Source organism: Aegilops tauschii, chromosome 4, assembly GCF_002575655.3.
Source record: "Aegilops tauschii subsp. strangulata cultivar AL8/78 chromosome 4, Aet v6.0, whole genome shotgun sequence".
Classification (NCBI taxonomy): domain Eukaryota; kingdom Viridiplantae; phylum Streptophyta; class Magnoliopsida; order Poales; family Poaceae; genus Aegilops; species Aegilops tauschii.
In genome coordinates this window covers 165,359,486-165,431,574 of record NC_053038.3, presented here as the reverse complement: position 1 = coordinate 165,431,574, position 72,089 = coordinate 165,359,486, and the positions used below count along the sequence as shown (strand labels likewise).

Here is a 72,089-nt window from a genome sequence, read left to right as displayed (position 1 = left end):
TGGTGGCTCTCAACTCATCCATTTGATTGGCCACTGGCGGGAATCTCAGCAGGAGCTGGGCTCGTGCCATGGGTTCCGAAGCAGTGCTTGGCATGGACAACGATGCAGATCGCGATGTCGCCCGACTTCTGTCAGCACCGGTACTGGCAGCGTCGTGTTCTTGGCGCCGCGAGCCAGCCGCCATGGCGGTGTGATGATGAGAAGGATGTGCGTGGGGGTCGACGACCCCATTCGGCGCTTCCTCTTGATTACCTTTCCCTAGGGAAGCCGCATGCCCCGTAACTGCGCCCGCAGCAGGGGCAGCTAAGGGGTTGTGATTCGCGCCAGAGCAGGCGCCATCGCTGCGGCTGCGTCTTCCAGTGAGGTGGAGAGGCGGACACTGAATATTCTCCCCACCCATGATTTGCGAACATGGCCACCAGGGTGCTGCTGATGTTGCCCTCCTCCTCCGGCATCTCCTGCTTCTACTTCGGCCACAGGGGGAATGATGACTGCACCGCCTGCGCCGGTCATGTTCCCGGCGACGTCCGCGTCCCCCGACGCCACCGCAACTCCCATGATATCAGTGGTTGCATGCGAGGGGGCCTTTGTGGTGGATGGGTGAGTTGTTGCGCCAGACTTTTTCTTAGGCGCCATGGATGAGGAAGCTATCGATGAAGAAGATGATGATGAAGGTTGACGCGTTGTTTACGACCTCAGGTTCATTCAAGCGCCTCCCCCTACCTGGCGCGCCAAATATATCGTGGTGGAATGATCAGCTATGGGGCCATCGGCCCCTTGTGGTTCAGTAATGGGGAAGGGCACGTTGCACAAAGAGCGGAGACCATAGAACAGCACGACAATGGTGATGCCGGTCGTTTTTACCCAGGTTCGGCCCACTACTAAGCGTAAAACCCTATGCCTGCTTTGGTGGATTGGATGGAGGACCGTGATGAACACGTAGCGCTCAAGCCAGGCAAGGTTGCCTTGGGGAGAGCAACTACGCACGTAAGAGTGTACAAGGGTCCGAATCCTATTTTAGGTCGCCATGGCCCTCCTGTTATAGGCTAAGGGGTTATCACAATGGCAAATCAGTCATTACCTACTAATTAGATAGCCAACCGTGCTATCCTACCTAACTCTAGCAGTTAGGACAAAGTGCATTAAATGCACTGCTAGGTGTCACGCTGAGGATGAAGCCCGGCAAGCCTGCCGCGCCGCTCAACCACCCTCTTGTTCCTCTGCATGACACGCCTCTGGACGGGTGTCATACATGATGAATCTTCTTTCCAAATGGCTGCCACGTGCCAAATGACAGGCACTTAATCACTTGGGTGCTCGACACCGCACTGATAAGTGACTTGCGTCGCTGTGCGGTGGAGCGGTGGAGTCTTGGCGGCCCCGGGAAGCCTGCCGGGGAAATCTTGTGACTTGTCTTTGGTGAAGCCTCGACCTGACCATGCTCGCCTGCCCGACAAGGGAGGTTTTTCCTTAGTGATATCTTGTTCTCTTGGCTTGTCTTGGTCTTCTTGATCCGCCCTTTTATTTCTCGAAGAGCTATTTCTTCAGGGGGCCTTGTCTTGTCACTGCAATCTTACCCTTATGCATGTGTACGGTCCGGGCAACACACGCCAAGGTTTGTTGCTGTTGGGGAACGTAGCATGCAATTTCACAAAAATTCCTACGACCACGCAAGATCTATCTAGGGGATGCATAGCAACGAGAGGGGGAGAATCTGTCCACGTACCCTCGTGGACCGAAAGCGGAAGCGTTAGTTTAACGTGGTTGATGTAGTCGAACGTCTTCACGATCCAACTGATCTTAGTACTGAACGTATGGCACCTCCGTGTTCAGCACACTTTCAGCTTGATGATGTCTCTCGAACTCTTGATCAATTAGAGGTTCGAGGGAGTGTTCCGTCAGCACGACGGCGTGGTGACGGTGATGGTGATGTTATCCGCGCAGGGCTTCGCCTAAGCACTACGATGCTATGACCGGAGGAGTAAACTATGGAGGGGGGCACCGCACACGGCTAAGAGAAAAATTGATGTGTCTTTGGGATGCCCCTTATATAAAGGAGGGGAGGAGGAGGCCGGTGGCCAGGAGGGGCGCGCCATGTGGGGAGTCCTACTAGGACTCCTAGTCCTAGTAGGATTCGCCCTTCCCCCTTTTCCTTTCTCCACCGGAGGGAAAAGGAAGGAGAGGGAGAGGAAGAGGGAAAGGGGGGCGCCGCCCCCTCACCCTAGTCCAATTCGGACTGCCATGGGGGGCGCGCAGCCACCCCTTGCGGCCCTCCTCTCTCTCCACTAAGGCCCAATATTTCCCTGGGGGGTTCCAGTAACCCCTCGGTACTCCGGTAAAATACCCGAATCACTAGGAACCATTCCGATGTCCGAATACAACCTTCCAATATATGAATATTTACCTCTCGAGCATTTCGAGAGTCCTTTTCATGTCTGTGATCTCATCCGGGACTTCGAACAAACTTCGGTCACCAAAACACACAACTCATAATACAAATCGTCATCGAACGTTAAGCGTGCGGACCCTATGGGATCGAGAACTATGTAGACATGACCGAGACATATCTCTGGTCAATAACCAATAGCGGAACCTGGATGGTCATATTGGTTCCTACATATTTTATGAAGATCTTTATCGTCAAACCGCACAACAATATACGTTATTCCCTTTGCCATCGGTATGTTACTTGCCCGAGATTCGATCGTCGGTATCATCATACCTAGTTCAATCTCGTTACCGGCAAGTCTCTTTACTCGTTCCGTAATGCATCATCCCGCAACTAACTCATTAGTCACATTGCTTGCAAGGCTTATAGTGGTGTGCATTACCGAGAGGGCCCAGAGATACCTCTCCGATACACGGAGTGACAAATCCTAATCTTGATCTATGCCAACCCAACAAACACCTTCGCAGACACCTATAGAGCATCTTTATAATCACCCAGTTACGTTGTGACGTTTGGTAGCACACAAGGTGTTCCTCTGGTATTCGGGAGTTGCATAATCTCATAGTCAGAGGAATATGTATCAGTCATGATGAAAGCAGTAGCAATAAAACTAAACGATCATAATGCTAAGCTAACGGATGGTTCTTGTCCATCACATCATTCTGTAATGATGTGATCCCGTTCATCAAATGACAACACATGTCTATGGTCAGGAAACTTAACCATCTTTGATTAACGAGCTAGTCAAGTAGAGGCATACTAGGGACACTCTGTTTTGTCTATGTATTCACACATGTACTAAGTTTCCGGTTAATACAATTCTAGCATGAATAATAAACATTTATCATGACATAAGGAAATATAAATAACAACTTTATTATTGCCTCTAGCGCATATTTCCTTCAGTCTCCCACTTCCACTAGATTCAATAATCTAGATTACATAGTAATGATTCTAACACCCATGGAGTCTTGGTGCTGATCATGTTTTGCTCGTGGAAGAGGCTTAGTCAACGGCTCTACAACATTCAGATCCGTCTGTATTTTTCAAATCTCTATGTCTCCCTCCTTGACTTGATAGCAGTTGGAATTGAAGCGTTTCTTGATGTGTTTAGTTCTCTTGTGAAATCTGGATTCCTTCGCTAAGGCAATTGCTCCAGTATTGTCACAAAATATTTTCATTGGAACCGATGCACTAGGTATTACACCTAGATCGGATATGAAACTCCTTCATTTGCTGCTTCCGAAGTAGCTATGTACTCCGCTTCACACGTAGATCCCGCCACGACGCTCTGCTTAGAACTGCACCAACTGACAGCTCCACCATTCAATACAAATACGTATCCGGTTTACGACTTAGAGTCATCTGGATCAGTGTCGAAGATTGCATTGACGTAACCATTTACGACAAGCTCTTTGTCACCTCCACAAACGAGAAACATATCCTTAGTCCTTTTCAGGTATTTCAGGATGTTCTTGAACGCTGTCCAGTGATCCAGTCCTGGATTACTTTGGTACCTCCCTGCGAAACATATAGCAAGGCACACATCAGGTCTGGTATACAGTGTTGCATACATGATAGAACCTATTGTTGAGGCATAGGGAACATCTTTCATCTTCTCTCTATCTTCTGCAGTGGTCGGGCATTGAGTCTTACTCAATCTCACACCTTGTAGTACAGGCAAGAACCCTTTCTTTGCTTGATCCGTTTTGAACTTCTTCAAAACTTTTGTCAAGGTATGTGCTTTGTGAAAGTCTAATTAAGCGTCTTGATCTATCTCTATAGATCTTGATGCCTAATATATATGCAGCTTCACCGAGGTCTTTCATTGAAAAACTCTTATTCAAGTATCCCTTTATGCTATCCACAAATTCTATATCATTTCCAATCAGTAATATGTCATCCACATATAATATCAGAAATGCTACTGAGCTCCCACTCACTTTCTTGTAAATACAGGCTTCTCCAAAAGTCTGTATAAAACCATATGCTTTGATCACACTATCAAAGCGTATATTCCAACTCCGAGAGGCTTGCACCAGTCCATAAATGGATCGGTGGAGCTTGCACACTTTGTTAACACCTTTAGGATCGACAAAACCTTCTAGTTGCATCATATACAACTCTTCTTTAAGAAATCCATTAAGGAATGCAGTTTTGACATCCATTTGCCAATTTCATAATCATAAAATGCGGCAATTGCTAACATGATTCGGACAGAGTTAAGCATCGCAACGGGTGAGAAAGTCTCATCGTAGTCAAGTCCTTGAACTTGTCGAAAACCTTTCGCAACAAGTCGAGCTTTGTAGACAGTAACATTACCGTCAGCGTCAGTCTTCTTATTGAAGATCCATTTATTCTCAATGGCTTGCCGATCATCGGGCAAGTGAACCAAAGTCCATACTTTGTTCTCATACATGGATCCCATATCAGATTTCATGGCCTCAAGCCATTTCGTGGAATTTGGGCTCATCATCGCTTCCTCATAGTTCGTAGGTTCGTCATGGTCTAGTAACATGACTTCCAGAACAGGATTTCCGTACCACTCTGGTGCGGACGTACTCTGGTTGTCCTACAAGGTTCGGTAGTAACTTGATCTGAAGTTTCATGATCATCATCATTAACTTCCTCACTAATTGGTGTAGGAATCACTGGAACTGATTTCTGTGATGAACTACTTTCCAATTTGGGAGAAGGTAAATTACCTCATCAAGTTCTACTTTCCTCCCTCTCACTTGTTTCGAGAGAAACTCCTTCTCTAGAGAGGATCCATTCTTAGCAATGAATATCTTGCCTTAGGATCCGTGATAGAAGGTGTACCCAACAGTCTCCTTTGGGTATCCTCTGAAGAGGCATTGCTCCGATTGGGTTTCAAGCTTATCAGGTTGAAGATTTTTCACATAAGCATCGCAGCCCCAAACTTTAAGAAACGACAGCTTAGGTTTCTTGCCAAACCACAATTCATATGGTGTCGTCTCAATGGATTTAGATGGTGCCCTATTTAACGTGAATGCAACCGTCTCTAAAGCATAACCTCAAAACGATAGTGGTAAATCGGTAAGAGACATTATAGATCATACCGTATCTAATAAAGTACAGTTATGATGTTCGGACACACCATTACACTATGGTGTTCCAGGTGGCGTCAGTTGCGAAACTATTCCACATTGTTTCAAACGAAGACCAAACTCATAACTCAAATATTCACCTCCACGATCAGATCGTAGAAATTTTATTTTCTTGTTACGATGATTTTCAACTTCACTCTGAAATTCATTGAACTTTTCAAATGTTTCAGACTTATGTTTCATTAAGTAGATATACCCATATCTGCTCAAATCATCTATGAAGGTCAGAAAATAATGATACCCGCTGTGAGCCTCAACAATCATCGGACCGCATACATCAGTATGTATTATTTCCAATAAGTCAGTTGCTCGCTCCATTGTTCCGGAGAACGGAGTCTTAGTCATCTTGCCCATGAGGCATGGTTCGCAAGCATCAAGTGATTCCAAAAGCCCATCAGCATGGAGTTTCTTCATGCGCTTTACACCAATATGACCTAAATGGCAGTGCCACAAATAAGTTGCACTATCATTATTAACTTTGCATCTTCTTCAATATTATGAATATGTTTATCACTACAATCGAGATTCAACAAAAATAAACCACTCATTAAGGGTGCATGACCATAAAAGATATTACTCATATAAATAGAACAACCATTATTCTCTGATTTAAATGAATATCCGTCTCGCATCAAACAAGATCCAGATATAATGTTCATGCTCAACGTTGGCACCAAATAACAATTATTTAGGTCTAAAACTAATCCCGAAGGTAGATGTAGAGGTAGCATGCCGACGGTTATCACATCGACTTTGGAACCATTTCCCATGCGCATCGTCACCTCGTACTTAGCCAATCTTAGTTTAATCCATAGCCCCTGTTTCCAGTTGCAAATATGAGCCATAGAACCAGTAACAAATACCCAGGCTACTACGAGCATTAGTAAGGTACACATCAATAACATGTCACTACTAGGGAAAACCCTAGTAGTAGCGCGGGTTTAATGCCCAGTAGTAGCGCGAGCTGCCGCGCTACTAATAAGGCGCTACAGCTATTACTTAGCAGTAGCGCGTGCGACACGTGCTACTGCTAAGACACATAGCGGCAGCGCTTGTTCTCTCCCGCGCTGCTGCTAATCTAGCTAGTTGCCGCGTTTTTACTATCCATGGCTACTAGTATTCTTTTTTTCATTTTTTTATTTTTAGTGTATTTATACGCCGTTATAAAATTTTTGGTACAATACCAATTATGAGGTTTATATCATTATGTCCATAACAGTGTGCCAAATGAAGGTGGATTAGGTTCAAGTGGAGGCAATATGTGGTGCATGTCAAAAGTATACTACTAATCCAAACTTGATCTAGTTTGGACTAGTAGTACTTTCGATGTGCACCACATGTTGCCTCCAATTGAATCTAATCCGCCAGCACAAGCTATTTAATCATCATCATAGTCATTACCACCAATAGTATTTATTTAATCACCATAGTCATAGTGTAGCACGTCATCATCTCCAAACTCATTCTAGCTAGCTAATCACCACCAACACTAGATGCGGTAGCTATCTAATCACCACCAACACTAGCTAATAATAATCATCATAGTCATTACCACCAACACTAGCTATTTAATCATCATAGTCATAGTGTAGCACATCATCATCTTCAAACTCATTTCTAGCTAGCTAATCACTCCTGCCGCTCTCTCTCTCAGGTAAAATAACATCAAACATGTGTAGCTCTCCTCCTTCATCAAGTTGGAGCATGCAGATGAACCTGTCTCCTAATCGTGGGCTGCGCTTCTAATTGTTGCCCCCTAGTACTTCTCTGCACTCCTCCATCACAAATTTGGTCCAGTATTTCACTATTAAGCATTCCTCGCTATTAGAAATCCTGAATGCACTAAAGTGCATTGTAGGATATCTTGGCCGTAAGCTAACAATACTCATGGTACCTTTAGTCTCGATCCCATGAGGCACAACATTCATCGGGAGTCCCTGTTGAAGAACATCATATAGTAAAATACTTAGTAATGAAGTTTAGCTTAAAAAATAGATGCACTGAGGACAAATAGTAAAAATCTTACCATCTTTCCTAAATAGATGTGACCGTAGTTCATTACGAACACTATTGGTCGCACGTTTTCAGTACTAACATTTCTAAGTGCAGGAAGAAAATTTGTCTTGACAATATCAAGATCCTCAAGCCATGAAACATAATGACTTAGAAATTAGTTTGCTTGAACGGAACAGTAGTAGGTCCTGTCTACCAAGCGCTGGACATGTTTGCTTGAACGGAAATAAGCTGACAATAGAAATTAGTTGTCAACTATTTTTGAATAAACAATATCAAAGACATGAATATGGTTGAGAAACTCACATAATGGTATAATTGGAGGCGTCTGCATATCGACCCAGATGTCGATATTACCATCAATATCATCTTCCAAACGAATATCAAAGGTGATAAGCATATCAGGCTCAAATGCATAAGTCATGCATAGTGCTCGCCAAGTTTTGCATCCAAAATAGGTGTAGTCGTCTGCGTTGTATAATTTTGCATGGAAAATAAAACCATGCTCAGTCTTCAAGTAAACTTTCTTTACCTCCATAGTACGACTGAAACCTATCATATCCAATACAAAAACTCTTGCATGGTAGGGGATACGCTACTAAAATAGTAAAAAAAATATTATAAGTTGAAGCAAATGAAACAGATGTCATGCTTAATTACGAAAAAAGACTTGTCGTTGTGACTTACTGTATCCACTTCGAAGTTCACGTCCAGCTTGATGTTGAAGCGCCTATCATCATCTAGGAAGATTCCGTCGCACAGGCCGCGCTCGTCTTCGCAGTATTTGCAAATACCGAAATCCTTTTCGTTGTCAGACATTTCCTATGTTCATAGTTGAAACATTAATTGAAAATCAATCGAAGACAACTACCAGGATATTCAAAATATCTTATAGGACTCATATTGACATGAGCATTCAATAAGAAAAACCAAATCGTAAAATAAATAAGTATTCAAATTAGCATGCATTCAATAAGCAAAAGTAAATCATCTCATGCGTCCATACATCGTCGAATATTATCACTAATACATCCTGAATAGTATCATACATATAACATCACTAATACAACTAAAACCCTAGCGCACGACGGGTATCGGCGCGGGCGGTGGACACCCAAAGAGAAGGAATCATCATGGGATCATAGCTCCAGTGAGATCCCTAGAGAATCTGCCAGGTATTGGAGAACATGTGCTCCAACGCAAACAAGTAGCGACGGACGTGCGCGTCCTCCTCACTGACACGGTGACACACCACCTTCGCGGGGTCCTCAAGCCTCTGGACCGTCACTGGCCCAAGCGACCGCCACCAAAGAAGGTTCGGGTCAATGACAGGCTGGCTCCTCACCAACCTGCGCCCCCCGGTAGGTAGCGCCTCCCAGTACCACCCTGGCGGAGCCCAGTCCCGAACATGGCCCATCTGGTGACGCAGGTGTCCTCCGCCGACTCGACGACGAGAATGCGGGATAGGCATCATTGACGTCGATGCGGGAAAATTTGCTTTAACTAAAAAAATAACAACAAATCTGACATGTTCAACTAGTTCTATTAATTCAACTAGTTCTTACGATTAAATCTAGTCAGTTAATTCTATACCTAATAAAATGAACAATGACATAAAAAAGGCCTATGCTTTGCAGGAATGTTGACTCCTTCCCGGTGCGGCAAATCTCGGGCACTCGATATGTCCAAGTTTGTAGCACATGTCATGCCGAAATTCACGGAAAATTTTGGCATGACTTTTACTAAAAGTGGACAAATCGAGAACCTGAAATTTGCCGGAACGGAAATGAATCAACATTCCGGCAAAACATAGGCCACTCGACTTCATTCCCTGGAAACAACAAAGCCACTTGGGCACAATCGAACCACTTCAATAATGGAATATGCAAATGAACATCAATGACATATATCATATAACAACAATCTTTTTTTTGTTTACATAGCAAAAATTAGTTTAACCAAGTTTTTGAAAGAAAAACAATTCTGTTTTTTGAATGAAATTACTGTTTAGGCATTTTCATAAAAATTTGCACTAGCTAATTTCCAAAAAAAATGCTAATCATTTTTCCTAAATGCTAAAAAATTCCTACTGCCGTAAACAAATCTAGGGTTCATATGAACACCTAGGGTTCATATGAACATCAACATAGCATCAACACATATATGAATTGCCCTAGCAAAGAGAGAGAGGGTAGGGGAGAGGAGAGGCAGAGCCTTACGGTGACTGCGGCGAGGGAGGGGCAGGCGGCGTCGAGGACGGGGTCGGGGCTCGGGCGCACGGCGGAGGGCGGCGTCGATGTCGGGGTCAGGAGCGGCGTCGAGGTCGGGGGCGGGGGCGGCGTCGAGGGTGTGCGGCGTACGGCGGCGGTGGAGAGGTTGAGGGCGGCGACGGGCGGCGGCAGTGAGGTCGAGAGCGGTAGGGCGACGGCGGCGATGGAGCAGTTGGGGGAGAGAGGGAAGTGGAGGGGAAGGACTTAGCGGAATTTTGAGCCCGCGTGGCCGGGGGTTAAGTCAAACTAGCAGCAGCGCGTTTTGCCGGAACGCGCTATAGCTAAGTTCGCTATAGCGTGTCAAGCGAAACACGCTACAGCTATTCCTTTCTGTTTTATAATACCAGTAGCGCTTTGCCCTGAAAAAACGCTACTTCTAAGTCTAAGCATGTAAAAACTTCAAAAATATACATTGGTCATCATTGATCTTTTTGTGTAGAATCTAAATAGTCAACATGAATCCTCACAGTACCTGTATAGGCACTGGTGAAGATTCATATTGCAGCCACAAATCCTACACATATAGTTCAATGAAGACCAAGTGCTCGAGATAGTTTGAGAAGTAACATATTTAAGGTGGTAAACACGTTGTTCGCTTAGCAGTATGGGACTAAACTTAATTAGGTGCAATACTTAGAAGTAGCGTGTTTTGAAGAAAAACGTTGCTACTAAGTACTTTAGCAGTAGCGCGGCCTCAGAAGGGTGCTACTACTATATCTAGCCTGGGGGCAACGCCGTAGCAATTATAGTAGTAGCGCTTGTTTCACCTAGACCGCTACTGCTACAGTGCTATTAGCAGCGCGGTTTTCTGAAGCTCGCTACTACTAATTAGCAGTAGCGTCTGTTTTTAAACCGCGCTGCTGCTAAGATTCCGTGTATAAGGTTTTCCCTAGTAGTGTGTATATCAAATATACCTTTCACTTTGCCATCCTTCTTATCCGCCAAATACTTGGGACAGTTCCTGTTGGGGAACGTAGTAATTTCAAAAAAATTCCTACGCACACACAAGATCATGGTGATGCATAGCAATGAGAGGGGAGAGTGTGTCCACGTACCCTCGTAGACCGAAAGCGGAAGCGTTAGAACAACGCGGTTGATGTAGTCGTACGTCTTCACGATCCGACCGATCCAAGTACCGAACGCACGGCACCTCCGAGTTCAGCACACGTTCAACTCGATGACGTCCGGCGAGCTTCGATCCAGCAGAGCTTCGCCGGAGAGTTTCGTCAACACGACGGGGTGATGACGGTGATGATGATACTACCGACGCAGGGCTTCGCCTAAGCACTGCTACGATATTATCGAGGTGGATTATGGTGGAGGGGGGCACCGCACACGGCTAAGAGATCAACAGATCAATTGTTGTCTCTATGGGGTGCCCCTTCCCCCGTATATAAAGGAGTGGAGGAGGGGGAGGGGCCGGCCCTCCTAGGCGTGCCCCATGGCGATTCCTACTCCCACCGGGAGTAGGACTCCACCCTTTCCAAGTAGGAGTAGGAGAAGGGAAGGAAGGGAGAGAGGAAGAGAAGGAAAAAGGTGGCGCCGCCCCCCCCCCTCCTTGTCCAATTCGGACTAGAGGAGGAGGGAGCGCGCGGCCGCCCTGGCCGCCCCTCCTCTTATCCCACTAGGGCCCATGACGCCCAATTAACTCTCCGGGGGGTTCCAGTAACCCCCCTGGTACTCCGGTATATGCCCGAAACCTCCCGGAACCCTTCCGGTGTCCAAACATAGTCGTCCAATATATCGACCTTTATGTCTCGACCATTTCGAGACTCCTCTTCATGTCCGTGATCATATCCGGGACTCCGAACTACCTTCGGTACATCAAAACACAAAAACTCATAATACCGATCGTCACCGAACTTTAAGCGTGCGGACCCTACGGGTTCGAGAACTATGTAGACATGACCGAGACACGTCTCTGGTCAATAACCAATAGTGGAACCTGGATGCTCATATTGGCTCGCACATATTCTACGAAGATCTTTATCGGTCAAAACGCATAACAACATGCGTTGTTCCCTTTGTCATCGGTATGTTACTTGCCCGAGATTCGATCGTAGGTATCTCAATACGTAGTTTAATCTCGTTACCGGCAAGTCTCTTTACTCATTCCGTAATACATCATCCCGCAACTAACTCATTAGTTACAAGATGAGCAAGGCTTATAGTGATGTGTATTACCGAGAGGGCCCAGAGATACCTCTCCGACAATCGGAGTGACAAATCCTAATCTCGATCTATGTCAACTCAACAAGTACCTTCGGAGACACCTGTAGAGCACCTTTATAATCACCCAGTTACGTTGTGACGTTTGGTAGCACACAAAGTGTTCCTCCGGTATTCGGGAGTTGCGTAGTCTCATAGTCATAGGAACATGTATAAGTCATGAAGAAAGCAATAGCAACATACTAAAGATCAAGTGCTAAGCTAATGGAATGGGTCAAGTCAATCACATCATTCTCTAATGATGTGATCCCGTTAATCAAATGACAACTCATGTCTATGGTTAGGAAACATAACCATCTTTGATTAACAAGCTAGCCAAGTAGAGGCATACTAGTGACACTCTGTTTGTCTATGTATTCACACATGTACTAAGTTTCCCGTTAATACAACTCTAGCATGAATAATAAACATTTATCATGATTTAAGGAAATAAATAATAACTTTATTATTGCCTCTAGGGCATATTTCCTTCAGTTCCGCTTCCAGTGACCAGCCCCTTTGCAGTAGAAGCACTCTGTTTCGGGCTTAGGTCTAGACTTGGGCTTCTTCCCGGGAGTAGGAACTTGCTTGCTATTCTTCTTGAAGTTCCCCTTCTTCCCTTTGCCCTTTTTCTTGAAACTAGTGGTCTTGTTAACCATCAACACTTGATGCTCCTTCTTGATTTCTACCTCCGCAGCCTTTAGCATCGCGAAGAGCTCGGGAATTGTTTTTTCCATCCCTTGCATATTATAGTTGATCACGAAGCCTTTATAGCTTAGTGGCAGTGATTGAAGAACTCTGTCAATGACACTGTCATCAGGAAGATTAACTCCCACCTGAGTCAAGTGGTTATGGTACCCAGACATTTTGAGTATATGTTCACTGACAGAACTATTCTCCTCCATCTTGCAGCTATAGAACTTGTTGGAGACTTCATATCTCTCAACTCGGGCATTTGCTTGAAATATTAACTTCAACTCCTGGAACATCTCATATGCTCCATGACGTTCAAAATGTCTTTGAAGTCCCAATTCTAAGTCGTAAAGCATGGCACACTGAACTATCGAGTAGCCATCAGCTTTAGCTTGCCAGACGTTCATAACGTCCGAAGTTGCTCCTGCAGCGGGTCTTGCACCCAAAGGTGCTTCCAGGACGTAATTCTTCTGTGCAGCAGTGTGGATAATCCTCAAGTTACGGACCCAGTCCATGTAGTTGCTACCATCATCATTCAACTTAGCTTTCTATAGGAACACATTAAAATTCAAGGGAACGGTAGCACGGGCCATTGATTTACAACAACATAGATATGCAAAAACTATCAGGTACTAAGTTCATGATAAATTAAAGTTCAATTAATCATATTACTTAAGAACACCCCCTTAAATAGACACCCCTCTAGTCATCTAAATGATCACATGATCCATATCAACTAAACCATGTCCGATCATCACGTGAGATGGAGTAGTTTTCAATGGTGAACATCTCAATGTTGATCATATCTTCTATATGATTGACGATTGACCTTTAGGTCTCAGTGTTCCGAGGCCATATCTGCATATGCTAGGCTCGTCAAGTTTAACTCGAGTATTCTGCACGTGCAAAACTGGCTTGCACCCATTGTATGTGAACATAGAGCTTATCACACCCGATCATCACGTGGTGTCTCGGCACGACGAACTGTAGCAACGGTGCATACCCAGGGAGAGCACTTATACCTTGAAATTTAGTGAGGGATCATCTTATAATGCTACCAACGTACTAAGCAAAATAAGATGCATAAAAGATAAACATCACATGCAATCAAAATAAGTGACATGATATGGCCATCATCATCTTGTGCCTTTGATCTCCATCTCCAAAGCACCGTCATGATCTCCATCATCCTCGGCTTGACACCTTGATCTCCATCGTAGTGTCGTTGTCGTCTCGCCAACTATTGATTCTATGACTATCGCTACCGCATAGTGATAAAGTAAAGCAATTACATGGTGCTTGCATTTCATACAATAAAGCGACAACCATAAGGCTCCTGCCAGTTGCCGATAACTTTTACCAGACATGATCATCTCATACAATAACTTATATCATACCATGTCTTAACCATATCACATCACAACATACCCTGCAAAAACAAGTTAGACATCCTCTACTTTGTTGTTGCAAGTTTTACGTGGGTGCTACGGGCTTCTAGCAAGAACCGTTCTTACCTACGGATCAAAACCATAATGGTTTTTCGTCAAGTGTGCTGTTTTAACTTTCAACAACGACCGGCTGTAGTCAAACTCGATTCAACTAATGTTGGAGAAACTAACACCCACTAGCCACCTGTGTGCGAAGCACGGCGGTAGAATCGGTCTCATGAACGTGGCCATGTAATTTTGGTCCGGGCCGCTTCATCCAACAATACCGCCGAATCAAAGTAAGACATTGGTGGTAAGAAGTATGACTATTATCGCCCATAACTCTTTGTGTTCTACTCGTGCATACCATCTACGCATAGACCTGGCTCTGATACCACAGTTGGGGAACGTAGCATGCAATTTCAAAAAAATTGCTACGATCACGCAAGATCTATCTAGGGGAGCAATCAGAGGGGTAGAGTGTGTCCACGTACCCTGGTAGACCGAAAGCGGAAGCGTTAGTTTAACGCGGTTGATGTAGTCCCTCTGTGTTCACGATCTAACCGATCTTAGTACCGAACGTACGACACCTCTGTGTTCAGCACACGTTCAGCTCGATGACGTCCCTCGAACTCTTGGTCTAGTAGAGGGTCGAGGGAGAGTTCCATCAGCACGATGGCGTGGTGATGGTGATGTTATCTGCGCAGTGCTTCGCCTAAGCACTACGATGCTATGACCGGAGGAGTAAACTGTGGAGGAGGGCACCGCACACGGCTACGAGAACAATTGATGTGTCTTTGGGGTGCCCCCGCCCCCGTATATAAAGGAGGGGAGGAGGAGGCCGGCGGCCAGGAGGGGCGCGCCATGGGGGGAGTCCTACTAGGATTCCAAGTCCTAGTAGGATTCGCCCCCGCCCTTTACCTTTCTCCACCGGAGGGAAAAGGAAGGAGAGGGAGAGGGAGAGGGAAAGGGGGGTGCCGCCCCCTCCCCCTAGTCCAATTCGGACTGCCATGGGGGGTCGTGCGGCCACCCCTTGCGGCCCTCCTCTCTCTCTCCACTTAGGCCCACTAAGGCCCAATATTTCCCCCGGGGGGTTCCGGTAACCCCTCGGTACTCCGGTAAAATACCCGAATCACTCGGAACCATTCCGATGTCCGAATACAACCTTCCAATATATGAATCTTTACCTCTCGACCATTTCGAGACTCCTCATCATGTCTGTGATCTCATCCGGCACTTCGAACAAACTTCGGTCACCAAAACACACAACTCATAGCACAAACCGTCATCAAACGTTAAGAGTGCGGACCCTACGGGTTCGAGAACTATGTAGACATGACCGAGACATATCTCCTGTCAATAACCAATACCGGAACCTAGATGATCATATTGGTTCCTACATATTCTACGAAGATCTCTATCGGTCAAACCACACAACAACATACGTTATTCCCTTTGTCATCGGTATGTTACTTGCCCGAGATTCGATCGTCGGTATCATCATACCTAGTTCAATCTCGTTACCGGCAAGTCTCTTTACTCGCAACTAACTCATTAGTCACATTGCTTGCAAGGCTTATAGTGTTGTGCATTACCGAGAGGGCCCAGAGATACCTCTTCGATACATGGAGTGACAAATCCTAATCTTGATCTATGCCAACCCAACAAACACCTTCGGAGACACCTATAGAGCATCTTTATAATCACCCAGTTACTTTCTGATGTTTGATAGCTCACATTTTTTTGGCAAGCTGTACTTGTAACTTGAGCCCCAAGTCAAACCACCAAAATAAGGGAGTAGGGTTTTACGCCTCCATGGCGGCCCGAACCTGAGAAATTCCCACGCGTGTACTGTTGGATTTGCTCTTTGTGCTCGTCGATCACCCCAGCCGAACTTCAAAGGGTTCCTGGCCGGTCCCATAGATCATCGCACCCCGACATCTTTGGCACGCCAGGTAGGGGGATCACTTGTGCGAATGCACTCCAACAATGTTCGTGCAAGTTTCGCCATTTTCTTCATCCATGGCGCCGAAGAAGAAGAACGCGGTGGTGGGTGCACCATTGTCAGGACCCCGATCCTAAGTCACACCGATCTAGCATGTAACACATCATATCACTTTGCGGCCTCACGCACGGTATTCCCACGAGTGCCACCTTACCTGGCCCGGGACCATTTACGCCTTTTGGCTCACGTATATGATAGTGTCGCTAGCATCCATATGACAGAGAACTCGGGCCGACATGACTAGTCGTAAATCCAAAGTGGCACTAACTTACCGGGACAGGCATACATGACCCAACAACGAATGTGTCGGTCATCAAGGTATGAACCCAAGTCGTAGCCAGCTACAAGGACTTAAAGGAACAACGCGTGACATTTCCCCGAAGGGACAAACACATGAACGAAGAAGGACACATGCCGGCCAGCCTAAGTGTTCCGGAGCAGTAGCAAGCTACCATGGCTCAGTGGAAGCAGTAGGAGACATTTATCGATAAGAGAGGCTACCAAGAATAAACAACTAGGTTGTCGGATCCCACACATACCAAGCATTTCAAAATCATACACACAGTATGCTCGATATGTGCAAATACAACATGACATCACAACAAAACTCTACGACTCAAAATATTTATTCATTAGGCTCCGAGGAGCCAGATATTACAAACATGGGTCTGATGACCCAACATTCAAGTCATACAAGCAATAAGCACATGCAGAAGCTTAACTTGTCTGAGTTCAGACAACTACAAATAAAAAAGGCTGAGAAGCCTGACTATCTACAAGACCCTCCCAAGGGTACAAGATCGTAGCTGAGGTAACAAGCTAAATGTCGAAGTCCACACGGAACTACTAGTGAGACTGAAGTCTCTCTGAAAAAACATAAATTAAGCAAACGTGAGTACAAATGTACCTTGCAAGACTTACATCAGAACTAGCTACATATGCATCAGTATCAACAATGGGGTGGTGGAGTTTAGCTGCAGCAAGCCAGCTTTGACTCAGTGGCTATCCTGTACTACGTCTGCTGGTAACTATTTTGAGGTGGCGCACACGAGTCCACATATTCACCATATCAATACACCACTATGGATCTGCTCCTGTATCCCTATGAGAAGGCCATCCATAGCACTCACACTTATCTTGCGTATTTTAGAGTATCCACTTTCACTTGTCTATGAACTGTATAAGCAACCCAGAGGTCCTTTACCACGGACGCGGCTATTCGATTAGATCATCTATAACCCTGCAGGGGTGTACTTCTTCACACACGCTCTCGCCACTTACCGCCATGTACACGTCATGTATCTCGGCAACCTTCAAGCGGAAGCCTGGCGAGGGTGTCGGCCACGACCTGACAAACCACACAAGTCTCTAGTCCAGGTTTATCGCCTATTCGGGTTCCATCCGCAAGGAGATCCGGCCGGGGTGTCGCTCACGACCCCAAATGATGTGAGCCGGGTTCCCAAGCCCACCAAACGGGCGACGCTTGGTACACCGTGCCACTGCACCTAGTCTGTCCCAAGCGCACCTGTACCGGGTGCCACTTTGTAAACTACTAGCACTACCTACAAACACTAGAAACTAGTTGCAACTCCTGGACAGAGATCAGGTTGATTAATAAGCCGAGAGGGGCTGAGTTACCGGAACCCAATGTGTGGTAGTAGCTGTTCATGGATCACAAACATAGAACTCAGTTCCTGAGGACGGTTTCAATGAGACAACCCACCATGTACTCCTACATGGCCTCTCACCGCTACCTTTACCAAATCGTGTTCACACACTTAGCTCTCAACAATAGGACATGTTCACAACTTTCCAATTCATCCCCGATGAATCAGACCTGACACAACTCTAAGCAATAGCAGGCATGAAAAACAAGCATGAATGAGTAGGAACATCAGGGCTCAAACAACTCCTACTCATGCTAGTGGGTTTCATCTATTTACTGTGGCAAAGACAGGTCATGCAGAGGAAAGGGGTTCAACTACCGCAACATGTAACAGTTGAATCGTTGTTGTCCTAACACAGTAAAAGAGAGCAGGAGCGAGAGAGTGGGATTGTATCGGAATGAACAAGGGGGTTTTGCTTGCCTGGCACTTCTAAAGATAGCATAGTTCTTCATCGGTGTCATTGATCACATCATCGAAACAACGTCTACTAAGAGGGGACAAACATCGACAAACAAGAGAGAACACAATCAATGCAATGCAACAATTATGATGCATGATAATGACATGGCAATATGCTACGATTTGAGCTAATGCAACTAGCAATAAGTTAAATGCAGTTGGTTTGAACTCTAGGTTCAAATTCAAACTCCATATGTTAATATTCATATGCCAATTATTTGATTTCCCCTAAGCAGTAGTCATAAGTTCCAGCATGCATGAAAATGGTACATATGTGCAGATTGGATTTTTCTGATCATTTTTCATATATAATTTATTTCATTTGGAGTTACAGATTATTTTCTATGAATTTTAGAAGTTTTAACTATTTTCTGGATTTTCCTGGCTATTTAAGATTAAACTAAATCCAGAAAATGTATTACTGCGTCAGCACTATGTCACTCTGACATCAATGGTCAAGAGAGACGGTCCAGGTCAAACCTGACCAGTGGGGCCCACTGGTCAGTGACTCAGGGCTGGTTTATGTCACACACAGGTGGGCCCAGTTAATGCTCACTAGGTCAAAGTCAAAGCTAGCACGTGGGGCCACAGGGTTATCACTAATCTAAAAAGAAAATTACTCTAACCTAAACAGGCGCATGGGCCCACGTGGCAGTGGCTCAAGGGGTTTATTAGAGGGGTTAATGCAGCTAACGACATAGCCACGTCAACCCACTGGCGTTTAGCCGCCGGCGAGGCCACACGCGGCAGTGAGGCGCGGGTTTCATGCTCCGGCGGTCAAATGGACAGCAGAGAGCACCTACGTGTAGCGGGCGCTCGTCCGCGTCGAGTGGTGCTGGTGGCCGGAGCTGCGGTGGTCGGGTTCGACGGCGGCGACCACTTGCGCGGCGGCCGGAGCTCGGGTTGGTGTGGGGTTGGCACTGCGACGCGCAAACGAACGAGGCGAAGGTCTAGCGGGGCACTACGCGTTGCAGGGAGCAAGTTGGACTCGCCGGGTGACCATTTGGTCACCGGAGCTGCGTCGGCGACGATCTCAAGCGGCGGCGGCTACAGTCGTCATGGGGGCGACGTCTACGGCTCAAAATCGAAGGGGAGGAAGGAGAGGATCCACGCAGGAGCTCACAGCGGTTCGTTCGGTGACCTCAGCAAGCTCGGGGAAGCGTCGGAGCGAACGCATGGTCGCCGGCAATCTCGGTCACCCGAGGTTGAAGAAGACGGCGGTGATGGCGTTCGGGGGCATCCGGCGCCGCGTGACTCAGCGGAAATGACGAGAGCTTCTTGGTGGATCTCGTGGGCATGTGGGAGAGGCTCGGGGATGGCTGTGGACACGGCTATGGCGATGGCGAGCTCAGGCCGTCCATGGATATGGGAGGCGAGGGAGAGAGCAGAGGGAGGAATGAGAGGCTAGATCGATCGGGACGGTGCCGAGGAGGAGATCCGCGGCGTTGCGTTGTCCCGTGTATGCAGGCAGGCTGCTGGTGGCGTGGCGCTCTCGCCGTGCGCGCGCGTCGGCCACACGCCCAGCCTACTGGCGACAGGAGGACGACGGCGCTGGTGGGCTGGCCCAGCTAGCCGCACAGTGCTGGCCGCTGGTAGGTTTCTCTCTCTCTCTTCTATTTCTTTTCTCTTTTCTGTTTATTTCTTTCTGTTTTGTTTTAGTTTAGGCACTAAAACATTTTTGATAACTTTGAAACTTTTTTGTGGGCTCACTCTGGAATATTCCAGAAGCCCTCTGCAAGTTTCAAAATATTTGGAGCTTTTAAAATATATATATTATTTAAATAGCCCCAATTCAAATATGGTCTGATTTAATTCAATGCCCAGTTCGGTCCTGCAAAAATGTGCACTATTTATGGTTAGGGTTTTCACCTTTTTCCCTAAATAATGAACATTTTTGAAGGCCATTTCAGGTTCATTGAAACCAATTTTGGTTGAACCTAGTAATTCAAAGGGGTGCTAGGGTTTGTTGAATCCCCATTTCAAGTTTAGATAAAATTTAAACATGATGCAACATGCAGATCTAACCCAAGTGCATTACTGAACTAGGGTTGTGACAACCATCAGGCTCCAAGCTGCCGGTCGAGACGCCCCCAACGGGCGGCATTGGTGGCGACCGCTCTTCACACCCTTCCGGCAGAAAGAATCATACTCACTCCACCGGAAGCCAAGACCCGCGTGTTGCTACATCATGAGGCGGTGCTGCAGTCCACAAGGTAGCTGTGGCTACGTCCAAGGACGATCCCATGGGGTCCAAGAATGACAGATTTGTGGGACGTGTGCCGAGGCCATCACAATATGGACATGAGTCGCTTCCCCGTGATGGGCTCGACCCTGGCCAATGGCCAGGCAAGGAGCATGTGCATCGTTCTCATGGTACACATGGCCTGCCATCGTGCCAAACCGCTGGCAAGCATCGGCCGCGAGCAGGATAGATGTGGAGCTCCTTCTGACTCACGCAGAAGTCGAGCCACCTCTCGGTCCTTGCGCCCAGTCATGCCCATGACCCCAGCAGAGGCACTAGCGTAGGAGGAGCTGCCGCTGAAATTCCCTCAGGCTCTGAAGAAGATGGATAAGTGGCGTGCCACCATCTAGATCCTCATCGGCTTCGCCAACAACGATGGGCCATGTCTCTAGCGGGGCCCTCTCAATGGCAGCTAACGGCGCCAAGGCAGGGGCTGACGGGCAGACCGTGGGTGCTGCACCAACGATGCAGTCCCCTCCCCGGCAAGTACGGCAGAGCCAGCGGGTCGACACCCATGACAACATGTCCATGGCGTCGTCCGATCTGCAAGGCCACTAGAATCGCCACATAGACCAACACCATGTCATCAATGACTGGCGTGATAAAGATGCTCGGACCACCATCGAGCGACGCCGGGAAGCGCACCATCAAACGTGCGAGAAGGGCCAATGGTGTACGAGCCTGTGTCGGGGTTCCCTCGGTGCTACCCTATAATGTGGGCTGCCCAACATTTACCCGTGACCTACGGCAAGTTCAATGGCCCCACTTCCGAAATTGCAATCCTGACTTGCCGGAGAAGGACGGCGGCAAGCTCAATCTGGCTGAGTTTCTTGGAATGTACACCGTCGTGGTGCAAGCTGGTGGTGGCAGAGACAAGATTCTCGCCAACTATTTTCCGTTGGTGCTCAAGTCCAATGTGAGATCTTGGTTGATGGACTTGCTAGAAAACTCCATTCTTCTTGGTCGGACTTGTGCCATGTGTTTGTTGTGACTTATATCAGGGGCCATGAGCCTCCGGGAAAGCCTAGCAACCTCCACTTGATTCCACAGAAGGATGGTGAGCCCCTTCGCAAGTATGTCCAGAGGTTTAGCCGAGTGCACCACAACATTCCCAACATGCACCATGCTGCTGCGGTTGCGTCGTTCCACCGAACGTCCGCAATCGCAGGATGCGAGCTGAGCTGAACATCGAGTAGGTGAGCACCATCAATGAGTTGTACACCTTGGCGGGTCAGTGTGCACGCGCTGAGGAGCGAATGAGACTTCTGGGGGAGGACACTGAAGCCGAGGTTGATTCTGAGGATGATGACGTGTCCACTCCGAAGAAGACAGGCCAGAAGTGCAATCACAAGCGCAAGGGCAAGGCTGTGATGGCAAATGAGAGCTCCGACAACTCAGATGCCGCCCAGAAGCCCAAGACTGACAGTCCCAGCAATGAGCTTGCCAGATGTGCTGATTGTCGGGAGGCTGCGGCAGGCGAGAAGGCAGATGGCTTCGGGAAGACCAAGGGGCCGTACTGCAAGATCCATCACACCAAGGGCCACAATCTCAATGATTTCCGAAAAGTAGAGCAGCTTGCCGAAAGTCAAAAGCAAGAGTACGAGAAGCGTGACAAAGATAAAGGCCAAGACGACGCTGGTGGGTCCGGCAACAAGAACTGCGGTGGCCGTGGCGGTCACCGCGCCAAGGGTGAAGCATGCTCGCGGCCGTGAGAAGGAGGGTGAGGACGATGGTGATGATGATGATGATGAGGAATCTGGAGAACATGAGTTCCAAAAGGTTGTGCATGCCATGTGCATTCACGGAGGTGCATCTTTGCACTCCTCTCACCGCCATCTCAAGCAGTGGGCGCGTGAGATCAACGCGGACTAACCAGTAGTAGAGTGGCAGAAGCCGCTCAAGTGGTCCGACAAGCCCATTGTTTTTGACACCGAGGACCACCCTGATGGCACCACTGTGGTCGGGTGTTTGCCTTTGTTGGTCTCACCAACAATTCGCAGTCTCAAGGTGATAAAATACTCGCTAATGGTGGGGCCGGCTTGAACCTGGTCAACCCTGATGTGATCAGGAGGATGCGAATCCCTGATGGAGATCTCCAAGAAACGGAATGTTTCAAGGGATCAATCCGAGGAGGACCCAGCCACTCACTTTTGGTACCGAACTGAACTCCAGGACCGAGAAGGTCGTTTTCAATGTCGTCAAGATGTCGTTGCCCTACAATGGCATTCTTGGTCGCCCGACCCTGGCAAAGTTTGTGGCGGCGTCCCATTACACCTAAAATACTTTGAAGATATCAGGCCCTATGAGCATCATCGCCGTCCACTCCGATAAGGACATGTAAATTTCTCATTCGCTTGAGGAACCACGTGCCAGCTCCGCGTTGGGACAGATGTCATCCAGCAAATCAATGGGATGGGCCTATAATACGTCGACACATGGCTCGGCCCAATAGCGGCCCATTCAGGTCAAAAGGCCAGCCCGTTTGACTGGTTAAAAGGAAGTGAGCCGGCCCACGGAAAGCCTGTTAATGGCATGTTCGCATATAGCCTATTTATAGCCCACTAACTCATGGCCCGTTACGGCCTTTCCGAATTAGGCCCAGTAGCGTCATCTGGGCCGTCCAATATGATTGCAGCCCGTTGTAACTTTCGGCCCATGTATGGCCCATGACGTCTTTTGGTCCGTATGAGGCCCTTTGTAACTCTGGGCCCAATAAAGGCTCATGGTGAAACTGGCCCAAAATGAATAGTGTATCGCTTTATACCCATTAACAACCCATTATTCCATTGGGGCGTTTCGAGCCCGTGTTATATTTTGGCCTTCTAAGGGCCCCTTTATTATTGGGTTCATTTCCAGCATTCGATTACTTACGTTCTGTTACTGGCATGTTTCGCTTGTGGGCCAAATTCAGCTTGTGCTTACAGTCGGCCCGTTTATGGCATGTTAATCTGTTGGACAGTTTTCATAGCATCATCAAAGACGGCCCAATAACGACCCATTATGCCTGACGATAGAATTAAGCCCATAATACATATCGGCCTATTAACGACCCGTCATGCTCTGGCCATAAAATGACGATATCCACTCTAGCCCATTTAGGGCCCATATAGCGGTCTGTTATTGGTCCACGAATAAGTACAACCCATGTTTGGCAATCGATCCTACGACCCGCAAAAGGCCCGTTGATTCTACGACCCGCGGAAGGCCCGTCAATTCTACGACCTGCAGAAGGCCCGTTGATTCTACGACCTCAGAAGACCCATTACCCGTAGAAGGCCCATGGATCCTACGGCCGATGGTCACTACAGTAGGTAGCGGGACCATGGTTACAATGGTCCATATGTTGCCCATGATTATTGCGGCCTAGTTTTTAAAAATATTTTATTGTGGCCACTAGCAAACCACGAAAAAAACTGCAGTGACTACATCAAACAAATAAACAAGACAATAAGGAAATAAATAAGGAAGCAACTTAAGCTAGGCTATTACTGCTATTACACATATTACATCCACTAGGCATCAATGTTTGCCACCAGTGCAAATATAGGGAACAAAGCAGCATATTGCATACACTGGGCGTCTAAATTGGCCACCAGTGCAAATAAACGCGGCATCAAAAGAAGTCCATAATTGAAACAAATTTAGAAGAGCTCAAGAAATGTTATCCTGGGTATCCACCGTCCTGGCAATAAGCTTCGCAAGCTTATTAGCTTTCTCCTATTTGGCGCTAAAATCCTCCAACACTTGTTGCACCGAAAATATGTGGTAGGACTAGGGTTCCTATCGGCTCTACTCCTTAGGTTATAAGGGCAGAACAGCGGAGGTTTGGGGCGAGGGCGCGTGCTCTGGCGCGTCGGCGCCGTCGCGAGAGAAGAGGAGGGCGGCGGTGGTTAGGGCTGGCGGCGGCTAGGGTTCCGGCTCCTCTGGGAGCCGGGCAATAGGGATAGAAAATATCTTTATTGCCTAATTCCGAAAAGAGTCTTACAGCCTATATTTATAACCTAGATAACTTGCATAATAATTAACCTAAGATAACTTGTGGGCCAAGCCCCTAACTACTGCCCAGTGGGCCTCCTCCGGTTATATGATAAACCGGTCATAACATCTCTCCCCGCCTGCGCAAACAGCTCGTCCTTTAGCTGAAAGGCTGGATAGTGTTGGCGGAAGTCGTCACGCTGCTCCGAAGTAGCCTCCTCCTTCGGAAGGCCCGCCCACTGGATCAGAACGAACCACACCCCACGACGGAGCTGCGCCCGCAACACCTTCTCTGGCTCCGGAAGAAGACGGCCGCCGGCGGTCGGAGGAAGCGCGGGTGGAGCGGCCGGTGGCTCTCCACGAAAAGGCTTGAGCAGCCCCACATGGAAAATGTCGTGGATGCGAGCACTAGCCGGAAGCTGAAGGCGATAGGCCACCTGCCCAATGCGCTCCAAGACGGCGAAGGGCATGGCGTAGCGAGGCCCAAGCTTGTGCTTCGCGCGCTGGTCGAGTCACCGCGTAGAGCGGTGGAGAAGACGCAGCCACACCCAATCACCCACCGCGAACTCCGCCGCGTGATGGTTGCTGTCGTAGTAATGCTTGGCCAGCTGCTGGGCCTGGAGGAGACGCTAACGGACCTCAGGGAGCATCTCGTCACGGGTGCGAATAAGCTTGCCCACGGCCTCTGTCCGTGCTGTCGCCGAGTCCACCGGCAAGATAGGCGGAGGCAGCTGACCGTAGACCACCTCAAATGGTGTAGCACGCAGGGCGGAGCGATAGGAGGGGTTGTAGCAGTACTCCGCCCATGCAAGCCAATCCACCCAAGCATGAGGGCGATCACCTGTAACGCGGCGCAAATACATGGAAATCACCTTGTTAACCACCTCGGATTGGCCATCCGTCTGAGGGTGGAAGGCCGTGCTCAGGCGGAGCTGGACGCCCGCCATCCTGAACAGGTCGCGCCAAACATGGCCTGTGAACACCGGGTCCCGATCACTGACGATCGAAGAGGGGAATCCGTGAAGACGAACGATACCCTCGAAGAAGGCACGGGCCACGAACGCGGCAGTATATGGATGCCCCAGCGCGATGAAGTGGGCATACTTGGAGAAGCGGTCGACCACAATGAGAATGACCGATTTGCCACCTACTTTGGGAAGGCCCTCGATGAAGTCCATGGAGATATCAGCCCAGACCTGAGACGGCACGTCCAAAGGCCGGAGCATACCAGCCGGCCGTAATGTCTCCGTCTTGTTGCGCTGGCATGTCATGCAAGATCGCACCCAGTCACGGACTAAGGCACGATCACCAGGAATGTAGAAGTCGGCGCGTAGACGATGGAGGGTTTTCTCCACACCCTCATGACCAGCCAAGTGGGCTAGCAACAGGACCTGGTGACGAAGATCATCATGTGCCGGAACAAAAACGCGGCGCCCATGGAGAAGTAGGTCGTCCATGAAGCGCCAAGGCTCCTCCAGGTCACCGGCAGCCAGCTGCTGCCGAAGGAGGACCACGTCGGCAGCGGTCGCCGTCGCCCGGCGAATCTCAGCGAAGAGGCCGAATGTGGGCCCAGAGCAAATGCACAGCGCCGTCCCCTCGGAGGCGCCGACGGTGGAGTTGAGGTCGGCGTCGCGGCGCGACAAGGCATCGGCCACGGTATTAAGATGACACGGGCGGTATTCGACGGAGGAGTCGAAGCCGAAGAGCTTGCTAATCCACTGATGCTGCGGCACGGTCGAGAGCCTCTGGTCCAGCAAGAACTTGAGACTGTAATGGTCCGTGCGAATCTGGAAAGACCGGCCCCACAGATAGGGCCGCCAATGGCGCACGGCCTGCACCAAGCGAATGAGCTCCCGCTCGTACGCCGCGAGCTTAAGATGGCGCGGAGCGAAGGGCCGGCTGAAGAAGGCGATAGGACCATCGCCCTGATGAAGCACGGCGCCGAACCCCGCACCCGAGGCGTCACAGTCCACCACGAATGGGCGGTCAAAATCCGGCATCTGCAGAATGGGCCCCATCGTGAGGGCCCCCTTGAGGGCCTCAAATGCCGCTGTCGCCTCCTCGTCCCAGGCGAAGGCGTCACGGTGCAACAACCACGTGAGTGGCAACGCAATGAGGCCGAACTCCCGGATGAACTTCCGGTAGTATCCGGCGAGGCCGAGAAAACCGCGAAGAGCCCGCGGTGAGTGCGGCGTCGGCCAGGCTGCGAGGGCCGCCACCTTGACGGCGTCCATAGCCACTCCGTCGGCCGAGATGACATGGCTGAGGTAGGCGATGGAAGGCGTCCCGAACGAGCACTTCGAGCGCTTAAGATGAAGATGGTGCGCCCGAAGCACGTTGAAGACGATGGCGACGTGCTGGAGGTGCTCTGCCCAAGAGGCGCTGTAGATCAGAATATCGTCAAAGAAAACGAGCACAAACCGACGTAAGTAGGGCCGGAGGACATCGTTCATCAGGGCCTGGAAGGTCGCCGGGGCGTTGGTGAGGCCGAAGGGCATCACCAAGAACTCAAAGTGGCCATGGTGAGTCCGAAACCCCGTCTTGGCAATGTCATCTGGGTGCATGCGCACCTGGTGGTACCCTGATCGGAGATCGAGCTTGGTGAAGAAGCACGCCCGTGTAGCTCATCCAGGAGCTCATCAACCACCGGAATAGGGAACTTGTCCTTAAGCGTAACAGCATTAAGGGCACGGTAGTCGATGCAGAAATGCCACGTGCCGTCCGACTTGCGGACAAGAAGCACGTGCGCGGTAAATGGCGAGGTGGAGATCCAAATGATGCCTGCCGCGAGCATGAGCGCACACTGCCGATCCAACTCGTCCTTCTGCAGCTGTGGGTAACGGTAAGGACGCACCGCCACCAGCGCAGAGCCCGGCAAGAGATGTATACGGTGATCATATGCGCGGGTGGGCGGAAGACCCTATGGCTCGGTTAAGAGGTCGCCGTGTTGCTGCAGAAGCTTCTCCAAGAGCGGATGCTCGGCCTCGGAGGTGGCCGCGGCCAGCTGAAGCTGAGATGGTAGGGGCATGGCGCCCCCAACGCCGTCCCACCGAATGCGGCGGCCCAGCCGCCAGAAGGTCATCATCAGCGCATCGAAGTCCCAAAGAATGGGACCAAGGGTCCGCAGGAAGTCGACGCCAAGGATGAAGTCGAAGCAGCCCAAGTCGATGCCCGCACAGGTGATGGAGAAGTGTTCCCTGCCGATGGTGATGGGTATGTCCCGTGCGAGGCCATGGCACCGGAGGCGATCGCCGTTGGCCACCGTGACCCGAAGTTGCTCCCCGCCTGTTGGCTGAAGCGCTAAGCGACGCATGGTAGCCTCGGGCAGGAAGTTATGGGTGGAGCCTGTATCCACCAAGGCCACCAAGCGCTCACCGTTGATTGTCACCGGCAAGAGCATGGTCCGCTCGTCACGGATCCCGGCAAGCGCGTGGAGAGAGACCACGAGCGCCGTCGCCGGGGCAGCCGCGGGTGCGCCCTCAGCCGCCGCTGGGGGTGGTAGTGCCACGGCCTCATCGGCCAAAGCGTCCTCCTCGGTGAAATCGACCGTCTCCAAGTAGAAGAGGTGCGGGCACACATGGGTCGGCGTATAGGGCTCGTCACAGTTAACGCAGAGGCCCTGGCGCCGCCGCTCCATCTGCTCCGCAGGAGAGAGACGCCGAAAGGGGCGCGTCGAGGCCGAGGTAGTGGGCGCTGTTGAGGCCGGGAGCGGCCGGGCTGGTGCAGGTGGCGGGCGGCTGGTCTGCCGGCCTCCTCGAGCTGGGGTAGCCGGCAGCATGGCCTGGGCGCGAGCCTCAAAGGCCCGTGCGTAATACATGGCCGTCTGGAGATCCTGAGGGCCGCGAAGCTCCACGTCGACGCGAATGTGATCCTGAAGGCCCTCCAACAAAGAGGTCGGCGCGCTGTTGCGCCGTCACGCCCGACGCATGGCACGCCAAGGCCTGGAAGCGGTCGGCGAAGTCCTGCACCGTAGAGGTGAAAGGAAGGCGGCCGAGCTCCGACAGGCGGCTCCCGCGAACCGGGGGCCCAAAGCGGAGGAGGCAGAGCTCGCGGAAGCGCTCCCAAGTAGGCATGGCACCCTCGTCCTGCTCGAGAGCGTCGTACCACGTCTGTGCCGTGCCGCGAAGGTGATAAGAGGCAAGCCAGGTACGCTCTGAACGAGTGTGCGCTGCCCGCGGAAGAACTGGTCGCACTGGTTGAGCAAGTTGAGGGGATCCTCCGTGCTGTCATAAGTGGTGAAGTCGATCTTGGCAAACCGCGCCAGTGCCTGGGAGGGAACACCGTGTCGAGCTGGCTCGGAGGTGCGGAGCAGCGAGGCGGGTGGCGCCTGGTCGGAGTACTCCGGGTAGGGACCGGCGGAACCCGATGGCCCCCCGAACTGGGGGAACGGTGTCGGCTGTCCGGGGGCTGTGGTGTAGACCGGCGAAGGCGAAGACCCAGCCGCCCACGCTGGAAGTGGCGGCGGGGAAGGTGGGAACCGGACCTGATGAAGCGGGAGGCTGGTCGGCGGGGGTGCCCCCGAGCTAGGCAGGGGTGGCGCCGGTTGTTGTAGCGTCGGTGGCGGGGATTGGGCGGGGCGTCGGTGGCCGCGGAGGAGGGTGGTTGCAGGTACCACAGAGGGGCCGCGGCCGGCATGGTCCCGCCGAGGTGTCCCACCGGGAACGGCATCTGCTGGATCGGCCAGGGGCCCGATGACGGCGTCAGCACCGAGGGCCAGAGGGGCGTCGCGGCAGCCGGGGGCCCGCTCGGTGAAGCCGCCTGGAACGGCAGCATCAGAGGGGCACCGAACAGGGAGACGCCCTGGGCCGGCCACGGCGGTTGGCCGTAGGCGGTAGCGGGCACCGTCGGCAGGTGCATGTAGGGACCGGTCGCGTACTGCTGCTGCTGCAAGTGGAGGCCCTGGACGGCGGTGACGAGGTCCTGCAAGGTAGCCGTGACCTGCTCCGGTGTGAAGACGGCGAACAGCGGTGGCGCAGAGGGCACCGGGATGGCGGCGCGACCGGGGCCTCGGTGGAGCCGAGGCCCGCCAGCGCGGTTATCCCGGCGGCGGACGTTATCGGCGCGTTGAGGGGCGGCGCCGTCGTCATCGGCGCGGTGAGGGGTGGCGCCGTCGTCATCGGCGCACTGGAGCCACTGGAAAGCGCCGGCAGTGGTGGTGGCAGGGACATGATCGGAACTTGGTCTCTGATTACCAAATTGGTAGGACTAGGGTTCCTACGGGCTCTACTCCTTAGGTTATAGGGGCAGAACAACGGAGGTTGGGGGCGAGGGTGCGTGCTCCGGCGCGTCGGCGCCGTCGCGAGAGAAGAGGAGGGCGGCGGTGGTTAGGGCTGGCGGCGGCTAGGGTTCCGGCTCCTCTAGGAGCCGAGCAATAGGGATAGAAAATATCTTTATTGCTTAATTCTAAAAAGAGTCTTACAGCCTATATTTATAACCTAGATAACTTGCATAATAATTAACCTAAGATAACTTGTGGGCCAAGCCCCTAACTAGTGCCCAGTGGGCCTCCTCCGGTTATATGCTAAACCGGTCATAACAATATGAATCTGAATTCTCCAGGGACTTCCTCAGTCCTTCGGCTTCTTGTCGTAGCATAGCGGATCGATGTCTTTCAGCTTGTAGTTGGGACTCAAGAAACCGACCTGATTTAGACAGTGAGTTCAAAGAGCTTGTGCCAGCGGTAGTGGCCAGTAACTCGAACACTACATCAAGACAGGACTTTGGGGTTGTCTCACTGTCTTAAAGATAGTTTTCCTTAGCTGTTATGTCAGCTTTCACTACAAAATAAAAGACACATCTGTGACATTTTGGACTGAACGAATTTTTTTTCAATCATGCTTATGACACTTTTATGACGATAATTGTGACAAAATCCGGTATCATCATAGATGTGGTGGGCTCCTACTTCTATGATAAAAAATCATGACAGAAAATGGGCTTTTTGTCCTGGGCGGATCGGAGACGCAGCTGCATGACGTTCTTTGGGCCGTCCATGACGAAAAAAAGTCATGGTACAAGTGAGGGCGAAGAAAATATCGGGGAGTTCTCGGTTACGGTGGGTGGTCGGGGCTGAGCGATGCACTGAGGGATTGCGCATTTCTCTCATACACGTACGCGTGTGGGTGTGAGGCATTGGGCTCTAACTGAACCCGAGCGAGGCGTTCGCTTACTGAACCCGAGCGATTGTACTGGCTACGCATTACTAAACCCGAGCGATCGATCGATCCCTGGCTGTTAACTGAACCCGATCGAGCGATTCCTTCCCTACTGCTGCTAACTGAAGCCGATCAAACCTGTCGCCTCTTGAAGAACAGTGTGCGTTGTTGGGGGTTGGATGAACAGTTCCAGGTGGGGGTTGGATGAACAGGACCCATGGTAGTAGAGGCCCTTGCCGTTGGATGAACAGGACCCCGATCGAGCCGGTTGGGGGTGGATGAACAGGATCCCGTGGAGGGCTGGTTGAACAGTAGATGGTGGAGGCTAGATGAATAGGACCCCGTGGAGGGCTGGTTGAACAGTAGTCGGTGGAGGCTGGAGGAGGTCGACGGTGGATGAACAATAGCCCGTGGAGTCTCGTTTAGTGGTACGCCACATCCCTCGCGATCAACAGGACCCTGTTTCGACCGTAAGAGGTCGAAGAAAAGTCCGTTTACTTAGTTTTGCTATAGGCCACACCCCTTCTGATCAACAGGATCCCGTTTTGACCGTAGGAGGTCAAACAGAAGGCCGTTTCCTCCGTTCTGTGGTACGTCAGGCCTCGTTTTGGCTGTTCCGTACAAGTCGGTTGGCTCCTGATGAACATGACGCATTCCGTTGCCTCCCGATGAACACGACGCAGTTTCTCCGTTCTGACCTAGCCGGTTGGCTGCCGATGAACAGGACGCCGTCGCTGTACGCGTTCAAGACCCCACCCATATGTAGGTACGCAACCGTATTTACTTTCTTGTAGCGTGGCTGTATGTACATGTACACGATATAGAAGGGACTGCGTGCAAGCTACGTTCGCGTCTCTACTACGACACGTGCCCCTCCTTACTCGGTCACGGTTCATCGCTGCAGAGAGACCGATCGACCAGTATGTACATACACGTTCACGACTAGACAGACAATCCTAAGTACTGTTCAACTGGGTGGGTCCCAACTGTTAGGGAGGATAAGGAGGCACTTCCTTGCGTGCGAAGATATAGCTGGTGGGTCCCAACTGTCAGGGGGAAGAATCATTTTTTTCGTAATATGGACACACTTCCTTGCGTGCGTAGATGTAGCTGGTGGGTCCCAGCTGTCAGTGGCAAGAATAAGGAGGCACTTCCTTCCGTGCGAAGATATACGTGGTGGGTTCCAACTTTCAGGGGGATGAATAATTTTATTTTCGCGTAATGAGGAGGCGGTTACATGCTTGCGTCCATGGACCTGGTGCGTCCCCACTGTCAGCCTCTCCACGTACAGTCCTCTTCTGATGAATCTCATTTGTTGACCAGGTTGACCACGCAACGCCGAGCGCATCCAAGGTGGTGGATGACGGCGAGGCCCGGGACGGCAACGAGCCGGAGATGGGAAGAGGCGGAAGTGGAGTCGCAGACGGAGAGGTGTACGACGGTTAACTGGTTCTCGTGCGGCGTGGTTCGGCAATCGGTGGAGAATAACAGGAGGTGTGGAGGGGTGGAGGGATGGCCTGGCCGGCGGTGGGGTAGCGCTTCACAGTGAAGCATGCTAAGCAGAGCTGTTAGCAGCAGGAGGCGGGAGCAGGTGGTCCCGGCGGCGCTGGAGGAAGAAGACGAGAGATTGAAGATGGATGCCGGTCGTTGGACGTAAATCCAACGGCTATCGATGTCAGAATCATTTGTTGACTAAGTTGACAACGACTTGCGTTGGCTTCGACCTATTGGCTCACATTTTAGCATCAAAAAATGTGGCATATATTCAACCCATTTATTCAGTATTTACTGTCCATTTTATCTTTTTCTAGAACATACCTCTGCGTTTTCTTCCAAAAAATGTATAAGATGGGCTGCGGATGTTTCAGGAAAAATAAAACCTAGGATGGGAGGTCTATAGACCGGTCGATACATGACGGCCCTCAAGAAAATACAAACCGGCATGTCGTGGGTTGCACATATTCAAAAAGAAAGCCTAGACGAGGCAGCCCACAACCCAGCTGATACTTGCTGGCCCATTGATAATAAATGATACCTGCCAGCTCCCCGGCTTCCTTGTAAAAATTTATCTCATTTAGTAACTACACTGAAGCACCTAAAAAAATGTAACTATGTTGATAAACCCGTGGGTCCCAACGTCAATATAGCATTAGGAGGAAGTATTTTTTCAATGAGGCACTTGCTTGCGTACGGCCATGGACCTGGTGGGTCCCGACTGTCCGCCTCTTCACGTACAGTCATCTCCAGATTCCTCTCGTTTATTCAGCATGTTCACAACGGCACACCATGTCCAACACTTGCCAAAACTTCGTCCCTCATTTTCTCTGTTTTTCGCACACTTGACATTGTGTTGGCATTTTAAAAATAGCATATCTTTTTGACAGTGCATCGTATGAAGATGTGCTATGCATGAATGTTGATCAACATGATGTTAACTGGCTGGTAGTTCCATTTTCGACCATGAATAAAACTTCCAACATGATGTTATCCCTGTTTGAAAAGGGCGTGTTAATATAAATGCTCTGCCTCTGAAACTTGCAGTTTCTTATCTGAAACTGAAACTTGCAGTTTCTTCTCTGAGAATCACATTGTCTGCACTTTTATATGAATCTATATTTTTTAAGTGCTAAAGATAGATCTCTAGAATTCATAAAATACTTCATATGCTCAATACTGCAAATCTGAAATTTAAAAGACATTCATATCTGAAAGTACTCTCAAAATACACAACACAAAACACAATTCATAACCTACAAATACTGACAACCCTAAGCTCTTCCTGACAATTCACAACCTGCCCGACTATTGGGTTGGGGGGTAGTCCCCTCCTATTCCTCGGAGGTAGACAGCCGCCTCGTGAGACGAGGTGAACGGTGAGGGAGAGGATGGCGGGGTAGCTTCGTCGGGCCAACTGTTTTTCTCCTCTTGCAGTTGGGTTCGGTCAACGAAGACTCCATCGGCTCGCTCTGGCACAACACCCTCGCAAACGACACCCTGTAGATGCTCGATCCTTCAATATTTGGTGGATGCTCCATCTTGGATCGATACTCCCACCACCGTTGCCTCACGATCAGATTCGGTGAATCGGTTTGCTCCATGGCCCAGGGGAGCAACTCTATGTACTCCCACATGACTCCCTTCGGGAGTATCGCCGCCGTTTCGCTCTGTTACAGATATTTGGGCATGGATGTCACCGTCGCCGCTAATTGGTGCTTGTTGTCAAACCAAGACTGTATCTCCAACATCCTAGCTAGCTTCACTGGGTCGCCGTCTGCGATCCTCCCGTATCGCTTGTACTCCTCCATCGATCTACTTCTCCACAACACCTTCACGCTGGTGGTGGTTTTTTAATGGAAGAGGAGAGGAGCGGCGCTGGTTTTGCATTAGAACGGGAGAGAAGCGGCGCTGGTTTTGGATTGGAATAGGAGAGGAGGGGCGGTGGTTTTGAAATGGAAGAAGAGAGGAGCGGCGCTGGATTTGGATTGGAACATGAGAGGAGCGGCGGTGGTTTAAGAGGAGAGGAGCGGCGCTCGTCTTGGAAGTATTTTTTTGTTTTGCGTTTTTTGGGTCAAAGTTTGACCACGTACAGTATTTGACAAGCAAAATGTGAATCATGTCATCAGAAATTGTATCGTTTGGTTCGTATCTGAATATACTTTCAAATTATATTATTTTTGCAACAAATAACATATTTTTTTGTGAAAATCATGGTCAAATATGACCCAGAATACAAGGGAGACTAGTTAATGCAGGGTCGCTTTTTTAATTGAAGGGTAAATTGATTTTGATTTCGATCCAGTCACAGCGCGCCGGCCCTCTCGTCCAATCCTAAATCGCTGCCGCACACTCCTCTCCCTCTTCTCCATTGCAAAACCACCTCCTCTCCTCTCCATCATCTCCATTCCAAAACCACCGTCTCGCCTCTCCCTCTTCTCCATCCCAAAACCACCCCCTCTCCTCTCCATCTTCTCCATTGCAAAACCACTGTCTCGCCTCTCCCTCTTCTCCATCGCAAGACCACCGTCTCTCCTCCCATCTTCCAAAGCCAGCACCGGACCTCTCGGAAGGACATCTATGGAGAGGATGAAGCAGCGAATCGGGCAGATCGCGGGCGGCGACCAGGCGAAGTTAGGCAGGTTGAAGGAGATCCTTACTATGTTTGACAACGAGTGGGAGATTTCGAGGACGGTGAGTGCCATGTGGCAATGTATGCGAAAGAGCGAGACGTCGGTGATGAGGGTGCCACTGTCCTTCGAGTTCAACGAGTATCTCCTTTGGGCGATGGAGCAGGCAGATTCGCCCTGAGGCGAAAGTCAGGCGGAGGTGGTGGGCATACAGGTCGAAGGTCAAACATCCAGAGGATGACAAATTGATCGAGTACGGTGTGTCGTTCGTGAGGGTGCAGTGCCTGATGATGACATGTACAAGGATAAACAAGAGATACCAACTGAAACCATCATGAAGTGTAATACACTCGACACAAGATTTCACTCGGATATCCCAATTCCACTAGACCATCGCTATTTCACTCGACCATACAAGAATTACCTCGGAGTACAGAATACCTAGAGTCAACCCAGGATGACAACGGTTAGGCATTCACTCCGTCGTCATAAGGACCATTTAATACGGGCGTTAGTAACGTTCCGGACTTAACTCTCATTGAACCCATGTGTAACTGAGGGCTGTGAGGGGCCGGCGCACTCTATATAAGTCACCCCTCCCCTCTGGCACAAGGGTTCGCACCCCTGTAACTATTCAACACTCCAATCGACAAGCCTCCGTGACACCGAGACGTAGGGCTGTTACCTCCTCCGAGAGGGGCCTGAACTCGTAAAACTGTGCGTACAACCTCGTCGTAGCTAGGACACCGCCCTCTGCTACGTACCCCCTACTTCTACTGTTAGACTCGTTCCCACGACTGTTGGCGCCCACCGTGAGGCAGGCGTCTGAGCGACTTCCGGTGAGGTTGCATTCTTCGATCTTCATCAACATGGTTTCCAGCGGTGGTTTGGCCCTGGGCCACGAGATCCGCCTCAGCGCGCTCACCTTCATTGCCGACAACTCCGCCTGGCTCCAAGAAGCCCCCCTCGATGTCGAGGCTCTTCCCATTCGCGGGGCAGCGCACCTCCGTGCGAGTGCCTGCGGTGTCCTCCTACGGCAGCCGTCGACTCAGTATCGGTCGGCTCCCATAGCGTCTTCGCTCCCCGCTGTCCGACGCCGCAAGCGATCCGGTCGCTCGAGGCTCCAGCGGTGGGTGAAGTATGCGCTGGCCCGCCAGTCGACCACCCCTCAAATCACGGCGATTGAGCCCGATGAAGCTCTCTATGGGTTGTTTGATTTTCTGACTAGCCATTCAGATATGCTTTCCGAGTGTGAGAGCAATGATCCCGCGGCAGAAGTCCTCATGGTTGACTCCTAACGTAGTCCGCCCGGATTCCATCGCGGCGGCGGTGACGACAGCGGTGGCCTGTCGCGCGACCACGACGAGTATTACCCTCAAGCCCTCATTGCAGAGCAGAGGGAGGAGCTGCACCGCAGAAAAGTTTAGGCTCTCCAGACACCCATCGTTGGGGAGACCTCCAAGGCTCGGGATTTGGAGGCTGCGCACTTAGCCACCCTGGCTGAGCATACGCGCCTGGAGAATCTTCAGCAAGCACTCGACCACCATGCCCGCCTGCAAATTGCAAGTCCCAGTCGATGGCAACGACAATTGTTTCCGACTGGGCCTCAAGAAGAGTGTCAGGTATACCGTACCCCGATCCAGAATGTTGTAGCAGCTGCTTGAATTGTAGATTCTATCCAGCTGTCCCGTTCTGAGGCTGGTAGAGGGTTACAGCAGATTCGAGCACTGCTCAGGGCGGCCGGAGAACAGAGCTCAGTGGTTTCTCAGTCGCGCAACAGGATTCACAGCAGGTCTGTTCTGGCGGACACAGTTCAGTCGGCAGATAACCCAAGATCGCCTCCGCGGCGTGAATATCGTGGTTATCGCCAGGACCAGTACCTTGGTCGAGGCCACGGGCAGTTTGATCCTCGATACCACCATGATGACCACCGCCGAGTGCCTACGCCCCCTTGAGGGGCGGTTTGTATGCGCCCCAGTGATAACCCACAAGTATAGGGGATCGCAACAGTTTTCGAGGGTAGAGTATTCAATCCAAATTTATTGATTCGACACAAGGGGAGCCAAAGAATAATCTCAAGTATTAGCAGCTGAGTTGTCAATTCAACCACACCTGAAAGACTTAATATCTGCGGCAAAGTATTTAGTAACAAAGTTATATGGAAGTAACGGTAACGGTGGCAAAAGTAACAGTAATAGTTTCGTAGCAATTGTAACAGTAAAAGCGGAGAAGTAACGAATCAAAGATCAATATGGGAAAAGCTCGTAGGCAATGGATCAATGATGGATAATTATGTCAGATGGCATTCATCATGCAACGTTTATAACATAGGGTGACACAGAACTAGCTCTAGTTCATCAATGTAATGTAGGCATGTATTCTAAATATAGTCATACGTGCTTATGGAAAAGAACTTGCATGACATCTTTTGTCCTACCCTCCCGTGGCAGCAGTGTCCTATTGGAAACTAAGGGATATTAAGGCCTCCTTTTAATAGATTACCGGACCAAAGCATTAGCACTTAGTGAATACAGGACTACGATCATCACCGGGAGTGGTCCCGACTATTTTCACTCCGGGGTTGCCGGATCATAACATGTACTAGGTGATTATAACTTGCAAGATAGGATCAAGAACACAAATATATTCATGAAAACATAATAGGTTCAGATCTGAAATCATGGCACTCGAGCGCTAGTGACAAGCATTAAGCATAGCAAATTCATAGCAACATAAATCTTAGAACATAGTGGATACTAGGGATCAAACCCTAACAAAACTAACTCAATTTCATGGTAAATATCATCCAACCCATCACGGTCCAGCAAGCCTACGATGGAATTACTCAGACACTGCGATGAGCATCATGAAATTGGTGATGAAGGATGGTTTATGATGACGATGGCGACGGATTCCCCTCTCCGGAGCCCCGAACGGACTCTAGACCTGCCCCCCCCCCCCCCGAGGAAGAACATGGCTTGGTGGCGGCTCGGTATCGTAAAACGCGATGAATCCTTCTCTCTGATTTTTTCTCCTCGAAAGTGAATATATGGAGTTGTATTTGAGGCCGGTGGAGGTCCACGGGGCCCACAGGTCGGAGGGCGCGCCCCAGGGGGGTGGGCGTGCCCCCCAACCTTGTAGCTAGGGTGTGGCCCCCTGCTGCTGATTCTTTCGCCAGTATTTTTTATTAATTCCAAAAGTTATCTTTGTTGATTTTCAGGTCATTTCGAGAACTTTTATTTCTGCATAAAAATAACACCATGGCAATTCTGCTGAAAACAGCGTCAGTCCGGGTTAGTTCGATTCAAATCATATAAGTTAGAGTCCAAAACAAGGGCAAAAGAGTTTGGAAAAGTACATACGATGGAGACATATCAACTGCCCCAAGCATAACCCATTGCTTGTCCTCAAGCAATTCAGTTGACAAACTGAAAGTGATAAAGAAAAACTTTTACAAACTTTGTTTGATCTTGTTGTTGCAAATATGTAAAGCCATCATTCAAGTTTTCAGCAAAGATTATGAACTAACAATATTCACAATAACTTTTAGGTCTCACATTCACTCATATCAATGGCATAATCAACTAGCGAGCAATAATAATAAATCTCGGATGACAACACTACTTTAAAACAATCATGATATGATATAACAAGATGGTATCTCGCTAGCCCTTTCTGAGACCGCAAAACATAAATGCAGAGCAGCTCTAAAGATCGAGGACTGACTAGACATTGTAATTCATGGTGAAAGAGATTCAGTCACAGTCATACTCAATATAAATTAATAACAATGCATACAAATGATAGTGGTGCTCTCAAACTGGTGCTTTTTATAAGAGGATGACGACTCAGCAATAAAAATAGATAGGCCCTTCGCAGAGGGAAGTAGGGATTTGCAGAGGTGCCAGAGCTCGAGTTCTGAAATAGAGATAAATAATATTTTGAGCGGTATGCCTTCATTGTCAACATAACAACCAAGAGTTCTCGGTATCTTCCATGCTACATACATTATAGGTGGTTCCCAAACAGAATGGTAAAGTTTATACTCCCCCACCACCAACAATCACACTCCACGGCTGGTCCGAAACAACAGGTACCGTCCAACTAACAACAATCCTGGGGGAGTTTTGTTTGCAATTATTTTGATTTGATTTGAGCAATGGGACTAGGCATCCCGATTACCAGTCATTTTCTCATGAATGCTGAGCGGAGTCCACTCATTAAGGACAGTATAACCGCAGCTAAAGCGAGCCCTCACAGCGATTTGGATTCTCGACCATCCGTTTTCGCGATCTGGGAGTTCCAGGCCATCAGATTTAATGTGAAAAAGATATGTTTCGTAGTGGGGCTAATCTGGCCCAGCTGTCCTGTGGGCTGGTGCTCCACGAACCAAAATGGATGATTCTGGTGCATTGGGCCTTCGCGAGCCAGCAGCCCATTCGAAGGAGGGAGGCCTACGAGCTACGCATGAGGTCCATCCACTCCTAAACCCTAATCCAGTCCCCATCAAGACCGTATCCATTGCCCTTAGCTTCGATCCATCCACCCGCCCAATCCCGATCGAGTCTATAGCAGCGGTTTGGGCGACTGCACGAACAAGCAGCGGCCGTCGCTGCAGACCGGAGTAGCTCGCCGACGCCTGGACTTGCCTCGCTGCCGTCTCGCCGCCGCCTAGACTCTCCAGGCCGCCGCTGCCTCTAGGTATTTCCTTCGTCTGCTAGGTATTCAACCTAGACTTCTCATCTCTCTCTTTTCCCACACCCTCGCCTGCGACACAGGCTGCGTCTCCATTTCCATCATCTCCTTCAGCTTGCATCCCATGGCGGAGCAGTCATTGCACTATAAGATTTTCGAGCGACAGGCCACCTTTCTTTATTCCAGCATGCACCCCCTTGTAGGGTTCCAGGTACATCTCACCTGCTTCAATTTAATCATATTTGTTTATTTTCCATTATTCAGGTTGTGGATAAAGAGAATAGGAAGTGAGAAGTGCAGAAGATGGGAGATGCAATGAGAGCACTCGAGAATAGAGCAATGTATTCAAAGCAAGACATGGACATACTTGCCGCTTTAGAAGAGTTGATGTCGATGAAAGTACGATCTGGGCATCTTGCCATTCTTTTAAGTTCAGTTAACCTGTACCTGTACATGCACATGAAATTTTGACTTTACTTACTACTGACATTGTTTTATTGTGTTGTATACAGTCTAGACATGTTGGAGTCTCCGTTGACCAGATGTATGAAATTTTGAAGCATTCCGCTCATCAAAAGGCAAGATCTCACATACTTTGTTTTCTCTATATTTGATAAAAGTTTCACGTGGATCGCTTCACATTTTGGGTAATATGTAGATTGTTTTGCTTATGGCATGGTGGTCCTGTAGCATCATTTTCTTAAAATATTTTCTCTCTATATTGGTCATTTTGTGTGCAGTTACAGGAGGAAACAACAACAACAAAACAAGATGAAGAAGACAAATAACTCATCAAATCAATCACTTTCAGATTAATCGTCTATGGTACCTGCATGTGCAAACTTGTATTAAATTATTTCTAAACCTGTCATGCTGTTAGTTATTGCAGAACTTAGAAGACTATGTTAAACGGATCGAAGACGACGATGACGATGATGAAGATTTTTATATACCAGAACAGTCAAGTGTCACGTGAAAGCTACTTGTCTCTCTGTATTGTGTTTTTTGTTTCTTTTATGTTTCTATTTCCTTTGGTCTTAAGTATGAAAAGTAGAAAGATCATTGTATAACATTAGCTTGAATTTACTTGAGTCAACAAAGTGGGTATGTGTACAAACAAGTCTAGGCCCATCCCAATTTGCAGAGTATGTGTACAGACAAGTCAACAAAGTGGGTATGCGCCGGGAAGAGGAGCTCCGGCGTGAGCTACGGGAGCTCCGCGACGGCCGCCGTGATGATCGCCGCTCCCCGGCCCGCCGCGACTCCTGGGGCTGGTCCTGCTCTCCTCACCCGGCGGCTTCTAGGGACTGGCAGTCTCGGGAACGCTCGCCGTCCCTGGTCCGGCGTCGCGGTCGTAGCCCCTCCCCGTCTCGGGCAGGGCGCCCCCCGTCCCCCCGCATCCAAGCCTCCACCGCCCGCTCCTGCTGCTCGGAAGTATGTGCCGCCCCATGCCTCCGGCCCCTCGGCTCCCTCTGCTGGTGCCACCCCGGGCGGCGCCCCCTCCCGCGGCCGCCAAGGCCCCGCCAAGAAGAAGAAGCGCCGCGGCCAGGGCCAAGGCAACCCGACCTCCCTCCCCCTTCGGCCCCGGGCTCCTCCTCCGCTCCGGGCCCCGTCTCCAACCTTCCTCGCCCCCTTGCTTCAATTGCAGGGTGGTGGGCCACTCGCAAGTCAACTGCGTCAACTCCCAGTGCTGCTACATCTGCAAGGATCCCGGGCATCCTGCCCGGATCGACCGGTGACGTCGGAGCTCATGATGTACGGCCACGGTATCGAGGGGCTGGGCTTCTTCCACCTCAAGGTCCCCAATCTCCCTCCTCCCACCCCCTCCCTTCAGGCGGTCGTCACTATGGTCGACGGGGTGGCCTCTCTGAAGATGATTGAGGCAGAGCTCAACCACCTCTACCGTCGCCAGTGGGACTTGGTGGTCAATCCTACTGTCGGTCACATCTTCACCGTGGTCTTCCCCGACACCATCAGCTACGGCTACGCCACTCGTAGTGGCCGGATCACCCTCGCCCTCAACCAGCTCGTTGTCGATATCACCGAGCCGGTCCTTGACGCCACGGCATTGGCCGTCCTGGATACTGCCTGGATCCTTGTGGGCGGTCTCCCCGACATTGCCCGATCTAAGCTCGTTATCCGCCCGATGTCCAGGATTCTGGGCAACGTGGTGATGTTGGACGAGCTCTCCCTCTGCAAGGAGGAGGAGGTCTGGGTCAAGGTCAAGTGCTTAGACTCCTCCAAGCTCCATGTCACCGTGCGCGTGTTCTTCAATGACCAGGGCTACGACCTCCGGATCGCCCCCGACCATCCCAACCACGTTGGCCGTCCCCGCTTCGCCGACGATGCCCCCCCCCCCGAGGCAACCCGGGGATCGACGGGGACTACCACGGCCGCCACCGCCCCTGCTCCCACCGGTCGGAAGACGAGGGGGGATCGGATGACTCGCACTCCCATTCACAGTCCCGCTCTCCTTCGCCTCCGGCCGCCGGTGGGCATGGGCGCCAGGCCGCACCTGGCCTGCTGCTCGAGGCTCCTCTCAGCTCGGTGGCCGAGTCCCCTGAGGCCTGCGACACCTCCAGTGTGGGCTTGGTCATCTGCCCCGCCTCCTCCCCTTGCTCCCCCGCCCCCCTACTCCCGTCGGGCCGTTCCTGGAGACGGTGCTCCCCCCGGCTGCATCGCTGGTCCCCGACCCGCCCTCGCCGGTCTCCGAGGGGGAGGTGGCCACCCCGGCTCCCTCCCCTGGCGCTATGCTCACCACCGCCCCGTCGGGTCCCCTCTGTGAAACTCCACCGGCGGTGAGCCTCAGTGCCATCGCGGCGGCCCCGTCGGTGGCCCTCCCACCCGAGGCGCCCCCCGTGGCCGTCCTGTCTCCTCCGGTTGCGCCCCCACCGCCCCCTGGGCTCCACTCGTCGACGCCCCTGCTCCAACCCCGCCGTGCTCGACTCCGACCCCGACTCCGATGCTCCTCAGCTGTGCTGGGCCAGCTCTCCAGCTCCCTCTCGTGGCGGACCCTGGCAGGGACGGGGAGACCCGGGTAAACACCCCCTTGGCCGCCCAGCCTCCCCCTCCGCGTGTTGGGGCCTACTCCCGCCGCGGCCGGTCTGCCTCCTCTCCGGTGACTTCCTCCCGCCGGAGCGCTCCGCATGACGCGGCGCACCCCGAGGGTAGCCCGGCGCTGCCCATCCACGAGCGGGCAGAGCTCCGGGCGGCTGCCCGGAACCTGGAGCCAGGTATGCCTGCAGTCCCCCCCTCGGCATCTACTTGTTCCTTCTCTGCTCTCGAGTCGGTTCCGCTTGGTCACCTGGCGAAGGTCGCGACTGACTCCGCGTTCATCTTCAGGGGGGAGGTTGGTCCCCCCTTAGTCGAGATCGAGGCCATTAGGGCCCGCGAGATTCTTGACGATAGTCTCGCGGAGGCCCGAGCAGCTCTGCTCTCGCCTCCCGCCCCATTGATCGCGTCGGAGGATGCTATCCCGCCTCCTCCTCGGAGGGCCGGTGGCAACCTCCCCCTGACCGCTGCCGAGCTTCGGGGCCGCACCCGTTCTTGGACCGCCGCTCTCCGCGCCCAAAGCGCATCTCGTGTCGTGGGGTCAATCAGCCCCTCAATGGATGCTTGATGCGTGGCCTCTTCTGGAACATCTGCGGTTTCGGCCATGATGGCCGCCGCCGCCAACTCATTTAGTACATGCGAGATGAACACATTGACATTGTCGCCATCCAACAAACCATGCACGCGGAATTCTTCCTCCCAGAACTCGACCGCCTTAGCACCCACCTCTTCTCCTGGCATTGGCTCCCTTCTAGTGGGAGCTCGGGCCATTCCGGTGGCATCCTGTTAGGCGTGAAGGATGCCACCTTCGAGGTGGGCAGTATGGACCGGGGCCAGTTCTTTGTTAGCATGGAACTTTTTGAACGCGCCCTCAACTTCAAGTGGGAGGTTATTATCGTCTACGGCCCCGCCGACCACAGTCGGTCCGCCTTCTTCCTCGAGGAGCTCCACCGGAAGGTTTCGACTGCTTCGCTTCCGGTGGTAGTTGGGGGCCATTTTAACCTCCTACGTTTCGCGGAAGACAAGAGCAATTCGCACGTCAACTTTGCGCGTATGCAAATGTTCAATGACTGCATTGCTGACCTTGGTCTCCGTGAAATAGACAGGGTTGGTGCCAAGTTCACCTGGACCAACCATGAGGCTGCTCCAACCCAGTCCGTCCTGGACCGGGTCCTAGTTTCCCCGGAATGGGACCTCCGTTGTTGTCTTGCCTCCCTCCGGGCCATTACTCAGATTGCCTCCGACCACGTCCCCCTCCTTCTTTCTTCCGCTGACGAGCGCCCCCCAATCCCTCCTTGATTTTTGTTTGAGATATTTTGGTTGTCCCAAGCTGGCTTCGTCGAGGCTGTTGGTGCCCATTGGGTGGAGGCTCGTGCCCAACCTCAGTCCCAGTCTCGCCCCCCTCCGCAATCGACTCATGGCATTTCTGTGCCAAGCGTGGCCGTCAGTTTATTAAGGGGTGGGGTGCCAACCTGGGGCAAGACCTCCGCGAGCGCAAGAAGGCCCTGCTGTCTGCTATCCAGGCCCTGGACATGCGCGGACCAACTTTCTATCATCTACTCCGACGAGGAGGGCTACTGGCACTTGCGTGGTGCCCAGAAATGGGTATTGAAGGGCGATGCGAACACGACTTATTTCCAGGCCATAACGAATGGCCGTCGTAGACGCAACACCATCCCCCTCCTCTGGGATGGCCCGACTCTCTTGCAGTCCCCGCGTGACATTAGGTCCCACGTTGACGGATTCTATAGATCCCTGTTCGCAACTGCTCCTCGGAGCAGCTTATATCTGGCCTTGGACTGTTGGTCCGGCCGCCAGCTTCTCACCGATGCGGAGAACGCGGCCCTGATGGCCCCGTTCATCAAGGGCAAGGTCTGGGCCGCCATCAAAGGCATGAACCCTACCTCGGCCCCGGGCCCGGATGGTCTCCCGGTTAAATTCTTCCAAGCCTTCTGGAATGTGATCAAACCGGAGGTCATGGCCATCTTTGACGAGTTCTACGTTGTGTCCATTGACCTCGGGCGCCTCAACTATGGGACAATTTCTCTTATCTCCAAGGTTCCTGGGGGGTCTGACATCCGTCAGTTTCACCCAATCATGGTGATAAATGTGATCTTCCGGATTCTGGCAAAAGGGTACGCCAATAGGGTGACCCTGCTCGTGGATCACATTACCCACCCCAACCAATCTGCCTTCATCCAAGGCAGATATATTCTGGATGGGGTGCTAGTCCTTCACGAAGTCCTCCATGAGGTCCGCTCCAAACACCTCAAGGCGGTCTTCCTGAAGATCGATTTCCATAAGGCCTATGACACTGTTAGCTGGCCCTTCCTTCGGGAAGTTCTTCTCCGGAAAGGCTTCGATGACTGTTGGATCACCAGTGTAATGCAGATGGTCTCTTGTGGTCGCACTGCCGTGAACATCAATGGGGAGATTGGCCCCTACTTTCCCACTCTTTGTGGGGTGAGACAAGGCGACCCTCTCTCCCCGTTCTTGTTCAATATGGTGGTGGACGCACTTGTTGCCATCCTGGACACGGCTAAGGCTGCGGGCCATATTCGTGGGATGACCCCCCACTTGGCCGGTGGTTCCGGCATCTCCCTGCTCCAGTACACCGACGACACCATCATTATGGTCGAAGGCTCGAACGCGGACATCGCTAACCTTAAGTTCCTCCTTCTCTGCTTCCAACAAATGTCTGGCCTCAAGATCAACTTCGACAAGAGTGATGTGATGGTGACGGGCTACTCTCCGACAGAGGCCCTCGACATTGCCAACCGCCTTAATTGCCGCCTGGGCTCCTTCCCCACAACCTTCCGGGAACGCCCATTAGTGACTCTCGGCTTACCGTTCCTGACTTGCGGCCGACTGTGGCCAAGTTGCAAATGCGCATTGAGCCTTGGCAGGGTCGGTGGCTGTCGAAGGCGGCCCGGACGATTCTCATCAACTCCTCACTCTCCATTCTCCTCTTGTTCCTCATGAGCTTCTACAGCCTTCATGAGACGCTCCACCATGAGATCGAAAAGGTCCAATCCCGCTTCTATTGGGTGTGGGATCCCATATGGTTAGCTGGCCCGACATCTACAAGCCCCGGGAATAAGGTGGCCTCGGTATCATGTGCTCGAAGCGCATGAATATTGCCCTCCTTTCCCGCAGGCTCTGGCGCATCTCGCAAGGGCACGACGGGCTGTGTTTAGACATCATCCGAAACAAGTACATGCGTGGCCAACCACTGGCCTTCTGTCAATGGTCCGGTGGATCCCAATTCTGGCAGGCAGTCATTCAACTGCTCCCCATTCTCCGCATTGGGACTTCCATATCGGTCGGATCGGGATCAGCGACCCTGTTCTGGTTTGACCGATAGGCGGGAGACACCCCCTTCGCGGCTCGTTTCCCCGACCTCTTCTCCCTCGCTGTCGTCCCGACGATCTCAGTTGAACGGGCCCTTATTGACTTAGGGCGCCTCGCGTTCCGGAGGCCATTTGGGCCTCCGAAAGTTGCCGCATGGCATGAGCTTCTTGAGTGCGTCGCCCTCCATGAGCCGGCTGTCGATGCGGGACCGGATGAGGTCCGTTGGCGCCTTGAGCCTTCGGGCTAATTCTCCACTAAGTCCCTCTACTCGGCCATTGCCCCCTCCTCCACCCCGTCCCCCCTCAAGGCGGTGTGGTCCATTCGCCTGCCTCTGAAAATCCGGATCTTCATGTGGCAATGGATCCGCGGACGGCTCCCGTCTGTGGTGGAGGTCTGCAAGCGCAATGGTCTGGGCTCTGGTCTTTGCCCGTTCTGTGGTACCCCCGAAGATTTGAACCACATCTTCTTCTCCTGCGTGTCTGCTCAATTCGTTTGGAGCTGTTTTAGAGAGGCTGTGGGTGGTGATTGGTGCCACACCAACTTCCCCGACCTCTACGCCGAACTCTAGACTTCCTCCTGCCCACTCGCCACATTAGGTGGCTTGAGATTGGGGCTCTCGTGTGGACCCTCTAGACGATTCACAATAAGCTTGTGATTCAGCGCACTCCACTTCGACGGGTTACTGATGCTCTCTTCAAACTGTCTGGTTACTTGCAGCTTTGGCGGCCGCTTAGCCGCCCTCGGGACCGGGACACCATCTCCACCTTCATCGCTGACCTTCGCTCAATGGCCGTCCACCTGTCGCCGCCGCCCCCACCGCCACCTCCAGATCCTGATTAGCTGCCTGACTTGCTCCCTGGCTCCGGCCTCGGCCGCTCATTTTTTATGTTGTTTTTTGGGCTTGTTGAGTTGTGCCCTCAGCAGAACCTTTGGACCTCTTGTTGTGTGACTTGGGTGTGTGTGTTCTGAACTAGTCCGTGTATGTGTGCTCTTGGCGGTTTGCTTTATTTATAAAGCGGGGTGTAAGCCTTTTTTGGTAAAAGACTAGGAAGCGACCAACTAGAGAGCGACAACAGTCATAAACATGCACTGAGATTAACCAACATTGAATGCAAGCATGAGTAGGATATAAATCACCATGAACATAAATATCGTAGAGGCTATGTTGATTTTGTTTCAACTACATGCGTGAACATGTGCCAAGTCAAGCCACTCGAATCATTCAAAGGAGGATACCATCCTGTCATCCTACATCACAACCATTTTAATTTCTATGTTGGCACGCAAGGTAAACCACTATAAACTCCTAGCTAATTAAGCATGGCATGAGTAATTATAATCTTGTCATTTCAAACATATTTCATTCATAATAGGCTGAATCAGGAACGATAAACTAATCATATTTACAAAAACAAGATAGGTCGAGTTCATACCAACATTTCCTCATCTCAATCATTTCATCATATATTGTCATTATTGCCTTTCACTTGCACGACCAAACGGTGTGGATAATAATAGTGGATGTGCATTGGACTAAGCTGGAATCTGCAAACATTAATTCAAATGCGAAGACTAGGTAATATGGGCTCTTTGTTAGATCAACAATAATACATAAGAGAGCCACTCAACGTTTTCATCATGGTCTTCTCCTCTTGACCCCGAAAGAAAAGAAAATAAATTCAAAGGAACACACTGAAATATTTTTGGAGTTTTTTTGTTTCTCTGAAGGAAGTAAAACAAGAACGAGAAAAACTATTTACACGGGAAAGCTCCCAACAAGCAAAAGAAGAACGGGAAATCTTTTTGAGTTTTCTTTTAATACTACGACTAAGCAAGCATAGAAAGTAAACTAACTACAACTAATACAACTAATTTTTTTGTTTTGTTTCTCTTTAAGGTTTAATAAACACACAAGATGAAAGCAGAAAAAGGAATAAACTAACATGGATAATACAATGAAAAAGTATGAACACCGACAACTAGAATGAGTGTGTGGACATGAATGTAATTTCGGTGAGAAATACGTACTCCCCAAGATTAGGCTTTTGGCCTAAGTTGGTCTAGTGCCATGGCTGGCCTGGTTGATATCCAAAGTTGAAGTTGGGGTATTACTGTGCTGCCGCAGCTACCGCTTGGCGAGCTGCCTCTTGAAGACGAGCAGCCTCCGCTGTTCTCTCATACTCGTTTGCCTCCTCTCTAGTTATAAAATATCGCCCATTTGCCTGAAATTTAAAGAAAGCAGGAGCAGGAAGAGTAACAAGGACGGCACGCCGTCTATCAAAGACTAGTCGGTACTGGAGGATATGTTCATTCCTCTTAAGAAACTGGTTGCGTATCATAGCCTCATAATCCAGAAAAGCAGGTGGCAACTCAATATCATAACCTCTAATAGGTACACCCAAATAGTTGAAGGAAATATGCCCTAGAGGAAATAATAAAGTATTATATATTTCCTTATATCATGATAAATGTTTATTATTCATGCTAGAATTGTATTAACCGGAAACATAATACATGTGTGAATACATAGACAAACAGAGTGTCACTAGTATGCCTCTACTTGACTAGCTCGTTAATCAAAGATGGTTATGTTTCCTAGCCATAGACATGAGTTGTCATTTGATTAACGAGATCACCTCATTAGGAGAATGACGTGATTGACTTGACCCATTCCGTTAGCTTAGCACCCGATCGTTTAGTATGTTGCTATTGCTTTCTTCATGACTTATACATGTTCCTATGACTATGAGATTATGCAACTCCCGTTTACCGGAGGAACACTTTGTGTGCTACCAAACGTCACAACGTAAATGGGTGATTATAAAGGTGCTCTACAGGTGTCTCCAAAGGTACTTGTTGGGTTGGCGTATTTCGAGATTAGGATTTGTCACTCCGATTGTCGGAGAGGTATCTCTGGGCCCACTCGGTAATGCACATCACTATAAGCCTTGCAAGCATCTTGACTAATGAGTTAGTTGCGGGATGATGTATTACGGAACGAGTAAAGAGACTTGCCGGTAACGAGATTGAACTAGGTATCGAGATACCGACGATCGAATCTCGGGCAAGTAACATACTGATGACAAAGGGAACAACGTATGTTGTTATGCGGTCTGACCGATAAAGATCTTCGTAGAATATGTGGGAGCCAATATGGGCATCCAGGTCCCGCTATTGGCTATTGACCGGAGAGGTGTTTCGGTCATGTCTACATAGTTCTCGAACCCGTAGGGTCCGCACGCTTAACGTTACGATGACAGTTTTATTGAGTTTTAATGTACCGAAGGAGTTCGGAGTCCCGGATGAGATCGGAGACATGACGAGGAGTCTCGAAATGGCCGAGACGTAAAGATCGATATATTGGACGACTATATTCGGACTTTGGAAAGGTTCCGAGTGATTCGGGTATTTTTCGGAGTACCAGAGAGTTACGGGAATTCGTATTGGGCCTTAATGGGCCGTACGGGAAAGGAGAGAAAGACCCCAAAGGGTGGCCGCACACCTCCCCATGGGCTAGTCCGAATTGGACTAGGGAGGGGGGCGCCCCCTTCCTTCTTTCTCCTTCCCCCTTCCCTTCTCCTACTCCCACAAGGAAAGGAGGAGTCCTACTCCCGGTGGGAGAGGACTCCCCCCTTTGGCGCGCCTCTCCCCTTGGCCGGCTGCCTCCCCCTTGCTCCTTTATATACGGGGGCAGGGGGGCACCCCATAGACACAACAATTGATCCTTGAGATCTCTTAGCTGTGTGCGGTGCCCCCCTCCACCATATTACACCTCGATAATATCGTTGCGGAGCTTAGGCGAAGCCCTGCGTCGGTAGAACATCATCATCGTCACCACGCCGTCGTGCTGACGAAACTCTCCCTCAACACTCGGCTGGATCGGAGTTCGAGGGACGTCATCGAGCTGAACGTGTGTAGAACTCGGAGGTGCCGTGCGTTCGGTACTTGATCGGTCGGATCGTGAAGACGTACGACTACATCAACCGCGTTGTGATAACGCTTCCGCTTTCGGTCTACGAGGGTATGTGGACAACACTCTCCCCTCTCGTTGCTATGCATCACCATGATCTTGCGTGTGCGTAGGAAATTTTTTGAAATTACTACGTTCCCCAACAGTGGTATCAGAGTCTGGTTTTATGCGTTGATGCTATGCACGAGTAGAACACAAGTGAGTTGTGGGCGATATAAGTCATACTGCTTACCAGCATGTCATACTTTGGTTCAGCGGTATTGTGAGATGAAGCGGCCCGGACCGACATTACGGGTACGCTTACGCGAGACTGGTTTCACCGTTCGGAGCACTCGTTGCTTAAAGGTGACTGGCGGGTGTTTGTCTCTCTCACTTTAGTTGAACCGAGTGTGGCTACGCCCGGTCCTTGCGAAGGTTAAAACAGCACCAACTTGACAAACCATCGTTCTGGTTTTGATGCGTAGGCAAGAACGGTTCTTGCTAAGCCCGTAGCAGCCACGTAAAACTTGCAACAACAAAGTAGAGGACGTCTAACTTGTTTTTGCAGGGCATGTTGTGATGTGATATGGTCAAGACATGATGTGATATATTTTGTTGTATGAGATGATCATGTTTTGTAACTGAGTTATCGGCAACTGGCAGGAGCCATATGGTTGTCGCTTTATTGTATGAGATGCAATCACCATGTAATAGTTTTACTTTATCACTAAGCGGTAGCGATAGTCGTAAAAGCAATTATTTGGCGAGACGACAACGATACTACGATGGAGATCAAGGTGTCGCGCCGGTGACGATGGTGATCATGACGGTGCTTCGGAGATGGAGATCACAAGCATGGTGCTTCGGAGATGGAGATCACAAGCACAAGATGATGATGGCCATATCATATCACTTATATTGATTGCATGTGATGTTAATCCTTTATGCATCTTATCTTGCTTTGATTGACGGTAGCATTATAAGATGATCTCTCACTAAAATTTCAAGATAAAAGTGTTCTCCCTGAGTATGCACCGTTGCAAAAGTTCTTCGTGCTGAGACACCACATGTTAATCGGGTGTGATAGGCTCTACGTTCAAATACAACGGGTGCAAAACAGTTGCACACGTGGAATACTCAGGTTAAACTTGACGAGCCTAGCATATACAGATATGGCCTCGGAACACAGAGACCGAAAGGTCGAGCGTGAATCATATAGTAGATATGATCAACATTGTGCTGTTCACCATTGAAACTACTCCATCTGACGTGTTAATCGGACATGGTTTAGTTGCTTTGGATCACGTAATCACTTAGATGATTAGAGGGATGTCTATCTAAGTGGGAGTTCTTAAGTAATATGATTAATTGAACTTGAATTTATCATGAACTTAGTCCTGATAGTATTTTGCAAAATTATGTTGTAGATCAATAGCTTGCGTTGTTGCTTCCCTGTGTTTATTTTTGATATGTTCCTAGAGAAAAATTATGTTGGAATATGTTAGTAGCAAAGATGCGGATTGGATCCGTGGTCTGAGGATTATCCTCATTACTGCACAGAAGAATTATGCCCTTGATGCACCGCTAAGTGACAGACCTATTGCAGGAGCAGATACAGACGTTATGAACGTTTGGCTAGCTCAATATGATGACTACTTCATAGTTTAGTGCACCATGCTTAACGGCTTAGAATCGGGACTTCAAAGACGTTTTGAACGTCATGGACCATATGAGATGTTCCAGGAGTTGAAATTAATATTTCAAGCAAATACCCGAGTTGAGAGATATGAAGTCTCCAACAAGTTCTATAGCTAAAAGATGGAGGAGAATCGCTCAACTAGTGAGCATGTGCTCAGATTGTCTGGGTACTACAATCGCTTGAATCAAGTGGGAGTTAATCTTCCAGATAAAATAGTGATTGACAGAATTCGCTAGTCACCATCACCAAGTTAGTAGAACTTCGTGATGAACTATAGTATGCAAGGGATGACGAAAGTAATTCCCGAGCTCTTCGTGATGCTGAAATCGACGAAGGTAGAAATCAAGAAAAACATCAAGTGTTGATGGTTGACGAGACCACTAGTTTCAAGAAAAGGGCAAAGGGAAGAAGGGAAACTTCAAGAAGAACGGCAAGCAAGTTGCTGCTCAAGTGAAGAAGCCTAAGTCTGGTCCTAAGCCTGAGACTAAGTGCTTCTACTGCAAAGGGACTAGTCAATGGAAGCGGAACTACCCCAAATATTTGGTGAATAAGAAGGATGGCAAAGTGAACAAAGGTATATTGGATATACATGTTATTGATGTGTACTTTACTGGTGTTCATAACAACCCCTCGGTATTTGATACTGGTTCAGTTACTAAAGTAGTAACTCGAAACGGGAGTTGCAGAATAAACAGAGACTAATAAAAAGGCAAGGTGACGATGTGTGTTGGAAGTAGTTCCAAGATTGATATGATCATCATCGCACACTCCCTATACTTTCGGGATTAGTGTTGAAACTAAATAAGTGTTATTTGGTGTTTGCGTTGAGCATGAATATGATTTGATCATGTTTATTGCAATACGGTTATTCATTTTAAGTTAGAGAACAATTGTTGTTCTGTTTACATGAATAAAAACCTTCTATGGTCATACACACCAACGAAAATGGTTTGTTGGATCTCGATCGTAGTGATACACATAATCATAATATTGAAGCCAAAAGATGCAAAGTTAATAATGATAGTGCAACTTATTTGTGGCACTGCCGTTTAGGTCATATTGGTGTAAAGCGCATGAAGAAACTCCATACTGATGGGATTTTGGAATCACTTGATTATGAATCACTTGATGCTTGCGAACCGTGCCTCATGGGCAAGATGACTAAAACGCCGTTCTCCGGAACTATGGAGAGAGCAACCGATTTGTTGGAAATCATACATACAGATGTATGTGGTCCGATGAATATTGAGGCTCGTGGCGGATATCGTTATTTTCTCACCTTCACAGATGATTTCAGCAGATATGGGTATATCTACTTAATGAAACATAAGTCTGAAACATTTGAAAAGTTCATATAATTTCAGAGTGAAGTGGAAAATCATCGTAACAAGAAAAATAAAGTTTCTACGATCTGATCGTAGAGAAGAGTATTTGAGTTACGAGTTTGGCCTTTAGTTAAAACAATGTGGAATAGTTTCACAAATTCATGCCACCTGGAACACCACAGCATAATGGTGTGTCCGAACATCATAACCGTACTTTATTGGATATAGTGCAATCTATGATGTCTCTTACCAATTTACCACTATCGTTTTGGGGTTATGCATTAGAGACAGCTACATTCACGTTAAATAGGGCACCATCAAAATCCGTTGAGACGACGCCTTATGAACTGTGGTTTGGCAAGAAACCAAAGTTGTCGTTTCTTAAAATTTAGGGTTGCAATGCTTATGTGAAAAAGTTTCATCCTGATAAGCTCAAACCCAAATCGGAGAAATGTGTCTTCATAGGAGACCCAAAGGAGACAGTTGGGTACACCTTCTATCACAGATCCGAAGGCAAGACCTTTGTTGCTTAGTATGGATCCTTTCTAGAGAAGGAGTTTCTCTCGAAAGAAGTGAGTGGGAGGAAAGTAGAACTTGATGAGGTAACTGTACCTGCTCCCTTATTGGAGAGTAGTTCATCACAGAAATCTGTTCCTGTGACTCCTACACCAATTAGTGAGGAAGTTAATGATGATGATCATGTAACTTCAGATCAAGTTACTACCAAACCTCGTAGGTAAACCAGAGTGAGATCCACACCAGAGTGGTACGGTAATCCTGTTCTGGAGGTCATGTTATTTGACCATGACGAACCTACGAACTATGAGGAAGCGATGATGAGCCCAGATTCCGCAAAATGGCTTGAGGCCATGAAATCTGAGATGAGATCCATGTATGAGAACAAAGTGTGGACTTTGATTGACTTGCCCAATGATCGGCGAGCCATTGAGATTAAATGGATCTTCAAGAGGAAGACAGTGATAGTAGTGTTACTATCTACAAAGCTAGAATTGTCGCAAAAAGGTTTTTGACAAGTTCAAGGTGTTGACTACGATGAGAGAGTTTCTCACTCGTATCTACGCTTAAAGTCTGTCTGAATCATGTTAGCAATTGCCGCATTTTATGAAATCTGGCAAATGGATAAACAAAACTACATTCCTTAATGGATTTATTAAAGAAGAGTTGTATATGATGCAACCAGAAGGTTTTGTCAATCCTAAAGGTGCTAACAAAATATGCAAGCTCCAACGATCCATCTATGGACTGGTGCAAGCATCTCGGAGTTGGAATATACGCTTTGATAAGTTGATCAAAGGATATAGTTTTATACAGACTTGCGGTGAAGCCTGTATTTACAAGAAAGTGAGTGGGAGCACTACATCATTTCTGATAAGTATATGTGAATGACATATTGTTGATCAGGAAATAATGTAGAATTATTCTGCAAAGCATAAAGGAGTGTTTGAAAGGAGTTTTTCAAAGAAAGACCTCGGTGAAGCTGCTTACATATTGAGCATCAAGATCTATAGAGATAGATCAAGACGCTTGATAAGTTTTTTCAATGAGTACATACCTTAACAAGATTTTGAAGTAGTTCAAAATAGAACAGTCCAAGAAAGAGTTCTTGCCTGTGTTACAAGGTGTGAAATTGAGTAAGACTCAAAGCTGTGACACCCCAAAACTTTGGCCTTGTTTTTATTTATTAAAATGTTGCCAAGAAGTAAAACTTTTCCAATTGTCAAGTTTTACCTTTTGTGGTTTTGGGTTTATGCCTCTTGTGGGAAAAACCTTCAAAGTGTAATTTTGGCTTGTGTGCCCTCCTTATAAAATCAATCCTTTATCAGTGGATTTATTTGCATAATTATTTTTCATAAGTTTTAATTCTTTTAAAATGATCTTTCATAAATTTGGAGCTCCTTTTTGCACTGCAACCATTTGATAAATGCTTCTAAAAATTCCACCAAAATTTGGGGATGTCATGTGATGGTTCCACATCACTTTTGTGCAAGAATACCTTCTGGCCATTGGAGATTTTGAGCTCTACACCAACTTTTACAATCTGGTCCAGTAAGCACTTTTGCACTACAACCCATTTAAATATTCTTCTAAATTTTTTTCCAAATGTTTGGAGATGTCAGTGGATGCATACCATTCATCTTCAAGCAAAAACCCAGGGATGTTCTTTAGAAAATTTGAGTGGATCAGCCTCTTTTGCATTCTGGTCCAATTTGATGATTTGTACTGCAACCTTATTTTTCCTTGCTCTAGTAACCCTGAGCTTTCTCCGACTTGTAGCCCTCCCTACCAAACTCTTAAGTTCAGGAGATTGGGCTCATTGGAGGCTTTGAAGTGCATGCTTTAAACCCTTTTTCTTTCTGTCCAAAACTGGAGTTTTGCAAAGCTTGCACTATCAACTTTCTGTTTTTGCCAAACTAACCTTACCACCATCTCCTGCATCTAAAGAGACCCTGATCTGGAGATATTGGCCACTCCAAGAGTTGCCTAAGTGCACTGGACATTATGTTGAACACCTGGTGTGCACAGCCACTCTTGGCAAGCTCTCTGGTTTGCATTGTGGACTTGGACTCCTGACCTATCCACCTTGTCCACTGAGTGTCTTGCTACCCCTACTTCCATCCTGTGTAGTGCCAGCTCCACCCTCGAGCTCTAGAGCGCGCTGGCATTTCGTCGAGCAGGTGCCGTGCGTGCTCTGGGCGCGCCCAGAGCGCACGTTTTGCACGCGCGCGCACTACGCCGACACGCCGCACTGCCGCACTCGACGCGACCCGACCCTGGCCCCCTCTGCATCGCTGAACCGCGCACTAGCCGCCCCCTGCTCCACGGTATCTCTGGCGCCCTGCTGCGCCGCTGGCCGTGCCCTTGGCGGCACGCCGGCGTCGGCAGCGGATTCCGCCATGGACGGCGCCGCCCAAACCACCAGCGCGCGCCAGCTGCCTCAGAGCACAGGCCGTGCTTATCCTCCCACTCGTCGGGACGCGTTCGTTGCCGCCACGATGCCCTGCAACTACAGCAACGGCTGTCGCCGGCGATCCTATCTTCTACCGCCACGGTCCGACCTTGAGCACCTATATAAAGGAACCCCAAGCCCCTCCGAGCATTCAGGCGACATCGGACACTCCCCGTAGAGCTCCCCTAGCCGCAGATTGACCGGAGAGGACCGTCCTCCTCAACTCCGGCCAGTTCGGCCGCCGCTAGGCTCCGGTGCGATTCGTCGCAACCGGCCACCCTCTCGCCCAACCAGCACCACCAGTCGCTCCCTCTGGTCCTTGCGGAGCTGCCTAGCTACCCAAGCTCGATCGGAGATCACCGGAGCACTAATAGCACTTCACCACCGTAGCTTTTCCCCGCCGCGGAGCTCGCCGCCGGCGACCCCTTCCACCTCCGCCGACCCAACAACCACCCAGAGGATCGCCTCGGTCTAGCCAACCCATCCCTGCCCGCAGATGCCCTCGAGGAGCCGCCGTTCGTCGCCGGCGACCGCCGGAGCCTCGCCACCGTTCGGGCACAGAGAAAGGAGGGAGAGGGAGACCAGTCAAACCTGACTAGTGGGCCCTCTGGACCCACTGTCAGCGACTCGCACGTCCGCCCTCTCTCTGTTTATGTGAAGGCGCAAAACCCCGCGTACGTTTCTCTGCTGCGAAAGCGTATTTCCCTCGAAGCGTTTTCCCTTTTTCTAGTTTTATTTAAAAACAGAGTTGACCAAACTTTGACTGGCTATAGCTTTTAAAATAAAACTCCAAATAAGTTGATTCTTTTTCCTACCTCTCTCAAATTTTATCTAGTTTATTTTAAGATTTATTTCAAAAATATTTGAGACAAGTTTTGGTACTGTGTTTGAAATATTTGTATTTGTGTATTTTGCAAAATAGGATTTTTGGAGGAAAAGGAAAGCTTCCAATAAGTGCATCCTTTGCATACTCTTGAAGGCAAGCATTTCTGAACTCTGGCATAATATTTTGTTGTGGTGTTTGGATGCGATCACAACACCTTTTGACTTAGAGTGTGTGATAGTTTATGTATCGATATGGTCTCATGCATGAGTGCACTTTGGAGTTGTTTTGTGGTCAGCAAGGATACACTAGTGATTTGGGTCATCCTCGTGAGCTTCTCTTGCACACCGGTAGGAAGCCGGGAAAGTCGTGGTCTTGGGTAGACACGATCTTGTCCCTAATCCCTCGTTGAGACGATCTTGTCCCTAATCCCTCGTTGAGACGAGTATGCCCGGCATAGCATGGTGAGGCTCGAGGAGTGGTGATTTATTTCACTAGTGGTAATATTGTTGGTGGATTCCTGGACCACCGGAGTCGGTTGTAGACCGAGTCTTGATCAATAGCTTCCTTCTTTGTCGGTGCCACCACGTGTCCCTGCAGGGGACAGGGTATGGTTCAGTAGGTTGTCAACCCCTTTCCAAAGCACACACCGTACAGAGAGACCGTGATGAGGGTCCCATGGCCATGGATTAAAGCCAGTCATCCGGTCCGGGGGCATGGGTGTTTCGGTTGTAGCCGAAGGGGATAGCTTCCCCAGTTTGCGCGCGGTATAAATTTTGTGATCCCATGCTACGTCGAGGTTGGAGCCTCCCCACTTAGAGTTTTGCTTGGCAGGTGTCGTGGGTGATTCCAGACACTGGTGAGTTAAGCTGGTGTGTGCAGGTCAGGCGTGTTTTCAATCAAAAGATCATAGACGGAATTAGTCCCGAGGGACTGAGTAATCCCGTTACTCGTGGAAAAATGGTACTCCCTCTGCAGAGGATATATCCTGTTGGATCGTCATGTCCTTGAGCAAAGACCACAGTCTGAGTTGAGTCTGGTAACGGTATTCGGATGGAGAACGATTTAACTAGAACTCTGTAGCGGTATTCGGATGGAGATACGACTTGTCTAAATTATCGGTTTTCGGATGGAGAAACGACTGTACAGATTATTGTTTATGATTATGGTACCTATGGATTATGATCTTTATTATTTTGGACTAACCATTTATATTACGTATATTATCGAGTATCCCTGGGATGGTCCTACCTCCTGGATATTCGCTGTGATTATTTTCTTATAAGTCCCTTCTGTGGTGTCGCTTAGACGCCCGGCTGCGGCATGCTTGTTGTTCTTTTATCTTTTATAAGCCCTATATGTGGTGTCGCCCCGACGCCCGACTGCGGCATTATTATTTCTGCATTTTCCGCTCGAGGAGTCATCAGACACTCGTTTGGCACCTGTATTATTTTTCCGCATTTTCCGCTCGAGGAGTCATTCAGACCCTCGTTTGGCACCTGCATTATTTTTCCGCATTTTCCCACTCGAGGAGTCTTTCAGACACTCGTTTGGCACCCCAGTATTTTACTTTGAATTATTTTAACCACATGTGTGCATCATGGTTTTCGTACCTTTTCGTGACAGACGTGTGATCACATAATAATCCAGAGCATGTTTTTGATTTATTATACCCGTGTTCTTAATGTTTGCGAGTACATTCAAACGTACTCACTGGCTTGTCCCTGGCTATTGTCTTGGCCAGATTCCTTGCTCGGAGTTAAGCATCGCGGTGTCCACTTCGGAACCTACGCGTTGACGTGTGCAGCCTCGCGAAGATAGGAGTTATCCTGGTCAGCTGTTCTTGTGGGAAATGGAGCGCCATAGACGCAGATGTACCCAATCGCTTCCGCCCTCAACCATTAGAAACCAAATGTTGTACTCCTAGGCCTGAATGGCCTTGTACTACATATTTTTGTACTTTCTTGGTTTTTCCTTGTATCAAGTTGGTGCCTCATCAGCTAACAGTAATCCTGGGGCTGGTGAGCTCACAGGCCGTATTTCTGGGAATTTATATCCTGAAAATCCGGTCGTGACAGACTTGGTATCAGAGCCAGGCTGACCATTGGCTAATCCTATCTTAGCCAGGTCAATAAACCTAGGTTAACCCAAACCATCAGACCTTAGCCTAACCCCGGTCAAGCTTGCCGCGCAAGGTAGCCCCGCAGTGACCCAACGCCCTTTTCGGCGGACGGTGCCCAACCTATCCGCCGAGCCCGTCGATCACGCGCCAGTGACCGACACCCAACCTGTCTCTTTCGCAAGCGTGCCGGCGAAGACTCCGTCCCCTTTCCCTATAAAAAGGGCATGCTAGCCTCAATCACAACACAGCCTCTTTCCCCCAAAATGAGCCACAATGCTTGGTCCCATTGTCCACAATGAGACCACAGCGACCAACCTTGGAGGTTTTGTGACCGTCCTCGCAAACCTCACCCGCCGTGCCTATGCGTTAGAAGAGCCTCCTGAGTATGTTGTGTACCAGGGACCCATGTACGGTGAGAGCCGTCAGTACTGGGCCACTGTACACATCTACGGTAGGGGTCTGTCGCCAGAACGCCCCTACAGGTTCACTGGAAGGATAACTTCCTTCGAGCCGCAAGCCATCCAACTGGCAGCCCGAGAAGCTATAGTTCAACTCCGGCACTTGTCGCCCAGAGTTAACTGTCGCTCGTTCTACTACTACCCCAGTCGTGACGGGTATGGTAGGCCGCCCCAAGTTGCCGACGGAGACCACGAGACGGATCCTGCGCTGTTGCATCTGGTGTGCTATGTAAGCGCACTAGAACAACTATTCGACCAGGTCACTCTTGATCTGATCGCAGCTCGTGGAGAGCTGGTTCGCCGAGCCCCGGCAAGGAGAGAAGCGAAGGCCGCCACCAACAACCCAGTCGTGCTGTTCGGGCACCCGATCGATCCCTTGAGGTCTACGCCAGCCATCAACCAGAGCACTTTAACTCCAGAAGCGCTTCGTCGCCTTTTGGAAACCCATTCCAACGGGATTTGGGCCAACAACCCCTGGGATGGTCATCACCATCTTCCGACCCTGCAGCACCTCAGCCTCAACCAGCGAATCCTGACGGTGAGAACCGTGGAGAAGCATCGGCGTCCGCAAGGCCAGCCCACTTAGACATTAACAAAGTAGACTAAGTCGCTCAATGTTGTATCGAGCCTTAGTTTTCCTGCGCTTTGTAATGTGTGGCCTTGTATCGCTTTTGTTGCATGCTGTCTGTTTGAGCGCTCTGATTTTTGGTGTAGTAGCTATGCATGTGTGCGTTGGTGTACAGTTGCTTTATTTTTTTGTATATCGGGCACAGCTGCCTAGACCAACCCCGTCAGCGCCCACAGTAATGCGTCACCTTTATGTGATGTGGATATCTGTGGATTTGACCCGAGTACAGGATCGGCAGCCAGTTACCCTTCACCCCGGTAGATATCCCAGCCCCGGTGCTATATAAAGGCCACTTCGTAACCTTGCCAAGCACCCCTCACCTTTGTGCGCATCACTCACAGCCATTCCTTGCCATGTCGACCCCTAGTATCCATCTGAGAACCCCAGACGCGACCCCGGGCAGTTTTGTCAAGTTATTGTGGGACTTTACCTGCAGTACTATGAGTGCCACCCGTCCACCCCAGTACGAGCTGCTCAAATCGAGGATCTCTCCGTCCACCTCGAAATATTGGGCAGTGGTGCACATCCCTCCCGCATACCCAAACCAAGATCCAACGGAAGTCTCCTTCGTGGGGAAATCCATGCCGACTCCGCAGATGGCCATAGAAGCTGCTGCGTACGAGGCGCTCACTCGCCTTCGGTTCGAAGTGCCCTATGCCAGCGAGCGAGGATACTATTATTTTCCGAGCCGTGCAGCACCCGGAGAAGTTGCATCTTTTCCCGGTGGGCGCATTGAGAGAGATCCAGTACTGGCCAACCTTGCCAAGTACGTCATCGCTAAGGAGCGTTTAACGCAGCGAGTAATGGGCTATCTCCAGAGCCTCGCTGATTTAAATCCTCGGATCGCTATTGGCAGGCCACTGAGGCCTGACCAAGAAGGGCGCATTCATCGTCTGGTCAACCCGCTTCCCCCGATAGAAGAGGAGTGTGCCCCAGTGCCAGAGGCATTTTCTCAGGACCCTGTCTTTTTACCGTTTTCCATGTAAACGCCTCCGATGTATTTATTGTCCCAGTATTTGTATTTATGTGTTGCAGCATGTTCGTAAAATCCTTGTGCAGACGGATCTGATTTTCTTTAGTTCCTGTTTTGTGAGCAGTGTTACTGCTGTTAGTTTTGTTTTAATTATTTCTTCGCTCGCAACACGTTTTCGAGGAGATTTCTTTTCCCCGAGTTATTGCTGCGTATATATGCATTTTCTCGTCATAGATTTTTATTCGCGCAACATCATTACAGCAAACTCTCCACAGCCACCACTCGACCACGAGCACTGTTACAAATCCTTGAGCACATTTTTGCGCCTATCTAACCACACTCGAGGACACCACAGTCTCAGTGAGAGAAATTTGTGAGTGTTCATTCGAGCGCGAGCTGTCCCGGCACTCCGACGGCAGTCAGCCCCGATGCCGCGCCTAATCCTCATGATCGCCGCCACCGCGAAGAGCTAACACTCGTGCGGCAGCATCACGACGATCATCCAGGATCATCGCACACAGCAGCACGGAGAACCCCAGGAGCACCGCCAAGCCTCCACACACCAGGACCACATACCAGTCCGGCATTGCCTCCGCCATTAGAGCCTCGGCTCGAGCTCCTGCCTGCAGCTATGGAGGAGAAGGAAGGAGAAGTGGAAGCGAGGCCCGGTGTGAGGAAGAAGAGAGGAACACCGTGGGCGTTTTATAGCCCGAGATCGGTGTACGGTGGGCGAGGTCCACCAGCGCCACCCGTCGCTCGGCCGCCGGTGTTCGGAGGCGAGTCCGCGAGCAGTGCCGACAGCGCCCTGGCCCGCGAGGTGAGTGCACGCTGCACCGGCAGCTAGCACGCCGCGCACTACCGCGGTACGGCCTCGATGCCCTACGAGCTAGGCATCGCCGGTGGAAGAAGCGCGGGAGAACGCGCGAGAGAGGAAGAGCCAGAGGAAGGGGAAGAGGCCGACAGTGGGCCCTGGGCCCACCTGTCAGCCAGAGAGAGCACTGTGCTCTCGGGTGCGACCAGCGTATTTTTGTAATTTAGAATTTATTCTAAATTACTGTATCCCGTAGAAATATCTCGTTTTCCCTAACCGTGGATTTTTCCACGCTACACCAGTGTACCACACTGTAGTTTTCCACCACTTATTGCCCTCTCACCGCAGCCGTTTTGTTTTTGGGAAATTGAAGGTTTTCTTTGATAAAAACAATTTTATTTCAAAACAATTCTTGATCAGAACAGTTTTTAACAAATCTCGAGGACGAGATTTTTCTTAAGGGGGGTAGTGTTGTGACACCCCAAAACTTTGGCCGTGTTTTTATTTATTAAAATGTTGCCAAGAAGTAAAACTTTTCCAATTGTCAAGTTTTACCTTTTGTGGTTTTGGGTTTATGCCTCTTGTGGGAAAAACCTTCAAAGTGTAATTTTGGCTTGTGTGCCCTCCTTATAAAATCAATCCTTTATCAGTGGATTTATTTGCATAATTATTTTTCATAAGTTTTAATTCTTTTAAAATGATCTTTCATAAATTTGGAGCTCCTTTTTGCACTGCAACCATTTGATAAATGCTTCTAAAAATTCCACCAAAATTTGGGGATGTCATGTGATGGTTCCACATCACTTTTGTGCAAGAATACCTTCTGACCATTGGAGATTTTGAGCTCTACACCAACTTTTACAATCTGGTCCAGTAAGCACTTTTGCACTACAACCCATTTAAATATTCTTCTAAATTTTTTTCCAAATGTTTGGAGATGTCAGTGGATGCATACCATTCATCTTCAAGCAAAAACCCAGGGATGTTCTTTGGAAAATTTGAGTGGATCAGCCTCTTTTGCATTCTGGTCCAATTTGATGATTTGTACTGCAACCTTATTTTTCCTTGCTCTAGTAACCCTGAGCTTTCTCCTACTTGTAGCCCTCCCTACCAAACTCTTAAGTCCAGGAGATTGGGCTCATTGGAGGCTTTGAACTGCATGCTTTAAACCCTTTTTCTTTCTGTCCAAAACTGGAGTTTTGCAAAGCTTGCACTATCAACTTTCTGTTTTTACTAAACTAACCTTACCACCATCTCCTGCATCTAAAGAGACCCTGATCTGGAGATTTTGGCCACTCCAAGAGTTGCCTAACTGCACTGGACATTATGTCGAACACCTGGTGTGCACAGCCATTCTTGGCAAGCTCTCTGGTTTGCATTGTGGACTTGGACTCCTGACCTATCCACCTTGTCCACTGAGTGTCTTGCTACCCCTACTTCCATCCTGTGCAGTGCCAGCTCCACCCTCGAGCTCTAGAGCGCGCTGGCATTTCGTCGAGCAGGTGCCATGCGTGCTCTGGGCGCGCCCAGAGCGCACGTTTTGCACGCGCGCGCACTACGCCGACACGCCGCACTGCCGCACTCGACGCGACCCGACCCTGGCCCCCTCTGCATCGCTGAACCGCGCACTAGCCGCCCCCTGCTCCACGGTATCTCTGGCGCCCTGCTGCGCCGCTGGCCGTGCCCTTGGCGGCACGCCGGCGTCGGCAGCGGATTCCGCCATGGACGGCGCCGCCCAAACCACCAGCGCGCGCCAGCTGCCTCAGAGCACAGGCCGTGCTTATCCTCCCACTCGTCGGGACGCGTTCGTTGCCGCCACGATGCCCTGCAACTACAGCAACGGCTATCGCCGGCGATCCTATCTTCTACCACCACGGTCCGACCTTGAGCACCTATATAAAGGAACCCAAGCCCCTCCGAGCATTCAGACGACATCGGACACTCCCCGTAGAGCTCCCCTAGCCGCAGATTGACCGGAGAGGACCGTCCTCCTCAACTCCGGCCAGTTCGGCCGCCGCTAGGCTCCGGTGCAATTCGTCGCAACCGGCCACCCTCTCGCCCAACTAGCACCACCAGTCGCTCCCTCTGGTCCTTGCGGAGCTGCCCAGCTACCCAAGCTCGATCGGAGATCACCGGAGCGCTAATAGCACTTCACCACCGTAGCTTTTCCCCGCCGCGGGGCTCGCCGCCGGCGACCCCTTCCACCTCCGCCGACCCAACAACCACCCAGAGGATCGCCTCGGTCTAGCCAACCCATCCCTGCCCGCAGATGCCCTCGAGGAGCCGCCGTTCGTCGCCGGCGACCGCCGGAGCCTCGCCACCGTTCGGGCACAGAGAAAGGAGGGAGAGGGAGACCAGTCAAACCTGACTAGTGGGCCCTCTGGACCCACTGTCAGCGACTCGCACGTCCGCCCTCTCTCTGTTTAAGTGAAGGCGCAAAACCCCGCGTACGTTTCTCTGCTGCGAAAGCGTATTTCCCTTGAAGCGTTTTCCCTTTTTCTGGTTTTATTTAAAAACAGAGTTGACCAAACTTTGACTGGCTATAGCTTTTAAAATAAAACTCCAAATGAGTTGATTCTTTTTCCTACCTCTCTCAAATTTTATCTAGTTTATTTTAAGATTTATTTCAAAAATATTTGAGACAAGTTTTGGTACTGTGTTTGAAATATTTGTATTTGTGTATTTTGCAAAATAGGATTTTTGGAGGAAAAGGAAAGCTTCCAATAAGTGCATCCTTTGCATACTCTTGAAGGCAAGCATTTCTGAACTCTGGCATAATATTTTGTTGTGGTGTTTGGATGCGATCACAACACCTTTTGACTTGGAGTGTGTGATAGTTTATGTATCGATATGGTCTCATGCATGAGTGCACTTTGGAGTTGTTTTGTGGTCAGCAAGGATACACTAGTGATTTGGGTCATCCTCGTGAGCTTCTCTTGCACACCGGTAGGAAGCCGGGAAAGTCGTGGTCTTGGGTAGACACGAGCTTGTCCCTAATCCCTCGTTGAGACGAGTATGCCCGGCATAGCATGGTGAGGCTCGAGGAGTGCTGATTTATTTCACTACTGGTAATATTGTTGGTGGATTCCTGGACCACCGGAGTCAGTTGTAGACCGAGTCTTGATCAATAGCTTCCTTCTTTGTCGGTGCCACCACGTGTCCCTGCAGGGGACAGGGTATGGTTCAGTAGGTTGTCAACCCCTTTCCAAAGCACACACCGTACAGAGAGGCCGTGATGAGGGTCCCATGGCCATGGATTAAAGCCAGTCATCCGGTCCGGGGGCATGGGTGTTTCGGTTGTAGCCGAAGGGGATAGCTTCCCCAGTTTGCGCGCGGTATAAATTTTGTGATCCCATGCTACGTCGAGGTTGGAGCCTCCCCACTTAGAGTTTTGCTTGGCAGGTGTCGTGGGTGATTCCAGACACTGGTGAGTTAAGCTGGTGTGTGCAGGTCAGGCGTGTTTTCAATCAAAAGATCATAGACGGAATTAGTCCCGAGGGACTGAGTAATCCCGTTACTCGTGGAAAAATGGTACTCCCTCTGCAGAGGATATATCCTGTTGGATCGTCATGTCCTTGAGCAAAGACCACAGTCTGAGTTGAGTCTGGTAACGGTATTCGGATGGAGAACGATTTAACTAGAACTCTGTAGCGGTATTCGGATGGAGATACGACTTGTCTAAATTATCGGTTTTCGGATGGAGAAACAACTGTACAGATTATTGTTTATGATTATGGTACCTATGGATTATGATCTTTATTATTTTGGACTAACCATTTATATTACGTATATTATCGAGTATCCCTGGGATGGTCCTACCTGCTGGATATTCGCTGTGATTATTTTCTTATAAGCCCTTCTGTGGTGTCGCTTAGACGCCCGGCTGCGGCATGCTTGTTGTTCTTTTATCTTTTATAAGCCCTTTATGTGGTGTCGCCCCGACGCCCGACTGCGGCATTATTATTTCTGCATTTTCCGCTCGAGGAGTCATTCAGACACTCGTTTGGCACCTGTATTATTTTTCCGCATTTTCCGCTCGAGGAATCATTCAGACACTCGTTTGGCACCTGCATTATTTTTTCGCATTTTCCCACTCGAGGAGTCTTTCAGACACTCGTTTGGCACCCCAGTATTTTAATTTGAATTATTTTAACCACATGTGTGCATCATGGTTTTCGTACCTTTTCGTGACAGACGTGTGATCACATAATAATCCAGAGCATGTTTTTGATTTATTATACCCGTGTTCTTAATGTTTGCGAGTACATTCAAACGTACTCACTGGCTTGTCCCTGGCTATTGTCTTGGCCAGATTCCTTGCTCGGAGTTAAGCATCGCGGTGTCCACTTCGGAACCTACGCGTTGACGTGTGCAGCCTCGCGAAGATAGGAGTTATCCTGGTCAGCTGTTCTTGTGGGAAATGGAGCCCCATAGACGCAGATGTACCCAATCGCTTCCGCCCTCAACCATTAGAAACCAAATGTTGTACTCCTAGGCCTGAATGGCCTTGTACTACATATTTTTGTACTTGCTTGGTTTTTCCTTGTATCAAGTTGGTGCCTCATCAGCTAACAGTAATCCTGGGGCTGGTGAGCTCACAGGCCGTATTTCTGGGAATTTATATCCTGAAAATCCGGTCGTGACAAAAGCCCGACCACGGCAGAAGATAGAAAGAAAATGAAAGTCATTCCCTATGCCTTGGCCATAGGTTCTATAAAGTATGCCATGCTGTGTACCAGATCTATTATATACCCTACACTGATTTTGGCAAGGGAGTGCAATAGTGATCTAGGAGTAGATCACTGGACAGCGGTCAAAATTATCCTTAGTGGAATAAGGACATGTTTCTCGATTATGGAAGTGACAAAAGGTTCGTCGTAAAGGGTTGCGTCGATGCAAGTTTTGACACTAATCTAGATGACTCTAAAGTCTCGGTCTAGATACATATTGAAAGTGGGAGCAATTAGCTAGAGTAGCTCCGTGCAGAGCATTGTAGACATAGAAATTTGCAAAATACTTACGGATCTGAATGTGACAGACCCGTTGACTAAAATTATCTCACAATCAAAACATGATCACACCTTAGTACTCTTTGGGTGTTAGTCACATAGCGATGTGAACTAGATTATTGACTCTAGTAAACCCTTTGAGTGTTGGTCACATAGAGATGTGAACTATGGGTGTTAATCACATGGTGATGTGAATTATTGATGTTAAATCACTTGGCGATGTGAACTAGATTATTGACTCTAGTGCAAGTGGGAGACTGAAGGAAATATGCCATAGAGGCAATAATAAAGTATTATATATTTCCTTATATCATGATAAATGTTTATTATTAATGCTAGAATTGTATTAACAGGAAACATAATACATGTGTGAATACATAGACAAACAGAGTATCACTAGTATGCCTCTACTTGACTAGCTCGTTAATCAAAGATGGTTATGTTTCCTAGCCATAGACATGAGTTGTCATTTGATTAACGAGATCACCTCATTAGGAGAATGACGTGATTGACTTGACCCATTCCGTTAGCTTAGCACCCGATCGTTTAGTATGTTGCTATTGCTTTCTTCATGACTTATACATGTTCCTATGACTATGAGATTATGCAACTCCCGTTTACCGGAGGAACACTTTGTGTGCTACCAAACGTCACAACGTAAATGGGTGATTATAAAGGTGCTCTACAGGTGTCTCCAAAGGTACTTGTTGGGTTGGCGTATTTCGAGATTAGGATTTGTCACTCCGATTGTCGGAGAGGTATCTCTGGGCCCACTCGGTAATGCACATCATTATAAGCCTTGCAAGCATTGTGACTAATGAGTTAGTTGCGGGATGATGTATTACGGAACGAGTAAAGAGACCTGCCGGTAACGAGATTAAACTAGGTATCGAGATACAGACGATCGAATCTCGGGTAAGTAACATACCGATGACAAAGGGAACAACGTATGTTGTTATGCGGTCTGACCGATAAAGATCTTCGTAGAATATATGGGAGCCAATATAGGCATCCAGGTCCCGCTATTGGCTATTGACCGAAGAGGTGTCTCGGTCATGTCTACATAGTTCTCGAACCCGTAGGGTCCGCACGCTTAACGTTACGATGACAGTTTTATTGAGTTTTGATGTCCCGAAGGAGTTCAGAGTCCCGGATGAGATCGGGGACATGACGAGGAGTCTCGAAATGGCCGAGACGTAAAGATCGATATATTGGACGACTATATTCGGACTTCGGAAAGGTTCCGAGTGATTCGGGTATTTTTCGGAGTACCGGAGAGTTACGGGAATTCGTATTGGGCCTTAATGGGCCATACGGGAAAGGAGAGAAAGACCCCAAAGGGTGGCCGCACCCCTCCCCATGGGCTAGTCCGAATTGGACTAGGGAGGGGGGCCGCCCCCTTCCTTCTTTCTCCTTCCCCCTTCCCTTCTCCTACTCCCACAAGGAAAGGAGGAGTCCTACTCCCGGTGGGAGTAGGACTCCCCCCTTTGGCGCGCCTCTCCCCTTGGCCGGCTGCCTCCCCCTTGCTCCTTTATATACGGGGGCAGGTGGGCACCCCATAGACACAACAATTGATCCTTGAGATCTCTTAGCCGTGTGCGGTGCCCCCCTCCACCATATTACACCTCGATAATATCGTTGCGGAGCTTAGGCGAAGCCCTGCGTCGGTAGAACATAATCATCGTCACCACGCCGTCGTGCTGACAAAACTCTCCCTCAACACTCGGCTGGATCGGAGTTCGAGGGACGTCATCGAGCTGAACGTGTGTAGAACTCGGAGGTGCCGTGCGTTCGGTACTTGATCGGTCGGATCGTGAAGACGTACGACTACATCAACCGCGTTGTGATAACGCTTCCGCTTTAGGTCTATGAGGGTACGTGGACAACACTCTCCCCTCTCGTTGCTATGCATCACCATGATCTTGCGTGTGCGTAGGAACTTTTTTGAAATTACTACGTTCCCCAACAATAGTTAGCTAAACGAGTTGCATAAATCCCAACAAATAAATCTCTATCTTTAGCATTAAGATGTAGCCTCCTAGAAATAATGGCCCCCAAATTATATCGTTTATCACCTAACACCGCACACTTGAGGATACTGAGATCTAGAATGCAAATGTGGTACTGTTGATGTTCACCATTAATACACCTACCGATAAAGAGAGCAAAATAATGTATGGCAGGGAAGTGAATGCTCCCTACGGTTGCTTGTGTGACATTTCTAGTTTCTCCAACAGTGATGCTAGCAAGGAAATCATTATATTCAGATTTGTGAGGCTCACTAAGACTACCCCATTGCGGAATTTTACATGCATCGCAAAAATCTTCTAGGTCCATGGTATAAGATTCATCATAAAGATCAAACAGGGCAGTATGAGTATTACGCTTGGATGAAAACTCAAACCTCCGCACGAAGGAATCGGTGAGATAATAGTACTGTAAGCACTTGTCCGATAAGAAATCCTCTAGGCTGGCATTTTGTACGTACGCATAGAATTCATCCTTGAAACCTGCACGATCCATAAATTCATCCAACGGCCATTCACACAGCTTCACTTGAGCTTCCCTTGGTGGTTCAGGGTCTAGTTTTCGTATCGTGCGCCTCGGTGCTTGCTTCCTTGAAGAACCACCTTGGTACATTCTCCTAGACATTTTCTTTCTCTGAAAAATTTCTGAAATTTTTAGTAACTCAAAATAAAAGTGAACCAAACTCAACAAAAGTGATAGCAACTACTCCTTCAAGTATCTAGAAGCTAAACCATGCATCAAAACTACTTTGGACCATATAAATTTGACATGCAAGCTCAAGAACAAGGTCACCACAGCAGAAAAAATTTGCAATGAATAAAGCACTAGAACAAAAACTAACTCGACCATTGGAGGAGTCACATACCGAAGAACAATCCCCCAAAGCAGTTTTGTGAATGGGGCTTTGAGCAAGGAGATCGAAAATAGCAGCAAGATGAGCAAGAACACAGGTTTGAGCTATGGAGTGATTTTTTCTGGAGGAAGGCGAGGATGGGTGCTGGAATAAGTGGAGAGGGCCACATGGGGCCCACAAGCTCAGGGGGCGCGCCCTCCACCCTTGTGGCCAGCTGGTGAGCCCCCCTGGTGTGTTCTTTGCACCAGAAATTCTTAAATAATGCATAAAAAATCATACTAAATTTTCAGGGCATTTGGAGAACTTTTATTTTCGGGACATTTTTTATCACACGGATAATTAAGAAAACAGACGGAAAATACTAATTTTACTTTATTTAAACTAAATAACAGAAAGTAAAAGATGGTACAGAGAGTTGTGCTATCTAAATTTATCCATCTCATGCTCGTCAAAAGGAATCCATTAACGAGGTTGATCAAATCTCATTAACAAACTTCTTCCAAGTGACATGAAACTGGAGAACTTTAGAATAACACTAGGTTATGTCAACGGGGATATGCATGTCCCCTACAATAAGAATATCATATTTCTTTTTGGAAGTAGGTAGAGGGAATTCAAAACCTCCAATAGTAATAGTTGAGATTTTTTCAATAGAATTGATACTATGAACTTGAGGTTGTTTCTTCGGAAAGAGTACGGTATGCTCATTACCATTAACATGAAAAGTGACATTGCCTTTGTTGGAATCAATAACAGCTCCTGCAGTATTAATATAGGGTCTACCAAGAATGATCGACATAGTGTCGTGCTCGGGAATATCGAGAATAACAAAGTCCGTTAAGATAGTAACGTTTGCAACCACAACAGGCACATCCTCACAAATAGCGATGAGTATAGCAGTTGATTTATCAGCCATTTGCAAAGAAATTTCAGTAGGTGTCAACTTATTCAATTCAAGTCTACGATATAAAGAGAAAGGCATAACACTAACACCGGCTCCAAGGTCACATAAAGCAGTTTTAACATAGTTTCTTTTAATGGAGCATGGTATAGTTGGTACTCCTGGATCCCTAAGTTTCTTTGGTATTCCACCTTAAAGGAATAATTAGCAAGCATGGTGGAAATTTTGGCTTCAGGTATCTTTCTTTTATTTGTAACAATATCTTTCATATACTTAGCATACGGAGGCATTTTAAGCATATCAGTCAAACGCATACGCAAAAAGATAGGTCTAATCATTTAAGCAAAGCGCTCAATATCCTCATCATCCTTTTTCTTGGATGGCTTAGCAGGAAAGGGCATGGGTTTCTGAACACATGGTTCTCTTTCTTTACCATGTTTCCTAGCAACGAAGTCTCTCTTATCATAATGTTGATTGTTTGATTGTGGGTTATCAAGATCAACAACATGTTCAATCTCTACACCATTATCATTACTAGGTTGAGCATCAACATGAACATCATCATTAACATTATCACTAGGTTCATCTTCATCACCAGATTGTGTCTCAGCATCAGAAATAGAAATAATATTATCATGATTCTCAGGTGTGTCTATAGCAGGTTCACTAGTATGCAAAGTCCTATTAGGTTTCTTTTTCTTTTTATTACTAGGACTAGGTGCATCAGTATTAGTTCTCTGAGAATCTTGCTCAACTCTCTTAGGATGACCCTCAGGATATAAAGGTTCCTGAGTCATCTTACCACCTCTAGTCATAACCCTAACATCATTATCATTGTTCTTACAATTCAATTCATTAAGCAAATCATCCTAGGCCTTAAGTACTTGTTCTACTTGAGTTGCAACCATGGAAGCACGTTTAATAATAAGCTTAAGATCATTAACAGTTCTACTCATATAATCACCCAAGTTGCCAAGCATGTAAGCATTACGTTTCAATTGTCTACTAACATAAGCATTGAAATTCTCTTGTTTAACAATAAAATTATCAAACTCATCAAAGCATTGACTAGCAGACTTATTATGAGGAATATCACCTTCATCAAATCTACGGAGAGAGTTTACCTCTAGTACCTTTGTCGGGTTATCAAGACCATGTATTTCTTCAATGGGCGGTAAATTCTTAACATCTTCAATCATTTTCATTACTCAATATATTATTCAATAAAAATTCAGCTTGCTCTACAGTTCTTTCCCTGAAAACACAACTAGCACAACTATCCAGGTGGTCTCTGGATGCATCGGTTAGTCCATTATAAAAGATATCAAGTATTTCATTTTTCTTGAGAGCATGATCAGGCAAAACATAAGTAATTGGAGAAGCCTCTCCCAAGCTTGTGGCAGACTCTCTTCTTCAATTTGCACAAAATTATATATTTTCCTTAAAGCAGCTTGTTTCTTATGAGTGGGGAAATATTTTGCAGAGAAGTAATAAATCATATCCTGGGGATTACGCACACAACCAGGAGCAAGAGAATTAAATCATAACTTAGCATCACCCTTTAACGAGAAAGGAAACAATTTAAGAATATAGTAATAGCGAATTTTTTCTTCATGGGAAAATAGGGTGG

General features: G+C 49.1%; 2 protein-coding genes across 2 annotated transcripts; one reads left to right on the top strand and one right to left on the bottom strand.

Annotated features, from left to right (window-relative positions):
• Window positions 1–24,616: 24,616 nt before the first annotated feature.
• On the bottom strand, window positions 24,617–25,006 carry LOC141021729 (uncharacterized). Its single transcript, XM_073497587.1, has one exon. It carries the CDS (start codon window positions 25,004–25,006, stop codon window positions 24,617–24,619), a length of 390 nt encoding a protein of 129 aa, XP_073353688.1.
• An 18,233-nt stretch (window positions 25,007–43,239) lies between these two features.
• On the top strand, window positions 43,240–46,752 carry LOC141021728 (uncharacterized). The gene is made up of 4 exons (XM_073497586.1): window positions 43,240–43,759; window positions 43,892–45,393; window positions 45,468–45,671; window positions 46,630–46,752. Exons 1-4 carry the CDS (start codon window positions 43,240–43,242, stop codon window positions 46,750–46,752), a joined length of 2,349 nt encoding a protein of 782 aa, XP_073353687.1.
• The last annotated feature ends 25,337 nt before the right edge of the window (window positions 46,753–72,089 follow it).

Excerpts from the sequence above, each read along its gene's own strand:
- LOC141021729 (XM_073497587.1), bottom strand. The coding sequence starts at position 25,006 with ATGCCCTTCGCCGTCTTGGAGCGCATTGGGCAGGTGGCCTATCGCCTT.
- LOC141021728 (XM_073497586.1), top strand. The coding sequence starts at position 43,240 with ATGCACGCGGAATTCTTCCTCCCAGAACTCGACCGCCTTAGCACCCAC. Across the intron at positions 45,394-45,467 it reads CCTTCCGGGAACGCCCATTA|GGTCGGTGGCTGTCGAAGGC; the intron begins GTGACTCTCGGC and ends GAGCCTTGGCAG. Across the intron at positions 45,672-46,629 it reads CCGGGAATAAGGTGGCCTCG|CTTTGGCGGCCGCTTAGCCG; the intron begins GTATCATGTGCT and ends GGTTACTTGCAG.